Genomic DNA, 72,089 nt, shown 5'->3' with positions numbered 1-72,089 from the left:
ACAAAGTAGAACAAATGCTATAAAATATCTTCCCAGATAGGCTGCTTTTCCTCAAATATCAAATTGTTCCCGGCATTCCATATACTCCAAACAACGCTAAACATAAACCCCCCCTAAACAGATCTTTCAAACTTACAATGATTTTCCTGCAGAAGACATAGCCATTGACATTGAAGGTCGTCAAGGGCATATGGCATTACCTAGCTCAGACGTCTCCAAGTTACAATTTTATTCCATAGTTTCTAGACCACTAGGCAATGCATGAGGATGTGGGAGACAATTTCATAATGGTGCTTGTCGCATGTCCCCCGCGTGGCGTATGCTTGGCAATTTTTCGCTCGTTTTGCTTGATTGGTTCTTTGGGAGTCGCCACCTAGTATTTGATTAAAGGTTACTAGGAAACCTGAATATACTAGTCTTGTTAGAGATTCGAGGGTAGGGGACGGGTTATGGCTAGGGAAGGTATTAGCACCCCTAGCGCACCCTACCTAAGGTAAGCTACTTGATGATTTGATGTGATTTGAAAAATTAACATATTAACCAAATTCTTAAGGCTTTAATAAATCAATTATTAAATCCCAAAATAGATGTAGAAACATGTTCTTATATTTTCACATGAAATATAACATGATTTTATTTATCCTTAAAATACTTGACTATATGCAAATTAAAACATTAAAATCTATTTTTGCCTTTCTTTTATTTTATAATTCAGTAAGATACATATATAAATAATAAAAAAAAAACACACACACACATACACGTCACGTTTTACTATGTTTTCTGTTACAATGTTTACAACATAACATAAACTAAAAAAAAATTAATAGAAATTTAAATACATATTCAAACATGTAAAAATTATAAAAATAGGTCCTTAAAAAGTCCAGGAACTATAAAGGAGGCCCTAGGAACTGTGGAGCAGTGGCGGCGCGTCTCCCCATGAGCGACCATTACTGGTGGCGCGTGGGTTCACGCACCACTATATGAAAAACACCGAAAGAGGTGGACCTGACCCAACTTCTTCTCCTCTTTCCTTTCCTGCTGGCGGTGACACCCACCATCACCTGCAGAAAGAAAAACACAAGCAGTCATTTTTAATTTTCTTTACTTCTTCATGGATCTATTTTTTTCTTCTCCTTTAGATTTGCTTCTTTCGGGTCTGTTCTTTTCCTTTTCTTTCACCTTCTCTATTTCAGGTGGCTGATGGTGTGTCCAAGGGGCGGCTAGCTGCTGAGCTTCTATCGTGTCTGTGTAGGTGCCAGTGGTCGGTTCGAGTCTTGGTGAGGACGAGGGCTTGCGGGCTGCTAGGCGGCATTCTCGATGGCTGAGAGAGAGGTCGGCTTCAAACAGGGAACAAGAGACCCCTGTGACTTTTGGTTTTGGGAGCCAAAAACCCCAATGGCAGGGTGGCGGCCAGAAATGAAGGAGATGCTGTGAGCAGGGTTTGCTAGCCAGGGCTGAGGGGAGAAGGGTGATGGCTTATGTCTTGGTTGGGACGATGTGGCCAGAGGAGCTGGCGGTTGGAGGAGGGGAGAGGGAGGCTTGTCTTGGCTGGTTGATACAGGGGAAAGAAGAGTGGCTGAGAGAGAGGGTCTCTAGTTTCTTTGCCAAGGGAAAGGAGGCAGCTACAGGTTGGAGCAGAAAAATTCAAGAGCCAACGGGGCTCTCTGATTTTATCTCTCGGCCAAAAGTAAGGGGCGGCCCTTTTTTGGTTTCCAAGGGTGGCGGCTATTTGAGAGATCATTTTTTAGGTTTAGGTTTTTTCTTTCTTTTTGGTGGTTCCTCCAATTTTTCTGAAATCTTTCTACTCTCTCTCGGTAAAAATTCTCTCCTTTTCAGTAAAATTTTCTCCCTTTTTTTCACTGTAGCATGGTATTTATAGGAGAAGTGTGGCTTGGCCAAAATCACATTAGTCCCTCAACTCTTTATTTTTTTTTGTTAATTTGATTTTTCTCTGTTTTTTTTTTTGTATTTTTTAAAGCGGGCAATATTAACATCGACTCAATAAGGAAAATCAATGATCATAAAATTTATGCGTTAAAAGTTGAACACCTTCAAAATACCTTTGAAAATTTAAATTCTTTTGAGATGGCGTTGAAAATGCCAAAAACAATGCAAATATATCAAAAATACATTTTTTTTGGGTTTTTCATTGTTTTTTTGCTATTTTTTATTTTTTCTAAAAATGTATCAAAAATATGGGTAAAAAATTGGATAGCAACAGATGCCTCCTCTTTACAATGCTTACGAAGGAAATATTCCTCAATGTTTTGCATAGTAAGCTTGTAAAGAAAACAAAAGGTCTTCCTGGCTTACTAAGTGATCCACTCAGCCAAAGACTTCAATTTTTTTTTTAAAAATGGTCTCATTATCTTGGGTGACCTACCCTTTTTGAAAAAAAAGTGGTATATTTTCAAAGGCGACCTGCCCACACACTCACACTGGTCTATTTTCACGGGTGACATGCCCATACATACTCAATATGATCTATTTTCAGGGGCAACTTGCTCACATATACTTACACTGGTCTATTTTCACAGGCGACCTGCCCACACATACTCATTGTAGTCTATTTTCAGGGGCGACCTACCCACACATACTCATGTTAGTTGATTTTCACGGGCGACTTGCCCACATATACTCATTGTGGTCTATTTTTAAGGGCAACCTCCCACACATACTTACCCTGATCGATTTTCAGGGGTGACCTGCCCACATAAACTCTTTATGGTCTATTTTCAAGGGTAACCTCCCACACATACTCACACTAGTTTATTTTCACAGGCGATCTGCCCTTTTGATTAGGTTAACCTGAGATTCCATCTGGCAATCTCCTTTAACCAGAACCAAAATCAATGTGTAGCTCGGTCAACTTGAAATCCCATCTGGCAATTCCCTTTAACCAAACCTAAGCTTTGTGTGTGGTTGGGTTAACTTGATATCTCATCTGGCGATCTCCTTTAACAGTGTAAGTATATAATCCAATATTGAGCAAAATTGGTAGAAAAATATTTGAGAAAATTAAAAAAATATATATGAAAGGATTTTTGAAATTTTTTTGGAAAATTTTTGTTTATTTTATTTTATTTTTATTTTTAATTATTTATTAAGTAATTAAATATATCAAAGCATGTGGGTTGGGCCTAGTACAGGCCCAGAAACAAGTGTGTTGATTATAGGCCCAAAATGATTGGGCCGGACTCGACCCAACATATTTTTCTTCCTGCATTTTAGGGACGGGCTGGACCCGGCCCAGCCAACTGGTCCAACCCGTAGCAGCTTAGTCACTAGGCAGCCTAGTGACTAAGCTGCAGGAACAGTGCAACGTGTATTATAATTCACGTTGCATTGTTCACGTGCAACGATGGCGATGAAGAGAAGAAGAAGAAGAAGAGAGGAGGAAGACTCACCTGGCGCTGAAGGAGCTGACGGCCTGACTGGTGGCGCATAGTGCGACTGGAGGTGGTGAGGCTGATTGTCGGCTGTGGCCATAGCTGGAATAAGGAGAAGAAGACGCCTGTAAAGGAGAAGGGAAGCTCACGATTGGAACTGTTGGAGCGGCTGAGGAGAGAGCTGTTGTCCTAGCAGTCTCTGGGAAGGTCAAAAGCTTCTGGGCGAGGTGGTTGTTGCTGCTCCTGCTCCTGGGGTCGCGGTGGTAGAGGAGAAAAATTTCACAGAGGAGAGAGAGATAGAAGCAGTGCAACAACCGCGTGTGATGTTTTGATGGCTGCTTGAGGTAGAGATGACAGTGAGAAGACAGGAGATGATGGTGGTGGTGGCTGAAGGCCACGACGAAGAGAGAAAGAAGAGAAGGGGCTGGTTCAGGAAAACTAGGTAGGGAAGGCTTGTTTTTGGCCAACTTTGCGTTCAATTTTCTTCCACCTCAGGTCATCCACGGAGCTTCTATTTGTAGGTGGTGGAAGAGGGTAATCTCGTCTGCACCAAGGTAAAATTTTAGTCTTTGATTTGGTTGGGAAGGATCCCAACCGTTGGTTCAAAGTAGCCTCCCTAAGTTGTCAAATCTGCAGGTAAAGGCTGCCTGAGTTGACCTCTTCACGCCGTCACCAGCGTTGTCATGCTGTCATTCATCCTGAAACGTTCACATGGGGTTGTAGAGGAATTGCAAGGGATTCGTTTCGTGCAAGTTTTGTTCGATTTGATGGAAAAATCAAGAATTAAATGCACCTGCAAAGTAGGCTCTCACGTTGTTTCTTTCAGGTAAAACGGGGAAGACAATGAATAGTGACCAGACGACGCGTCATCTGGTCCTTTTTTTTTTTTTTTTTTTACGTAAAACGGCGCCGTTTTGGATTGAATTAGGGATTTTAACTGATTTTCAATTTAGTCCTCCATCTTGCAATTGATTTCAATTGAACCCCTAATTGACCCTAAGCTTTTGATTTAATGCAATTAAGCCCCTTATGAACTTCAATTAGAACCCCGAAGTTACGTGCCTTTTACGACATGGTCCTTGGTCTCGGATTTTGTCAATTTAATCCCTAATTGACCATTAAACTTTTAATTTCTTCAATTGAACCCCTAGTTTTTGTCAATTGAACCCCTATAGTTTGCCACCTGTTGCAGATTGGTCCTTGGTCTCGGATTTCTTCAATTTAACCCCTAATTGACCCCAAAACTTCAATTTTCTTGCAATTTGACCCCAATTTCAATCAATTAACTTGGTAAAAATGAAATTTGGTCTTTTAAAATTCCAATCTTCTCAATTAAGCTCAAATTAAGCTCTTAAACTTAATTTTTCACCAATTAAGCCCCAAATAAACAAGTCATCTGGACATGGATCTCATACTTTGCAGTAAAAAGCTCATTGCTGTAAGCTCAATGTTATTTCTCATGGATTCCTCCCAGCTTGTCAAATCAGATCATGAAAAGAAACATTGGCATCATCAATTATATTCATTTTATCACCCATATTCATGCAGTGAAGTACACATTTGGGTTTCAAAACAAATAGTCCCACAATCAGTATTGGTGGGTGTATCCTTCCAACATTCATTCAAATGCAACTATACGATGACATCGTTCAAAAGTCATAGCCATGTTAGAGACGATAAACCACAATGAAGATATCTTTTAAGTGCAGCGTTGCTCATCAATTGCTACTGAAGTTCACTAAATCATGGACTGTCTTTGAACAACATTGCCCCCTAAGATGATTTGAACGTGCTCGTTCATTGTATATCTTTCTTTGAACACCATTGTGCTCAGCTCACTGATTCATCCTTTAATCATCTTTCATTGCCCTCTAGCTGATCTGAATACTGCTTGTTTTCCTTCTCAAGGTCCACTGTATTGCCCTTAGGTGGTCAACTTTTCAAGGAGTGTCGAGAAATGTTGATGTCATCTTCGTCAAGGATTTTGCCAATTTGATCGATATTCTTCTTGTTTGGCAATCGTTCTTGTTCTGGAATCAAATCTCATATTTCAAAGATCATGTCTATTCAAAGTCTAGTTGTTGAAATGAAATCAGAGATGTTGGTTTTTTAAGGTATTTTCATAAATCAAGCTTCTTTGGTCAAAGACTCAACACACGTCACTCAATACATGCAGTCCTTTGATTGTCTTGTATTTTAAAAACAGAAATGACCCATTGTAAGATTAAAATGACTTTTTCATGGTTCTTTGTGTCAATTTTAATCTTTGATCTTGGTATATCTTTGATGGTCTGCAATGAGTTGACCTTCTGTGAATTTCAAGGAAAGCAACATGCTCAGGTCAAAATTTGAGCATTCATCAAGAAAGATTGTTTTCTTTTTTAGCATCATTTTTATCAGTATACATAATAACAAGTAGCTTCATCCATGAAGCCACGACTTTTATGGAAAAGCTCTTCAAGTTTTGAGATCGCTATTTATCGGTTATGATTGCTTACTTGATTAAAAAAGGCTTTTTAAAGCACATAATGCAGGTTATAGTTCATGGCTATGAAAGAAAGGAATTTCACAAGCTCAAAAGGTGTTTGAGGGTTTCAACAACCTAGGATCAACATTAACTATTCATCAATTCTTTTTCTCTTGTTGTCATTGTAGAGAAAGTGACATATAACCTTGTTAATATCAAAGATCAAAATTCTCTTAACATTGATCATAATACAAATCCAACTTTTTCTTTGATGAATAACCAATCTATTTTTTTTTAAGACATTAGAGGCTTTATCCTAGACACACCAAAAGATATGAAGCTCGATTTTTTTTTTTTTACTTTTGGCATTTGTTGTGTCTTTCTTCAATTGAAACCTCTTTTGCCCCTTTTAGAATTGATAGGCATTCTCCTTCCATTCCACTCTTTTCTTCTTCTTCTTCTTCTTCTTCTTCTTTTTTGCTCTTACATAGCCTTCCTCAAAGTTGTCTTGGATGCTCTTCAGTCTTTGGTTTCTTTCTTTTAGCCTTCTCTCACACATTAGACTTTCATTCTTAACATTCCCTTTTGTCATTGATTCTATCAGTGTCTTCAAAATATCTCTCATTTTCCCCAAGTGGGGGGTGTGATCCTGGTCAGCATGGTTGTTAAAAATGCGTTTTAACTCGTAAAATTGGATGATTTTATGAGTTAACACACAAAAAACGTGTAGAATCGGGGTTAAAACTCGAAAACCAGCAAAATCGGGTTGACTCGGTCAAACTCGCAGAAAAATCGGTTGACTCGTAAAAAACATAACGTTTTCACGAGTTAACCAAAAATTTCACTTTCATTCAGTCTTTCACCATTTCACTTTCACGGTTTCACCAAATGGCAAATGCAGAGTTGCAGCAGACAATTAGAAATGCAAAATTGAAAATGCTCCTTTAACTCAGCACCACTGCACCACATCACCAATCTCTTTCCAAATTCCAAGTCCCCATCTCCCACTCTCCCAATCTCCCTAGACCCTGACTCCTTTCCCCTTTCCCCTTTCCCCAGCAATTTAAAAAATCACTTTCCCTCGATCCGAAGCGTTCTTGGTGAGATGAAGGTAAGAATTGATTCCCAATCCCAAGCTTTGTTTTTTCTGTCTAATGGTGGTGATTAGAGATAAAAATTATCTAGGTATTCTGTGAATTTGTGTTTATCTTCTGGGTATTCTACTATTACTTGGTTTGCTGCTGGGTATTTTTTCGGACGGGGAGTTGTGCTGCACTGCTCTGAATCTGTGTTTGATCTTGCTTGCTTTGGTGATGCTGTTGCAGATTCTGCAATTTTGCATAGACAACGAAGCATTCCAGGATTGCACTCTTGGACTGCCTTACTTTATTTTCAGTACTAGGACACAAGAAAAGCCTGTTGCATTCTTGTATGAATGTGGAAACTCCTCGTAAGTTCACTGCTAAGGCACTTCCACTAGCTTTTTTCCTGTTTGTGTTTTTATGCAGTCAAGTTTAATTTTTTTATTCTTTTTAAAATTGATTTATTTTTAGTGTCAACCTATGAATGAATTCCATTCAGGTGAGTAAATTGTGAATAGCTTCTCAATATAATGGCACAACAAAATTACAAGAAAAAAAAGTTTAAGTTTTGTTAATGAAGTCATATACCTTCTAAGGACAAGCAATTAATGCCTGTATTGGATAAGCCATTCTTCTGAAAAGCTCTACACATGTATCATTCCATTTTTATGGTGGGGATCATTGGGAAAGTTTGAAACCTGATGCTTGTTGATTATTTTTTGCAAGCATATAATTAAAATGGATATTTATCTTCAAATTTAATAGCTTAGCATGATAGTTTCTAATTCCTCTTGTCTAATTAAATTCTTGTTTTTTGAACATACCAAGTAAATTTAGTTTTCGTTTTCCCTATCTTTGGTGATCATCTTGCTTCTTCCTTCATCTTATCAATTCTTTTCACTTCTTTTCTTGATTGTGATTGTAATTTGCAAATGTGAATGAAAGAAAAGTGTGTGTGTGTGTGTTGCAGTTCATGTCAAATTTCTTATACGAGAGGGCTCTGTTTAATTTCTTACTTGCTGTTTTTGTGTGTTGTAATTTCTTGTAACTAAGATTGTTGGTTCTCAATGTGTATTACTGGATAGGTTAGTATTTGCCTGGCTTCTTTGTCTCTGTCAAGTGATTTTGTTTTCCCCATCCACCTGAACTTCTTAGGGCTTTGTTTGTTTCTGCGTTTCAAAAAGCGTTTTTTGAAAAAATTTAAATTTTTATTTTATTTTTTTATTAACTTCAAATTAATATGTTTTTAGTGTTTTTAAATCATTTTGATGTGCTGATATCAAAAATGATTTTTAAAAAATCAAAAAACATCATTGACATGCATTTTAACACAAAAAGCTATTTGAAAAGCAACCGTAATCACATTGTCAAACAAGCTCTTAGAGGTGCAATTACTACTGCAATATTCTCCTTTCTGTGTATGCATTTATGCTATAGCCTGAAATCCTGAATATTTAACCATTTCCAGTGGAATCTTTCTTTTAAGATTGTGAAAATCTTTTATCTTTTATGGGGAAGACAAGGGCTGCAATTTTTTCTCCCACGTTATTATAACTTCAATCACTTTTCTTGATAAAGGATAGCTGGCAACTTCTCTGTGGGTTGTCATAGGCTTCCATAACTTTAGCTTTTGTTGGGTTCCTTTTGAAGAGGTTTAGTATAAGTTTATGCCATTGCATGCACTTGATATATACTGGTTGCACTCATTATTCATTTGGCTGGGATCTATGATAACTTTATGGCTTTTGTTCTAATTGCTTCTGATTTTGCGCCCTTTAAAAAAAAATTTGCAATAGAGTTTCAAATCAATTTGCAAGTTGAAATTCTCTTATTTGAGTTGTCATGAACATTTGATGTGAGCTATTGTAAACACCATATCAGAGATTTCTGAAGTAAAGTGATTGGCTGCTTTAGCTAATTATATAGTTGACTGAGGTTTGAAAATATCAGTACAGGGTTTTTACAGGTTGATTTGCAATCACTTTATGTTTCTATGTCCCTTGTTGATTTGCAATCTGTGCTGAATAGTTGCCTTTTTTTATTCTTGAACTGCAGGTTACATGGCATCTAAAAAAACTACTAGTGGCAATAGACTTGACGTGGGATGGCAATATGGTATAGATGTTGATAAGAATTCAAGAAGAGTGCAGTGCAAGTATTGTCAGAAAATTATTAGTGGAGGTATTTACCATTTCAAGCATCATTTAGCTTCCACTCAAAAGGATGTTGAGCCATGCCAACAAGTACCAAAAGATGTAAAGAAGATGATGTTAAATGTTTTGGTGAAAAATCAAAAAGCAACTGAGAAAAAAAGAAAGGCTTTCCAATATATTGGAAAAGATGAAGATAATGATTAAGGGAATGAAAATACCTCAGTGGACAAAGGAAAGAGAGTAGCAAGTGGGAGTGGAAGTACACAAACCACCATCAATCAGTTGCTAAAAAAGGATTTTAGAGAAGAAGCATGTCGACAAATTGTAAGATTTTTCTATACCAGTGTAATTCTATTTAACTGTGTGAAAAACCCTGAATTTGTTAAGACATTTGAATTGGTTGCAAAGCATGGGCCAAGTTTTAAGCCTCTGTCTTACCATGATATTAGAGAGAAGTATTTGAAGTAAGAAGTAGAACACATGATCAACTTGCTTGAGGAGTACAAGGTAGAATGAAAAAAAACAGGTTGCTCAATAATGTTTGATGGATGGACTGATAAGAAAAGGCGTTCTATTTGTAACTTTTTAGTTAATAGTCCTAAAGGGATAATTTTTTTATCATCGGTAGATACCTCTAATATATCCAAGACTATTGATAAGGTATTTGAGATGTTGGATGCTATTGTGGAGAGGATTGGAGAGGAAAATATGGTGCAAGTAATCACTGACAATGCTACAAATTATAAGGCAGCAAGGCAATTGTTGATGGGAAAAAGAAAAAGATTGTTTTGGACACCATGTGCTGCCCATTGTATTGACTTCATATTGGAAGATTTTGAGAAGAAACTAGAGGTCCATCAAGTAACTATTGCTAATGGGAGGAGAATCACCTCATACATATATTCAAGAACTATTCTCATTTCCATGCTCAGACACTTTACAAAAGGAAAGGATTTGATTAGGCCTACTGCCACTAGATTTGCTACTGTATACTTAACTCTTGGATGTTTGAGTGATTGTAAGATACAATTGATGAAATGTTTACTTCCATCCAATGGAGGTCATGTGGGTCTTCAAAAACAAAAGAAGGGAAGCGAATTCAAAGTTGTGTTTTGAACAACAAGTTTTGGCATGATGTTACTACATGTATTAAGGCAGCATATCCTTTGATAAAATTTCTTCGATTAGTTGATTCAGATGAAAAACCAGCTATGGGTTTTATATATGAAGTAATGGATCAAGCAAAAGAGAAAGATACAAGTGAATTTTTGGTTCTGTGAAAAAAAAAGGTATTGATTATATATCTTGCTAATTATTTATTTACTACAATCAGTTGATTGTAATGTTTACCAGCTAGGTCATATAATATTGATGATAATATTCTTATTTTTATTTTGTTGTTATATGCCTATATGGAATATCATTGATGCAAGATGGGAACTTCAACTTCATAGACCTTTACATGCAGCAGCATATTATTTGAATCATCATTATCATTATAATTCTAATTTTAAAGTTAATGCCAACATTAAAATTGGATTATATCAATGCTTAGAAAGGATGGTGCCCGATGCAAGTGAAAGGTGTAAAATTGACTTGCAACTTGATTCATTCAAGGATGCAAATGGGTTGTTCGGTATTGAGGCTGCCAAGATAACAAGGGATAAAAAAGACTCCAGCTAAATAGTGGGATTCTTATAGGGATGAATGTCCAGAGCTACAAAAATTTGCAATTCAAGTTCTAAGCTTGACTTATAGTTCATCTGGATGCGAGCGAAACTGGAATGCATTTGAGATGGTAAGTTTTTTCCTTTTTAATTTTAATGTTTTTATATTTTATAAGAATCTTATATGGTATTAATTTGAATTGCTTACATAGGTTCATACAAAACGAAGAAATCGTTTGCACCAGCACAAAATGAATGACTTGGCATTTGTAATGTGCAATCTGAAATTAAATGATAACCAAGTCAAAAAGCAAGCTAATGATTTTGGTGAAGTTTTTGATCATCTCTCATCTAATGATGATTGGATAACCGAGGGAGAGAAACATGATGGTTCATCCAACTTTGACATGCTTGGTGTCATTGATAGTGCAACACGAAGGAAAAACGGCAAAGAAGATGAAAGTGATGATGAAGAAAATCTTAATGATGTTGGGATGGAGTGTCATGGAACTGAAGATGATTTAGAGATTCAGAATGATGTCAATCCAAATAATTCAAGGAGCTTGGAGTTAAATATTGTTGACAATATTGGTGTTGGTCCTGATACTAGTAGTAGCACTAATGTTCCTAATATCGGTGCTGGTACTAGTAGTAGCAGTAATAATCCTTTAGATGGTAATGATTTTGATGATTGTCTTAGGAATAATGAGGGAGACAAAAGCAATGAGGGTGTGTTTAGTTTACATGACACACCTACAGACTGTTTGTTTTAGATGTGTTAACTTTTAGTTATTGAAAAACTATGGACATGTATGAATTATGTATTTTAAGATGTTTGGATATTTGTATTGTTTATTTTACTTTTTTTTGAATTATGTATTTTAAGATGTTCGAATATTTGTATTGTTTATTTTACTTGTATTTGAATTATGTATTTTAAGATGTTTGGATGTTTATTTTATGATTTTACGATTTTAGTTAAAATATTTTACTTGCGATTTTACAATTTTTAGTTAAAAAATTTTACTTTCGATTTTATGATTTTACGATTCGAGTTTACGAGTCGAGTTTATATTGTATGTTCTGTGTCGTGTCAAAAAAGCTTTTTTAACAACCTTGCTGGTCAGGGTTTCTTTTGAAAGAAAATCATTTTGGCTCAAATGGGGACCAGAATGGATATAACCTTTAGAAAGTGAACGGATAACAAAAATAGCCTTTTCTCATTTCAAGCAAGGTCGGTTAGGACCGATAAATTTTGACCTCATCCAGTGTAATGATTGGGACTTAAAAGAGTCAATGATTCACGAGTCTATAGCTACTGAATCCACTACATGTCATTATGTATACTGTTAAAACATAACTACATGGTGGGTGGTTCAGTTTCATGTATGAGTTCAAAATTGTTTGGTTACCTCATGTCATGATCAAGCATCGAGTCATTTCTACAATCAAAGCACTTTTGATCTTTAAGGATTGACTAGCCTTAATTTTGCATGTTGGAGTTTGATCAATTTTTTTTTTCAAAATACACATTGAAATAAACATCTCATGCTTTCAAAACAACAAAGAAACAAAGAAAATACATGTTTCTTTAAAGGATGAGATGTGATCCCAAAAACAAATGCAAAAATGGCAAAAATCCCTAACAAAGATGATTGACAGTTTAACCCCCTTCTTGGATCAACCTTTCTGGCAATATCTATGTTTGCCAAGCATTTTCGATCATTTGTTCTTCTGAGGATGTTGTGACAATATGATCAGTGACATCATCTTTCACAAACTCAACTCGATTCTTGAAATTTATGCAACTGTTCAACTGAATGGCGCAAAATCCCCCAATGATATTCAAATCTCTTTTTTGGATTATACCACCTAGGAAACGGTGGTTGTATGGGATTTGATGGAGTCGGAGCAATAAGTCCAGAGTCTAAGAGATGCTGGTAGACATACTCGAGTGGCCGAGGTATGTCAATCTTGGCAAAGACATGTGAGACATGGCTAAACCACATAAATAAGGTTTTCCACCTTTAGAGTTATCTTCTGATTCATTTCTCATTATTGTTTTGAAATCCATGACAGAACCTTCAATCTTTCCCCTCTTCATAGCTTGTTCATTTCTTTCGACAATCCTCACAACATTATGTCAATCTTCCAATGTTGTTATAGTTGTTTATAGATTGTTAGAAACCTTCCACTAGCTATGTAATCTTGGCAGGGCATATAAACATGCAATACCACCACTGCCGACATGTGGAATCACGCGTTGTCTCAACTGGAAGAGAACATTGATGAATCTAAAACTTTTTTGTCTCATCTTTGATTGCTCATAAACAATGCAACAAAACAGACACTTATAGAAGGAGTTCTGCTTTATTGAAGTTTAAGTCTTCTTCCTGTTTTTCAGCCCAGGTTTGTCTCTTCTCCCTACTTTTAGGTTTTCAAGCTAACACTGAAGAGAGAAAATTGTAGATGATCTGAAACTACTACATCCCTTCTTGGATTCCCCCCTTGCAGAGCCACAAACAAATTTCTGTAGAGAGAGCTTTGCCATGTAAAAGTTCAATGTCTAATCATGGTATTTTTTTTCAGACCAACATCTTGTGCTGCTGAACTAGAATTAAGCTCACAGTTGGGGGAACTTCAAAGAAGACTAATGCACTATGCATAAAAGGCTAGCAGTTATTTGGTGCCCTTAAAAGATGTGGAGGCGATGAACAATTAACAGTGCAATTGAACAAGAACAAAGGTTGTCATTAGTTGATGACTGAAGGCATTGCTGTTATTGTTTAGGACTGAAAAAGAGAGGCGTAGCTTCAATTGAACATGGACACGCAGTGTTCCCACAATAGACTACAAACATTCCCTTTCCATTCGATGATCAACACTTGTTTAAGTGGATTTGAGTCTTGCTACTTCATCTTTGATGCTCTCAGCTTCCTTTTAACAATGAGCTTCTCTCTGACCCCTTTCTTCATTTCCCATCTTTTTCAGTCCAGTGTAGTAGACCTCGGGTAGGGGAATCTACTTTTCATCCCGATACATGAATGATAAAATATGAACATGTGATTTGTATGATAAACTCGCCCTTCGAGGGGTGACATACGGTCACAACTCTTGCATGACGAGACAAGAATTTTTATTCTTGCTCAAACTCTGTCGCACCCTAACGGTGGAGCGCGGCGTCGCGGCGACCAATCGATTGATTTCAGGGTCTTTTGTTTTTTTGTAAAGGGAGTCGCCACCTAGTATTATGGTCACTAGGAACCCTAACTGGTCTTTCAGAGATTCTAAGGCAAGGGACTGGTTGCGTAAAGGGAAGGTATTAGCACCCCTAGTACGCCCTACCTAAGGTAAGCTGCTTGATGTTTGGTTTGCTCTATAATTGCTATGGTGTTGGTGTTTTCTAATCCCATCAGTTTTTCTAGGTTTGATTCAAATAAAATTTCATAAGATAGAAATCCAAGGAGATTCTATGTGCTTCGAAAGCTCATTTTTCCCTTAGTATGTAACAGTCTCAAATCATGATGTCATGAAATCTCCAAACATTTATTTACCAATGTCAAGTATTGGGGTAAACATGTCTAAATTTATGGGATTTTTTTTTTTTTTTGAAAATTTCGGCAGAGTTTCCTCTGTTTTTGTTGGTACCAAGTTATCGACAACACTTCTAATATATATCATTATGACTTCCATCTTGATCCAATCATCCTGGATCACATTCCAATCATCAAACAATATCGCAATACTTATACTTATCAATTAATAATCAACATAAATGTACTCCAAAGCAACCCAAAGGATAAACAAATTCATCACAAACATAATAAATGTTAACTAACTACTTAAATACAACATTAAGATTAAGAGTCATATTATGTTTATAATAAATCTTATCTTATATCATTTTGAAAATGATTTGATCATACTAATAACTATACATATATATAATACATCCACTACCTATTACACCTTCTACTTGATTTTTACATCACAAAAGGATTTACATTGAAAGTAACGACATGAATATTACATTCCAAAATGGTAATTCATAAACAGGAGAATTCCTACATCTAACGATCTGCATCACCTCGTGGCATACCTGTTTCAACAACAACCATATTAATTAACTTTCTCATTATATTAATCTAACATTAAATAATTACTCTTAACCTTGGAAATTTAGTACTTTCTACTTCAATCTAACTTACTCCTATAATTTACATAATCTTTTAGGACTTAAAAATCCAACTAATTCCTCTTATTTACCAAATACATCTAACACTTCCATATAGATACCCAAAATTCATTTTTTCCTTCCTCGGTTACCAATAGACCCAGTAATTCCATTCGAATTACCTATCATCCAGCTAACCTTTTTTGTTAGCCAATCAATCTGGTAATTACATATAAATTACTCCTTATCCAGTTAACCTCTTTGTTAACCAATAAACCCGGTAATTCTCTTTATTACCCAAAATCCGACTAACCATTTCGGTTAGCAAAATCAATCCGGTAATTCCATATGAATCACCCAGTATCTGGCTAATCTCTTTTGTTAGCCAATCAATCCAGTAATTCCATTCGAATTACCTAGCATCCGGCTAATCTCTTGTATTAGTCAAAAAATCCGGTAATTCCATACGAATTACCCCATATCCGGTTAACCTCTTTGTTAACCAATAAAACCAGTAATTTCACATAATCAAAACTCAAATTATTCATTTGCTCCATTCATTTAATATCAATTAAATAAGCAACATAGATAATTAGGAAAACTACAAATTACAAAAAGAGGTGACTAATTCACCTACCTTCTGTTCGGGATGACCCAGCTCCTCCTGTCTGATGACCAGCTCCAGACACAGCTCCTGAATCAATCAAGTGTCATTATATCATTAGTCCATCAATATTTTTTTCTTATGTGCTGAAACATAAAGCACATAATATTTTTATTTGTAATTTGTTCTAATAAAAATTCATTCTCAAATATAACATCATTATTTTACATACAACCTCATATTTAACTCAAGTTACTTCTTTGTTTTCTCTATGTTCATAATTCCTCCATCAAATTATTCTTCTATTCTTTATACCCTCACATCATATTATTTATTTTATTTAAATACTATATTCAAACACAATCTAGGCATCTTGTCTTCATATTTTCTTTTAACTAGTTTATTTCTCTTTTAATTTGAATTTACATATTATTATTATTATTATTATTATTATTATTTTCTCAACTTAAATGCTATCTCTTCATTTAGTCTTTCTTACATTTTCATTTATCATGATTAAACATGGTTTTTTTCTAAACATTAACATCAAAACTCATTCTCCCATTTTTATTTTTATTTTCTTCATTGGCCGAATGTGATGTTTCTTTTTGCTCCCCCAAATCTCTCTTCATTTACTTGTTATTTCAACTTGTTTTCATTCTATTCCTCTTCAATTTCATCATTTTCCCTTCCCCTCCTAATTCCCCCAAATTCACATAAGAACCCTAAGTTCAATAATCTAGGATTTAAGGGAAACTAAGGTAAAGTTCCATGAAATTACTTCCTAATTTAATCAAATAAGCTTAGGAAAAACATCTAAATCAACATTAAATCCAAACTTCTCATGCTTACCTATTGTTTTTCTTCCAATTTCTCTTCTCTTCCAAGGTTAGCTGAATTCCCCTTCTCAAATCCTCCTTCCTTCACTTGATTTAGTGTTTTTATAAGTTTTAACTTGCAAGTTTATAAAGTTACTCTCTCAATTTCCTTATTGTTTTTCCTTACTTTTCTCTCTATCTCTCACGTTATGCTCTGTTTTTCTTTTCATCTTTTGTTTCTGCCCATTCGGCAGTTAATAGCAGAGAAGGAGGGCTTATATATTTTCTTTTCAATGGCAAATAACTATTCTACCCCTAATGAGCATTTTTGCCTCTATTTGACGGTCCTTATTTTTTTTTCTAGCACTACCGAGCTCCATTCATCTTAAAATTTTAACCAGGTTTTATTCAGTATATTTTAAGGTTCCTCAAAAATTTTCGGCTCAATCCGATGGTCGGATTAAAAATTACGTCCAATAACGTAAAACTAGTCGAATTGTGATTTTTCGTCAAATTTCCGAATTTCTCTAAAAATTCTGAAATTTTAACCCAAGCTAAGGCATGATATTAGAACACTCCACGAAAATTTTCAGAATTTTCTGATCACCCAATCAAGAGTTACGAATTATTTTGTTTTACCTAAAACTAGTCAATTTATGAATTTTCGTCAAATTTCAGAATTTCTCTAAAAATTCTGAAATTTTAACCCAATATAAGGCATGATATTAGAACGCTCCACGCAAATTTTCAGAATTTTCTGATCTCCCAATCAAGAGTTACGAATTATTTTGTTTTACCTAAAACTAGTCAATTTATGAATTTTCGTCAAATTTCAGAATTTCTCTAAAAATTCTGAAATTTTAACCCAATATAAGGCATGATATTAGAACGCTCCACGCAAATTTTCAGAATTTTCTGATCTCCCAATCAAGAGTTACGAATTATTTTGTCTTACCTAAAACTAGTCAATTTATGATTTTTCACCTGGAGGTTTTACATTCTCCCCTTCTAAAAAAAAAATTTCGTCCTCGAAATTTAAATTCATACCTCTATAAGAAAATAATCCAGGATATTTCTTCATCATTTCTGACTCTCTCTCCCAGGTTTCTTCTTCTATTTGAGAGTTTCTCCACAATACTTTTACTAACGGCACCCTTTTATTTCGTAATTCCTTTATACTTCGGTCCATAATTTGCACAGGCTGTACCTCCATAGTTAAATCTTCCCGCACTTCCATCGGAATTTGTGGCAAAATTCGTGTAGGATCCAAATTTGCTTTTCGCAGCATCGAGACATGGAACACATTATGTATCCTATCTAAATGTGGTGGCAGTAGTACACGATAGGCAACCGTCCCAATTCTTTCTATAATTTTATAAGGCCCGATATACCTGGGTGCTAATTTTCCTTTCATTCCAAACCGAATCACATGCTTCCATGGAGCAACCTTTAAAAATATTGCATCTCCAATTTGGAACTCTAGAGGTCTCCGTCGATTATCTGCATAGCTCTTTTGCCGGTCTTGAGCTTCTTTCATCCTTTCCTTTATCACCTTCACCTTATCAACCGTGATCTGCACCAGTTCAGGTCCTAATAATTTTCTTTCCCCAACTTCATCCCAACATACTGCAGTTCGACATCTCCTTCCATACAATGCTTCATATGGTGCCATTCCAATAGTAGATTGATAACTATTGTTATAAGTAAATTCTACTAATGGCAAGTGATCCTCCCATTGACCTCCAAACTCTAGAATACAAGACCGCAACAAATCTTCTAAAATTTGTATTGTCCTTTCAGATTGCCCATCAGTCTGTGGATGAAAAGCTGTGCTTAGATTCAATCTGGTACCCAAAGCTCGTTGTATACACGGCCATAACCTTGATGTAAACCGAGGATCCCTATCAGAAACTATAGAAACTGGTACACCATGTAATCTCACCACCTCCTTAATATATAATTGAGCTAGTTTTTCAACCGAATCCCCCATCTTCATAGGCAAAAACAAAGAAGACTTTGTCAGTCTATCCACAATCACCCATATGGCATCGTGTCCTTTCCTACTTCTGGGTAGCCCAGACACAAAATCCATAGTGATATTCTCCCATTTCCATTCTGGAATCGGAAGAGGCTGTAATTCTCCAGCCGGTCGTTGATGCTCTACTTTCACCTGTTGACATATGGCACACTTGGCCACATATTCTGCTATCTCCTTCTTCATGTTTGGCCACCAGTAACTCTCCTTCAAATTTCTATACATTTTCGTGCTCCCTGGATGGATCGCCAATTTAGACTCATGAGCTTCTTTTAAAACTTCACCTTTTAAAACCTTATCATCAGGTAAATATATTCTTTTTCCCATCACTACGAGCCCATCATTCGACATTCGAAATGAAGAGTCTTGGCCGACTTTTACATTGCTCATTTCTTTCTTTACTTCGGGATCTTCACCTTGAACTTTTCGAATCTTTTCTCTCATATCAGATTGTAGCATTAACGTTGCCAGTAACATTCCTTTTGAAGTCACATTCAAGTGCACATTTAGCCCACCAAGTTCCAAGAGTTCTCTATCACCTCGCACTAGTAAGCCACCAATAAAAGCTTTGTTCTTCCGACTTAGAGCATCTGCCACCACATTTGCTTTTCCCGGGTGATAGTCAATAATACAATCATAATCTTTGATTAGCTCCATCCATCTCCTCTGACGCATATTCAATTCTTTTTGTGACATTAAGTATTTTAAACTTTTGTGATCTGTAAAAATCTTTACCTGTACTCCGTACAGATAATGCCTCCATATCCTCAAAGCAAACACCACAGCTGCCAGCTCCAAATCATGTACTGGATAGTTCACTTCATGTGGTTTTAACTGTCTGGATGCATAGGCGATTACCCTTCCATGCTGCATAAGTACACAACCCAAACCCTTACTGGAAGCATCGCTATACACGACAAATCCCTCTTGTTCTTTTGGTAAAGCCAATACTGGGGCTGAAGTTAGCCTAGATTTTAACTCTTGAAAACTTGTTTCACACTCCTTTGACCATTCAAACTTAACTTCCTTCCGAGTTAGCCGAGTCATTGGAGAGGCTATCGTGGAAAATCCTTCTATAAATCTTCTATAATATCCAGCTAAGCCCAAGAAACTACGAATTTCAGTCACATTTGTAGGTCTTTCCCATCTCAATACTGCTTCTATCTTCTTCGGATCCACACTAATACCCTTCTCCGATATCACATGACCCAAAAATACTACTTCGTTCAGCCAAAATTCACACTTACTCAGCTTCGCATACAACTTATTTCTCCTTAAGGTCTCTAACACTTCTCTCAAGTGATTTGCATGTTCCATTTGTGATGAAGAATATATTAGTATATCATCAATAAACACTACTACAAACTTATCCAGACAGGATCGAAAAACCCGATTCATCAAATCCATAAATATCGCTGGAGCATTAGTTAATCCAAAAGGCATCACCACAAACTCATAATGCTCGTAGCGAGTTCTAAAAGTTGTTTTCTTCATATCTTTCTCCTTTATCGTCACCTGATGATACCCTGACCTCAAGTCTATTTTTGAAAATACACACGCCCCTTTTAACTGATCAAACAAATCATCAATTCGTGGAAGGGGTACTTATTTTTTATAGTCACTTTATTGAGCTGTCTATAATCTATACAGAGCCGTAAAGTTCCATCTTTCTTTTTAACAAACAGCACAGGAGCCCCCCAAGGTGAAACACTAGGGCGGATAAACCCTTTATCCAGCAATTCTTGCAATTGTATTTTCAATTCCACCAATTCCGCAGGAGCCATTCGATATGGTGCCTAAGCTACTGGTGTAGTTCCAGGCAGTGTTTCTATCGAAACTTCTACTTCTCTCTCAGGTGGTAACCCGGGTAATTCCTTTGGAAATACATCTGGAAACTCTCTTACTATAGGTATTTTATCTAACTCCATTTCTTTCTTTTCCAAATCTACTACATAGGCAAGATAAGCTGTACATCCCTTTCTTAATAGTTTCCTAGCTGTCATGACCGAAATTATACTATTTGGTATGATGTTCCTCTCTCCTCTAAACTCTACCCTCCTACCACCCTCATCTTGGAGAGTTACCGTTTTAGTAAAACAATCAATTTGGGCTCTGTATGTTACTAGCCAATCCATTCCTAAAATCATCTCAAAATCGTATAGGTCTAGTGGTAATAAATCTACCCTCATTTCTACATCTTCTATTTTTACCCGACAACCCCTGTAAACATACTCTATAAGTACGGTTTCCCCTAAAGGTGTACCAATTACTACCCCTTTTTCCACTCTTATAGGTTGCACTTTCAATTTATCTTCCCATTTTCTAGCTACAAAGGAGTGGGTAGCACCAGGATCAATCAATGTATATACATGTTGAGATTCTAATAGTAAAGTACCTGCAACAACATCAGTGGCAGCTCGCACATCTTCCTGAGTCATACGAAAAACTCTCCCTTGAGCTCCCCCTCCTGGTACTCGAGGTCGACCTCGAACAACACTAGTCCCAGACTGGGCAGGTCTACCCGGCCTGTCCACGGTCACAGACTGCTGCTGGCTCTGTACTGAAAAACCTTGTCTCTGTGTCTGCCCTATAGTCCTCTGGGGACACTCCCTCCTACGATGACCTGGCTCTCCACAATGATAACATGCAGCATCTAGATAGGGGCAATCCCTCCATCTATGTTCCTGTCTGCATATATAACATCTGCCAGATGTGACCAAACAATCTCCAGGATGTTTACGCTCGCATCTCACACACAGGGGATAAGTAGTCATCCTGGAGCCCTCTGCAACTCCTCCTGGTAAACTAGTCTGTGGGCGTGACCACCCTTCCTGTGAGCTTTGCATAGGTCTACTCGATGTACCCCCTGATCCCAGATTTCCTCCCTTCTTTCTGAACTGACCAAAATGTCCTCCTTTTCCCTTTTTTGAAAAAGGAGGTCTCCCTGTAAATGATGCAGGCTCCTTACGCTTTTCTGCTCCCATAGTACCCTGTCCATCACCTTCTCGCTGCCCTGCGGCTGCCACGGCCTCTAGAGACTGAGCGGCCACTATAAAATCTCTCACTGTCAGAAACTGCAAGGCAGCCAATCCCATCCTCAGCTCCTGTCAGAGTCCATCTCGGAGTCTCTCTATCCGATGTTGCTCAGTCGGTAAATAAACAGAAGCAAACATAGAGAGGTCCTGAAACCGCCTCTCATATTCCAATACTGTCATGTCTCCTTGAGTAAGAGCCAAGAACTCCTGTTCTTTGATCTTCCGATGCTGTCGGGAATAATACTGGTTCTCAAACTCTGTCCTGAAATCCCTCCATCTAAGAGTCTCAGTAGCCCGTCTCTCTTTAACAATATCCCACCATGTCTGGGCTCTGTCCGATAATAACTGAGTAGCACAATCCACTCGGAGCTCTGCTGGTACTGCTATTTGATCCATAGACCTCTCTATCTTTCGTAACCATCGCCAGGCTATCTCAGCATCCTCCTCTCCCATAAATGCCTCACAACCTAATTCTCTTAGACTCTTTACCCATCGAACTAAGGTGACCACATTATCCCTAGGGGTAGTACTCAATGGTCCCGCCATCTCTGTCATCACTGCACGAACCAACTGTGCAATATAAGCTGGATCTAGATATGGTGGAGGTGCTACACCAGGGGGTGCCGCTAGTGCTACTGTTGGTGGGGGCTGAGTCCCCTGCCCATCCCCCTCAAATATCCCCTGCTCATCTCGGAGTCCAGATGACTCTCCTTGTCCGGATTGCACCGACCCGGCTGGCACAAAAGATGCTGTATCTACCAGAGGATCTCTCTCTAGTCCTCTATCTCCTGTCTCAACTAGACGCTCGTCCCTCACGGGTGACGAGTCAGCTCTGGCTTCTTGCCGTGTACGCACCATCCTGAAACAATATTCTTTTGCATTAATAATGGTCTCCTGAACTTTAACCATGCTCTGATACCAAAATGTAACAGTCTCAAATCATGATGTCATGAAATCTCCAAACATTTATTTACCAATGTCAAGTATTGGGTAACATGTCTAAATTTATGGGATTTTTTTTTTTTTGAAAATTTCGGCAGAGTTTCCTCTGTTTTTGTTGGTACCAAGTTATCGACAACACTTCTAATATATATCATTATGACTTCCATCTTGATCCAATCATCCTGGATCACATTCCAATCATCAAACAATATCGCAATACTTATACTTATCAATTAATAATCAACATAAATGTACTCCCAAAGCAACCCAAAGGATAAACAAATTCATCACAAACATAATAAATGTTAACTAACTACTTAAATACAACATTAAGATTAAGAGTCATATTATGTTTATAATAAATCTTATCTTATCATTTTGAAAATGATTTGATCATACTAATAACTATACATATATATAATACATCCACTACCTATTACACCTTCTACTTGATTTTTACATCACAAAAGGATTTACATTGAAAGTAACGACATGAATATTACATTCCAAAATGGTAATTCATAAACAGGAGAATTCCTACATCTAACGATCTGCATCACCTCGTGGCATACCTGTTTCAACAACAACCATATTAATTAACTTTCTCATTATATTAATCTAACATTAAATAATTACTCTTAACCTTGGAAATTTAGTACTTCTACTTCAATCTAACTTACTCCTATAATTTACATAATCTTTTTAGGACTTAAAAATCCAACTAATTCCTCTTATTTACCAAATACATCTAACACTTCCATATAGATACCCAAAATTCATTTTTTCCTTCCTCGGTTACCAATAGACCCAGTAATTCCATTCGAATTACCTATCATCCAGCTAACCTTTTTTGTTAGCCAATCAATCTGGTAATTACATATAAATTACTCCTTATCCAGTTAACCTCTTTGTTAACCAATAAACCCGGTAATTCTCTTTATTACCCAAAATCCGACTAACCCATTTCGGTTAGCAAAATCAATCCGGTAATTCCATATGAATCACCCAGTATCTGGCTAATCTCTTTTGTTAGCCAATCAATCCAGTAATTCCATTCGAATTACCTAGCATCCGGCTAATCTCTTGTATTAGTCAAAAAATCCGGTAATTCCATACGAATTACCCCATATCCGGTTAACCTCTTTGTTAACCAATAAAACCAGTAATTTCACATAATCAAAACTCAAATTATTCATTTGCTCCATTCATTTAATATCAATTAAATAAGCAACATAGATAATTAGGAAAACTACAAATTACAAAAAGAGGTGACTAATTCACCTACCTTCTGTTCGGGATGACCCAGCTCCTCCTGTCTGATGACCAGCTCCAGACACAGCTCCTGAATCAATCAAGTGTCATTATATCATTAGTCCATCAATATTTTTTTCTTATATGCCGAAACATAAAGCACATAATATTTTTATTTGTAATTTGTTCTAATAAAAATTCATTCTCAAATATAACATCATTATTTTACATACAACCTCATATTTAACTCAAGTTACTTCTTTGTTTTCTCTATGTTCATAATTCCTCCATCAAATTATTCTTCTATTCTTTATACCCTCACATCATATTATTTATTTTATTTAAATACTATATTCAAACACAATCTAGGCATCTTGTCTTCATATTTTCTTTTAACTAGTTTATTTCTCTTTTAATTTGAATTTACATATTATTATTATTATTATTATTATTATTATTATTTTCTCAACTTAAATGCTATCTCTTCATTTAGTCTTTCTTACATTTTCATTTATCATGATTAAACATGGTTTTTTTCTAAACATTAACATCAAAACTCATTCTCCCATTTTTATTTTTATTTTCTTCATTGGCCGAATGTGATGTTTCTTTTGCTCCCCCAAATCTCTCTTCATTTACTTGTTATTTCAACTTGTTTTCATTCTATTCCTCTTCAATTTCATCATTTTCCCTTTCCCCTCCTAATTCCCCCAAATTCACATAAGAACCCTAAGTTCAATAATCTAGGATTTAAGGGAAACTAAGGTAAAGTTCCATGAAAATTACTTCCTAATTTAATCAAATAAGCTTAGGAAAAAACATCTAAATCAACATTAAATCCAAACTTCTCATGCTTACCTATTGTTTTTCTTCCAATTTCTCTTCTCTTCCAAGGTTAGCTGAATTCCCCTTCTCAAATCCTCCTTCCTTCACTTGATTTAGTGTTTTATAAGTTTAACTTGCAAGTTTATAAAGTTACTCTCTCAATTTCCTTATTGTTTTTCCTTACTTTTCTCTCTATCTCTCACGCTATGCTCTGTTTTTCTTTTCATCTTTTTGTTTCTGCCCATTCGGCAGTTAATAGCAGAGAAGGAGGGCTTATATATTTTCTTTTCAATGGCAAATAACTATTCTACCCCTAATGAGCATTTTTGCCTCTATTTGACGGTCCTTATTTTTTTTTCTAGCACTACCGAGCTCCATTCATCTTAAAATTTTAACCAGGTTTTATTCAGTATATTTTAAGGTTCCTCAAAAATTTTCGGCTCAATCCGATGGTCGGATTAAAAATTACGTCCAATAACGTAAAACTAGTCGAATTGTGATTTTTCGTCAAATTTCCGAATTTCTCTAAAAATTCTGAAATTTTAACCCAAGCTAAGGCATGATATTAGAACACTCCACGAAAATTTTCAGAATTTTTCTGATCACCCAATCAAGAGTTACGAATTATTTTGTTTTACCTAAAACTAGTCAATTTATGAATTTTCGTCAAATTTCAGAATTTCTCTAAAAAATTCTGAAATTTTAACCCAATATAAGGCATGATATTTAGAACGCTCCACGCAAATTTTCAGAATTTTCTGATCTCCCAATCAAGAGTTACGAATTATTTTGTCTTACCTAAAACTAGTCAATTTATGATTTTTCACCTGGAGGTTTTACATAGTATTTCAAGAGCTTGGGACTCGTAAATCGCAAGGAGGAGGAAAAAAAAATAGAAATCTAGGGCGCTAAAAAAACCTATATTTTTTAGTATTTTTATACTTTCACGGCTCGTAAACCGTGGAGTAAAAAAAAAAAAAAATGTCTTCGATTAGAATCAAGGTTTCTCTCACGGAGCTGTTGATGAAGAAAACAAACAACCCCCTTCCCCGGTTCCTTAATTTTGTCATGCTAGTTTCATACAGAAAAAGAAAAGCTTGGGACAACATGCTCTTATAACACATATATATCATAGACTATGAAACCAAAGCAAGACCTGGCCGGCTATTTCACTAAAAAAATGGAAGGACACAAACAAAAAACGAGCTGCTGATGAAGAAAACAACAGCCCCCTTTCCCGGTTCCTTAACTTTGAAAAGAGTGAAAGACAGGAGATAAAAAAGAAACACCAAAGGCTAACCAAAGCTTAACATCGTCAACTATCCAAGACTCAAAATCACGGCAGGAACAACACAAAGCAAACGGGTATTATACAGTCTAAAATGGAAAACGAATGTGCAAAACAAAAAACGAAACAGATACAAACGATTTAAAGGCAGCAAAGGAGGAGAAAACTAGGACTTACCTGCAGGTCTCGCTGAAATGGTTTTACTGCAACAGCTGCGGGTCTCCTGCAATGGTTACTGCAACAAATCTATTCTGCGTTTTTTTTTTACTCTGCACTCTCTTGCGTTTTTCCTTTATTTTTCTGCTCTCTTTCTGCTATTTTTTTTTCGGCCCCCCTTAGGTCATTAGAGGGGCTTATATATACTCTAAATATGTCTCCATTTAGGAAGGATTCAAGGCATTAATCCTAAGACATAAATCCCTACTGATTTGCAGTAAAAAAAACGCAAAAGGAAGCTGCAATATTCTGATTTTATGCTGGTGCTTTACGTCTGATTTCTTTCCAGTTTTAGAGGAGGGTGTGGCTATTTTCTTTCCTTCCATAGGACCAGCTGCTCCATTTGAAATGAGGCAAGAAAAAAACGTGGTTGCAGCTCCGAAATTCAGGCATGATGACAGCGAAAAAAGGAAAGAAATCAGATGGAGGGTGCAGCTGCAAAGTCTCATTTTCCTTATTTCGGTGTGGAAAAAATCATGTCATTTATGATGATCCAGCCCCCACTCCAGCTTTCAATATCCTTCTTCAATTAAATCCCTCATTTTAACAATTTTCGATTCAGTCCTTGGTCCAAAAAAAATCCTTCGAATCAGCCCCGCGAACAATTTTCTGCCTTCACGTTAGATATTCAAATGGGAATATCTTGAGCTTCTGATATCGGAATCAAGTGATTCAAAACCCAAAATTATTCTATGCATCTAGGACTACAACTTTGATGAAGGAGTCGAAGTCAGATAAAATCTTTTTACATAACAGAATCTAGCAGTAATGTGGTTGGTCAAAAGGGATCTCCAGGTCTAACTCAAAAACTGACGAATGCCGAGAATCCTGATATGACTGAGTTTGAACTAAGAACAAAAATCACAAAAAGTAGGCCAAAAATAGAGTTTTGTTAGTGCAGACTCGGGTCAATATCCTTCTCGCGGCAGAATTCTTTGCCTTCACGTTAGATATTCAAACGGGAACATCTTGAGCCTCTGATATCGGAATCAAGTGATTCAAAACCCAAAATTATTCTATGCATCTAGGACTACAACTTTGATGAAGGAGTCGAAGTCAGATAAAATCTTTTTACAGAACAGGAACTGACAGTAATGTGGTTGGTCAAAAGGGATCTCCAGGTCTAACTCAAAAACTAACGAATGCCGAGAATCCTGATATGACTGAGAGTTTGAACTAAGAACAAAAATCACAAAAACTAGGCCAAAAATAGAGTTTTGTTAGTGCAGACTCGGGTCAATATCCTTCTCGCGGCAGAATTCTTTGCCTTCACGTTAGATATTCAAACGGGAACATCTTGAGCCTCTGATATCGGAATCAAGTGATTCAAAACCCAAAATTATTCTATGCATCTAGGACTACAACTTTGATGAAGGAGTCGAAGTCAGATAAAATCTTTTTACAGAACAAGAACTGACAGTAATGTGGTTGGTCAAAAGGGATCTCCAGGTCTAACTCAAAAATTGACGAATGCCGAGAATCCTGATATGACTGAGAGTTTGAACTAAGAACAAAAATCACAAAAACTAGGCGAAAAATAGAGTTTTGTTAGTGCAGAATCGGGTCAATATCCTTCTCGCGGCAGAATTCTCTGCCTTCACGTTAGATATTCAAACGGGAACATCTTGAGCCTCTGATATCGGAATCAAGTGATTCAAAACCCAAAATTATTCTATGCATCTAGGACTACAACTTTGATGAAGGAGTCGAAGTCAGATAAAATCTTTTTACAGAACAGGAACTGACAGTAATGTGGTTGGTCAAAAGGGATCTCTAGGTCTAACTCAAAAACTAACGAATGCCGAGAATCCTGATATGACTGAGAGTTTGAACTAAGAACAAAAATCACAAAAACTAGGCCAAAAATAGAGTTTTGTTAGTGCAGACTCGGGTCAATATCCTTCTCGCGGCAGAATTCTCTGCCTTCACGTTAGATATTCAAACGGGAACATCTTGAGCCTCTGATATCGGAATCAAATGATTCAAAACCCAAAATTATTCTACGCATCTAGGACTACATCTTTGATGAAGGAGTCGAAGTGAGATAAAATCGTTTTAGAGAACAGAATCTGGCAGTAATCTAGTTGGTCAAAAAGGTTCTTGATCCGACAATGTTGAGCATCCAAATCTGACTGAGAATCTGCTCTAAGAACAATGATCCCTAGGACCTATTAAAGGTGTACGTCAAATTTTTTTTAGCGAACATGAGCTAAAATCCTATACTCTGTTCAAAAGAGGTATATACCCTCTCCAGCATGTGGGGGTCCGAAATTGGGTAACAACAAACTCTATAATAGAAATTTCTTAAGTGATAACCGTTATATCCCCCGTAAGTCCTGAATTCAAGATACTTCAAGAAAAGCTTGCTCGGATGCAAAACAATGTATACGAAGCATACATCCTAAATGCAGGTTCTAATCTTTTTATGTGGGACAAAGGGTAGCTTTACTACTTGGTCTCTAAAAAGGGTCTCTTGTTGTCCCAGTGACCACCCTCGTAAAGGCAATATGAGGGCTGACACAACCAAAATATTGATGTCTTCTACCAAGTGCAGGAGTGTCGAAGTAATAAATAACCCGACAAGACTAGGGTCGAACCACAGGGAGGTTAGTTGTATAAATTATAGACAACAATACAACAACAACAATAATAAAAATAACAATAACTATAACAATAATAATAATAATAATAAAGAAGAAGAAGAAGAAGTTGATGAGAACTTTGAGATGGAAGATTAATGTAAGGATTAAACAATGATAAAAATAAATGTCAAGGTTAGAGGATCCACTAATGGTATTTCAAACAAGTATAGTATAAAATTTTATTATTCAACTGGAAACCACACATAAAGGAGGTTCCAATTGGATGATTTGTCATTAACAATTCATTATAAATTGTTAACATGATCATATTAATTATCTTATTTAAGTAACACCAAACTTTTAAATATTATCAGGAATTCATGATGCTAACTTATGTTAACAACAAAATCAAGTTCCTTTTATAGCACAAGTGTAGGTAATAGCATACGGTTGGGCTATGAGAGTGCCAAACATTTGTTGTACCAAATGTTATACAACAAAAATCTTGATTAACCATTTAACAAGCAAGGTATTAAGAATTAGTAAGATAAAAAGATAAGACATGTTAATATTAAACATTAAGGTTCATGTTGAGTTTACACTATACTTATTCTTACACCATTAGTGTAACCTTTGCACCTTGACATAATAAAATTAGCTAGACATAATAAAATTAGCTAAACATAATGAAGAAGAGAATCATAAATAAACAAAATAAGAACATAAATAAGATACAAGTTAACTAAGTAAAGGAAAGGAAATGAAAAGCATAAACAAGATATTACTGAAAGCAAAACTTAAGAATTACAAAAAAAATATAAAGAGAGAGAGCAAGAGCAAGTTCTTGATCTGAATAACCCAGCCCCTAAATGCATGACAAATGCCTCCTTTTATAAGCCAAAATTTGGAACTATTGATTTGATGACTAATTGTTGAGTGGGTGGCCAACTCTTGACTTCGTGAAAATCCTTATCTTCTTGTCTGAATAAAACACCATTGCTAGCATCAGAAATATAACCACCTATACTCATGAAAGTTATAGGAAATTATCTTATCTTTCCAGGAAAAAAAATTGAGGTCATTTGGACTTCTAGAACTCGAGATATGGGCTGAACAATGAACAGTATCTAGGCTGCAAGACAGATTCAGACTTCTCCATTGTTGCTATAATTTGAACTTGAAAATGCCTTTTTAAATCTTGGACTCCACATGAAAGTTGTAGGCCTATGTCTTACCGAATCTATCCAAAAAATTGAGGTCATTTGGACATCTAGAACTCGAGATATGACCCAATTACCGAACAATGTTCTAGTTTGGACTACACTAACATCTCTTTTCTAAGTTTGGCCCTCTCTTTGTCCTTTCAATTTCAATACTTAAATTCATCAATCAATCCTTTCATTTATGTGATAGGCCTGCATTTAAGATGAACATTTACCATAAATTAATGGTATCTTATATTATTAGATATGTTATTATAAAACATGCTTTAGTTATGGAGTTATTGATACTTCAAGTGCAAAATGATGATATAAAACCTTGATAAAAATACACTTTTAAATACTAATCACACACCCCCAACCAGTTTATTACTAGTCCCTAGTAATCAAAGCATTAAAATAGAAAAATAATTTGCAAATTCCACAAAGCAAGGCATTCATCATTCAACTTCCATTAATCTATCCAGATAAACAAACTCTCATTAAATTCATATATCTGCTCAATACCTCTTAAACAAGATATTAATAAACCTTTCTTTTGTGCTCAAAATATCAATATATAGTTATGAGGCTTTACTTGAAGAAAATAAATTTTTTGTTCTAATGTTTAAGGTTAACTTCCTTGGGTTATGATTATTATTTTTTTAAATATATATATAATATATATATAACTTAAAACACAATGCATCTTTAACTCATGTAACGAGCTTTCGTCTAATGACTCCCATACCAGTTGGTCTTAGGGCATTAGGTGTTGTGACACCCCTACGAGCTTAGTAACTCGGGTTGCAGATAATGATATGTAGATAGTGCAATGTTTGATTTCCTTAAACTTTTCTCCTCAACCCATGTAATAAGCGTTGGGTCAATAGCTCCCAAGTCAGTTGACTTTAGGGTATTAAGTGTTAAAACACTCATTCGGACTTAATTGCTTAGGTTAGGGAGACTACGAAACCAAACTTATCTACGTTTTTATTATTATTATTATTATTTCTTTTTGTTTTTTTGTTTTTTTTGCAAATTATATATTATCCCTTTTTCCTTAGTTATTACCTTTAACAAAAAAACATAAATAATGTAATAATCCAATATGCAACCCACAATCATATGTTAAAGTATGTGTATGAAAATGAAGATTTAAGAATACTTGTTAAATGAGCATATGAGCAGAATCAAGTGATAACAATATGAGAGTTTGTAAACCTGAATATTTTAAGAAGTATTCTGATAGACCTTGTTAAGAATGTTTACTAAGATGCATCTCAAGAGTCATTTTAACAAAAGAACTCCTTTTACTCTGCCATCCTAGTAACAACAGTTTTGCAAATAGTTTATGAAATAGAAAACACAGTTATCTTTTTTTTAAAAAAAATATCAACTACTACCCTTTCCCCCCAACCAAAATGAGACATTGTCCTCAATGTTTTAAGGTAGAAAGATAGAGTATAGAAGACATCACCTGAAATAGTGAACACTGACAAACTTGAAACACACTTAAACAAATATAAGAAATAACAAAACACAATAATAAAACCAAATGACACAAAGTTTTAACAAACGAAGGCTCAAATCCAATCTAAGCTTTTTACGGCTTTTCTTAGTTGAACAATTTATGCGACTCATGGAGGGATCAATTACAAGAATGAAAGATTGTAGTTGGTCAATCAATTGTTCAGCAGTAGCAGCAAAGATTATGATTTGTCATGCTGAAGATGTTAAAAATTCATGTTCCACAACATGATCAAGAAAAGACAACAACTTATCATAAAAACCATTAACATTTAATAGAGCTATGGGTTTATAGTGAATGTGCAATTGAGTCCAAGAGGAAATATGAAAGATCTCTTCCAATGTGCTCAAACCACCTGGTAAGGCAATGAAGGCATCAACATGTTTAAACATTGTATTCATTCGACCAGACATTGTGGAGACCTGTAATTCCTCTCCAATTATTTTTCCAATGACGTCCCCTTGTGCTAAAGCTTTGGGGACAACCCCTAAAACTTGACTACTTTCTAAAAATGCAGCTAATGACACTTGCCCCATTAACCCAAGGTTGCCTCCCCTATACACTAAATGAATCTTTCTTTTAGCTAGTACCTGACCAAGATGATTTGCTGATTCTAAAAACTCTATTTCTTTCCCAGGACTGGATCCACCGAAAACACAAATATTTTTTATGTGATGACTTGAGGAACTTGTCATTTTTACACACTTCTATATCTATTGAATGTATGGGTTGAGTAGAAATGAAATGAAGGAAGAGAAGATTTTATAGATGAGAAATTGAAAAGGCAATCATACCACCTACATGTAGGCCAGCTGAACTCTCTCTCTCTCTCTCTCTCTCTATTTATTTATTTATTTACTTATTTTGAAAAAGCATATATATACAGGTAGTTGTGATTATAGCTCACATGTTCCCTTGGTTTTACGTCCAAGAACGACTTAAATGCCCTCTATGGGTCGGGGATAGGCTTCCCATCCAGTTTTCTTAAAAACTGGCAAACAGGGTCTTTTTTAGTCAAATTTCAAAGACTGTCTAGCATGTTCTTTATGGAATTGTGGCCATGAATCATGAATTGCACGATGCACATCTCCATTAGGGTGCGTCTCAAGAGTCAATAGAAGATTATCTAAAGACCCCTTACTCAGGCCATCCTTAATGAATTGTATTTTATCTTCACGGTTTACAGATACCATTCCTAAAGAACAACATGTTGCATTACAAGTCCATCTAGCACACACTTGTGATAAACTTTCAGTCGTTTTGCACGACGTTTCTTTGCAAAAGTGCTTTTACACGTTCCAGGCATATATGAAATGAAAGAATTGAAGGACTCACCTGATAATCAGACATTTGCTTCAATCAGCTAGTGAATATCTTCAGGAATTCCATGATTCATTAACAACCTCAATCTTGCACATCTAGCACGGTAAATTTTTGTAATCGCATTCTGAGGCAAAAGAGGAAAATACTTTTTCAATTTTTCAAGAGTGGTGTCCATTTTCAAATGAGAATTAGAGGAGAGATTTAAAGAAAGGAGAGAGAGCAAAGAATTGCACAAATATATACACAAATATCAGTTATCATGGGAAATTGAAAGAATCGACTTAACAGTCATGAAGTACAGTTATCTGCCATTTAACCAGGGTGAGAGAGACCAGTAAAACAAGAGTCACACCAAAAAGAAACATAAAAACAATGTGAGAAAAAGAATCAATATGTATATACAAGATCACCCAATTCAATAGATCCATGTTCAACTGAAAAATTGTCAAAGTAAACTTTCAAATGATGTCCATTTACCTTGAAAACATTGCCATTATGAATCCTTAGTTTCACAATAAAAAGATCGCTCCATCTTGATCTTAGTTTTCCAGGAAATAAATGAAGTCGAGAATTATAAAGCAAGACTTTTTTACCAACATTAAATGTTTTTCTTAGTATTTTCTTGTCATGAAACTCTTTGATTCTTGCTTTATGAATGCTTGAATTTTCATATGCATCATTTCTTATTTCCTCAAGCTCATTTATTTGTAATTTTCACATCTGACTAGCATCATCAAGGTTTGAATTGAAAGCTTTAATAGCCTAATAAACTTTATGTTCAAGTTCTACAGGCAAGTGACAAGGTTTCCCATAGACTAGTTTATAAGGTGAAATACATAATGATGTTTTATAAGCAGTTTGATAAGCCCAAAGTGCATCATTAAGTTTTAAAGCCCAATCTTTCTGATTAGGGTTCACTGTTTTCTCCAAAATCTATTTGATCTCCCTATTAGCAAGTTCTACCTGTCCACTCGTCTAAGGGTGATAAGGGGTGGCAACTTTGTGTGTGATTCCATATTTTTTCATTAAAGACTCAAATGGCTTGTTGTAGAAATGTGTTCCACCATCACTTATCATGGCTCGAGGGATTCTAAATCAACTTAAAATATTTTCTTTTAAAAACTGTATCACTGTTTTGTTATCATTGTTTCGACTTGGAATTGCCTTTATCCATTTTGAAACATAATCTACTGTGATTAATATGTATAAGAAACCAAATGATGGAGGAAATGGACCCATGATATCTATACCCCAACAGTCAAAGATTTCAATGACAAGAATAGGATTTAAAGGCATCATGTGACGTTTTGAAATAGATTCCAACTTTTGATAATTTTCACAAGTCTTGTAGAATGCATGTGAGTCCTTGAACATAGTGGGCCAGTAAAATCCACTTTGTAAGATTTTTGCAGTTGTCTTTCTTGATGAGAAATGACCCCCATATGCTTCAGAATGATAAAATTTAATGACACTACTTACCTCATTGTCAGGAATGCATCTTCAATATATTTGATCAGGACAATATTTGAATAAATAAGGGTCATCCCAATAAAAGTTCTTCACTTTGTTTAAGAACTTTCTTTTATCTTGGGTACTCTAATGAGCTAGCAATTATCTTGAAACAAGAGAATTAACAATATTAGCAAACCAAGGCATTATAGACACAGAAAATAAAGATTCATCAGGAAAGTAGTCATCGATTGGTGTGATGTCAAATCTTGAATCGGTTGTCAATCTTGACAATTGATCTGCGACAACATTTTTAGTGCCTTTCTTGTCTTTGATTGTGATATCAAACTCTTGAAGTAACAAAATCCACCGCACCAATCTAGCCTTAGAATCTTTCTTAGAGAGAAGATATTTCAATACTGTATGATCACTAAAAACAACAACAGGTGAGCCAATAAGATAAGAACTGAACTTGTCACGTGCAAATACTACAACAAGTAATTCTTTTCCAGTGGTAGTGTAATTCATTTGAGCATTATTTAAAGTTTTACTTGCATAGTAAATCACATAAGGTTTCTTATCTTTTCTTTGTCCTAAGATAGCACCCATGGCATAATCACTAGCGTCACATATTATTTCGAAATGTAATGACCAATCAGGAGGTTGAATGACAGGAGCAGAAGTAAGCAAGCTTTTAAGTTTAACAAAGGCTTTTTCACATTGTTTAGTCCATTCATAAACATTTTTCTCTGTTAAAAGGTTATATAATGGTTTAGATATTACACTAATATCTTTGATGAACCTTCTGTAAAAACCAGCATGTCCTAAGAATGATCTAACATCTTTAACAGATTTTGGTGTTGACAAGTTAGCAATTAACTCGATTTTAGATTTGGCAACCTCAATTCATTTCGATGAAACAATGTGACCAAGTACAATATCGTTTGTTATCATAAAGTGACATTTTTCCCAATTCAGTACAAGATTATTCTCTTCACACCTGTTCAAAACCTTTTCCAATTTAGTTAAACAATCATCAAATGAATCACCAAAAACAGAAAAATCATCCATAAAAATCTCAAGGAAGCATTCAACCATATCACTGAATATGCTAAGCATGCATCTTTGAAATGTGGCTGGTACATTACATAATCCAAAAGGCATTCTTTGATATGCAAAAGTACCAAATGGACATGTGAAAGTAGTCTTCTCTTGATCTTCCAATGTAATTTCAATTTGGTTGTAACCTGAATAGCCATCTAGGAAACAATAAAATTCATGACCAGCAACTCTTTCTAGGATTTGATCCATGAAAGGTAAAGGAAAATGATCTTTTCTAGTCATTGAATTAAGTTTCCTATAGTCAATGCACATGCGCCAACCAGTAATAGTCCGAGTTGGAATTAACTCATTTTTCTCATTTGTTATCACAATGACTCCAGACTTTTTAGGTACAACATAGGTAGGACTTACCCATTTGCTGTCAGAAATAGGATAAATGATTTCATTATCTAGAAGCTTAATGACTTCATTTTTCACTACTTCTTTCATATTAAGATTAAGCCTTCGTTGCATTTCTATAGAGGGTTTAGCATTTTCCTTCAAATAAATAATGTGTGTGCACATCAAATGGCTAATTCCTTTTATGTCAGCTATGGTCCATCCTAATGCATTTTTGTGCATTTTCAGAGTCTGTAATAGCTTACCTTCTTGATGTGCATTAAGTTTGGAAGAGATTATTTTTGGAAATGTTTCATTTTCTCCCAAAAATAAGAATTTAAAATTGAATGGTAACAGTTTGAAATCAGGTTTTGGTGGTTGAACACTTGAAGGTATGGACTCAATTGATCGTGGTGATAATTATTCACTTTATAGTCTCCAATTCTTTAACTTTGATTCTTCTTGAAAATAGATCATTTGCAAATCGTCAGGTTCATCAATCTCAGTTTTACTGAAAGTGGTTTGAAATTGATCATGAACTAATTTTTCAATAAAGTCCACTTCCTGTAAATCATTATCATCTTCAGGTTGCTTGCAAATGTTGAAAATATTCATCTCCAATGTCATGTTTCCAAATGATAGCTTCATTAGTCCATTCCTACAATTAATCAATGCATTAAAAGTTGCAAGAAATGGACGTCCTAAAATAACAGGAATTGAATTACATGCTTCAACAGGTTGTATATCCAAAACAACAAAATCTATAGGGTAAATGAATTTATCAACTTGTACTAACACATCCTTACTATTCCTCTAGGTACTTTTATAGATCTATCAATAAGTAAAAGAGTTACAGAAGTTGGTTTTAACTCATCTAGATTGAGACTTTCAAACACCGAATATAGAAGTAAATTCACACTAGTTTCAAGATCAAGTAAAGCTCTTTCAATTTTATGTTCTCCAATAAAGCAAGAAATTGTAGGACAACCAGGGTCTTTATATTTCAAAGCATTATTGTTCTGAAAGATAACACTTACTTGCATTTGTATTGTATTGCTCCTTTGGATTTTGTTGTGTTTGAGATGGAAACTTACCTTTCTCTTAAAAACTAAGAGCAGATGTTAACTTTGCAATAGTATCTTTAAAATCTATCATGCCTTAAGCAAGTTGAGTGTTGATCGCCTTTTGCTTTTCAATGAATGAATGCGATGTTTCCTCAAGTTTCTTCTAAGAGGTGGAGCATAAGGAGGTGCATATCCATGAGAATTTTGAAAATTATGGTGTGCTTGAAACGGTGGCTGTGAAGTTTATGCATTATTATTATCACTCTTCCAACTTAAATTTGGGTGGTTTCTCCAACCAGGGTTGTATGTTTGCAAGTATGGATTATGATTGGGCCTTTGAAAACTATTTAAAGCATGGGCTTGTTCATAGAGACATTCCTTGAAAAAAGGCAAAGTTGGGCAATCATTGGTTGCATGTTCATATGTTTCACAGATTTAACACATAATATCTTGAACAGATTATAATTGACTACTCTTTTTCAATTCTAGTACATTGACTTTCTAGCTAAAGATACAAACTTTGCTTGGAGGTCATGATCTTCCCTAAGGTTATATGACACGACCAAAAGCTTGATGTCTTCTCCCAAGTGCAGGAGTGTCGAAGTAATAAATAACCCAGCAAGATCGGGGTCGAACCACAGAGAGATTAATTGTATAAATTATAAATAACAACACAACAATAACAACAATAATAACAATAGTAGTACTAGTAATAGTAATAATAATAATAATACTCAGTACGTGGCGTTGTTATACCTGAGAATGATCTAAAAGATCGGGTCACAGGTTTTCAGCCTATATACTGAGTTTATGAACAGATAATAATAATAATAATAATAATAATAACAACAATAACAACAACAATAATAAAGAAGAGAAGGAAGAAATTAATCAGAACTTTGAGTTGAAAGATTAATGTAAGGATTAAACAACGATAAAAATAAATGTCAAGGTTAGAGGATCCACTAATGGTACTTCAAACAAGTATAGTATAAACTCTTATTACTCAATTGGAAACCACACATAAAGGAGGTTCCAATCATATTATAAATTGTTAACATGATTACATTAGTTATCTTATTCGAATAAAGCTAATACTTGTAAATGTTGGCAGGCATTCATGATTATAACTTATGTTAACAACAAATCAAGTTCCTTTCATAGCTCAGGTGTCGGTTATACCATACAGTATGGGCTATGAAAGTACCAAGTATTTGTTGTACCAAGTGTTATACAACATAAATCTAGATTAACCATTTAACAAGCAAAGTAATAAAAGTGAACAAGATAACAAATATAAAACATGTTAGTATCCAACATTAAGGTCCATGTTAAGTTTATATTATACTTATTCTTACACCATTAGTGTACCCTTTTCACCTTGACATAATTAACTTAGCTAAGCATAATGAAAGAAAGAAACATAAATGAACAAGATAAGAACATAAATGAGAAAGAAGTTAACTAAGTAAAGGAAAGGAAATTAAGTGCATAAACTTGATATTAATGAAAGCAAAACATAAGCAATACAAAGAGAGAAAGCAAGAGCATGATCTTGATCTGCAAACCAAGATGCCTCAATACATGGTAAGTGCCTCCTTTTATAGGCCAAAATTTGGAACTATTGATTTGTTAATTAATTGATGAGTGGGTGGCCACATCTTGACTTGGTGACAATCCTTATCTTCTTGTCTGAACAAGACGTCATTGCTAACATCATAATTTGCCCAGAATCCTTAGGAATGTTCTAGGAAATTGTCTCAGCTTTCCAACAAAAAAAAGATGAGGTCATTTGAACTTCTAGAACTCAAGATATGGGTTGAACACTAAATAGTGTCTGGGCTGCAGGACAGCTTCGGACTTCTTCGTTGTTCCTTCAGTTTGGACTTCAAAACGGCCTTTTTAAATCTTGGGCTCCCATGAAAGTTGTAGGCCTTTGTCTTACCTTTCCATCCATATAAAATGGACCTAAATCCGAGATCTAGAGCTCCAGATATGATCCAATTACCGAGCAATGTTCCGGTTTGGACTGCATCGGCATCTCTTTTCTAAGTTTGGCCATCTCTTTGTCCTTTCACTTTCAATACTTAAACTCATCAATCAATCCTTTTATTTATGTGATAGGCCTGCATTTAAAATGAGCATTTACCATAAATTAAGGTATCTTATAGTATCAAACTTGTTATTATAAAACATGCTTTAGTTAAGGAGTTATTGATACTTCAAGTGCAAAATGATGATATAAAACCTTGATAAACATGCACTTTTAAGTACTAATCACACCCCCCCAACCAGCTTATTACTAGTCCCTAGTAATCTAAAGCGTTAAAATAGAAAAACAATTTGCAAGTTTCACAAAGCAAGGCATTCAGCATTCAACTTCCATTAATCTATCCAGATAAACAAACTCTCATTAAATTTATATTACTGCTTCATACTTCTTAAACAAGATATTAATAAACCTTCTTTTTATGTGCTCAATATATGAAAACATAGATGATGGGGCTTTTGTTGGAAGAAAACAATATTATGTTCAAATGTTTAAGGTGAACTTCCTTGGGTTGGGATTATTATTATTATTACTTTTTTTTTTCTTCTTCTTCTTTTATTTTTTTATTTTTATTTATATACACATACAACATAATGTATCTTTAACCCATATAACGAGTTTTAAGCTAATGACTCCCAGACCAGTTGGTCTTAGGGCATTAGGTGTTGAGACACCCCTACGAGCTTAACAACTTGGGTTGTAGATACTGATACGTAGATAGTGCAATTTTTTATTCCCTTAAGCTTTTCTCCTTAACCCATGTAACAAGCTTTGGGCCAATAGCTCCCAAGTCAGTTGACTTTAGGGTATTAGGTGTTAAAACACCTCTTCGGGCTTAATTGTTTAGGTTAGGGAGGCTACGAAACCAAACTTATCTACGTTTTTATTATCATCAATATTATCTTTTTTTTTTTTTTTTTTTGCAAATTTTATTCTATCCCTTTCCCTTAGTTGTTACCTTTAACAAAAGAACATAAATAATGTAATAATCCAATATGCAACCCACAATCATATGTTAAAGTGTGTGTGTGAAAATGAAGGTTTAATAATACTTGTTAAATGAGTATATGAGCAGAATCAAGTGATAACAATGCGAGAGTTTGTAAACCTGAATATTTCAAGAAGTATTCTAATAGGCCTTGTTATGAATATTGCAAATAACCATTAGAAAATTTTTACTACGATGCGTCTCAAGAATAACTCCTCTTTACTCTGCCATCCTAGTAATAACAGTTTTGCCAAATGGTTTTTTAAAAACAACAACAGTTAGTTGGTTAGTTTTTTTTTTTTTTTTTAACTACTACCCTCTCCCCCCAACCAAAACGAGACATTGTCCTCAATGTCCTAAGGTAGAAAGATAGAGTATAGAAGACATCACCTGAAACAGCGAACAATGACAAACCTGAAACACACTTAAACAAATATAAGAAGTAACAAAACAAAATAATATGCTATTAATAACACAAAAGACACAAGGTTTCACAGATGAAGGCTCACATCTAATCTAAGCTTTTTACGGCTTTCCTTAGTTGACCAATCTAGGCGACTCATGCAGGGATCAATGACAGGGATGAAAGATTGTAGTTGGTCAATCAATTGTTCAGCAGTAGCAGCAGAGATTATGATTTGTCGTGCCGAAGATGTTAGAAATTCCTGTTCCACAGCTTGATCAAGGAAAGACAGCAGCTTATTATAAAAACCATTAACATTTAACAAACCTATAGGTTTATGGTGAATGTGCAGTTGGGCCCAAGATGAAATATGAAAGATCTCTTCCAATGTGCCCAGACCACCTGGTAAGGCAATGAAGGCATCAGCATGGTTAAACATGGTATTCAGTCGGTCAGACATTGTTGGGACCTGTAGTTCTTCTCCAATTGTTTTTCCAATGATGTCCCCATTTGCTAAAGCTTTGGGGACAACCCCCAAAACTTGACTGCCTCCCAAAAATGCAGCCATTGACACACCTCATATTAACCCAAGGCTACCTCCCCCATACACTAAATGAATCTTTCTCTCAGCTAGTACCCGACCAAGATGATTTGCTGATTCTAAAAACTCTTTTTCTTTCCCAGGACTGGATCCACCGAAAACACAAATATTTTTTATGTGATGACTTGAGAAACCTGCCATTTCTACACACTTCTATATTTGATGAATGTATGGGATGAGTAAAAATGAAGGGAAGGAAGAGAAGAATTTATAGATGAAAAATGGAAAATGCAATCATACCACTTATATGTAGGCCAACTATAGTCTCATTCTCTCTCTCTCTCTCTCTCTCTCTCTCTCTCTCTCTCTCTCTCTCTCTCTCTCTTTATTAATTATTTATTTTGAAAAAGCATGTGTATGTACAGGTAGTTGTGATTGTGGCTCACATCTTCCCTTGGTTTTACGTCCAAAAACGGCTTAAACGCCCTCTATGGGTCGGGGATAGGCTTCCCATCCAGTTTTCTTAAAAACTGGCAAACAGGGTCTTTTTTAGTCAGATTCCCAAGACTAAGTCGATCATGTTCTTTGTGGAATTGTGGCCATAAATCATGAATTACACGATGCACATCTCCACTAGGATGCGTCTCAAGGGTCAATAAAGATTATCTAAAGACCCCTTACTCAGGCCATCCTTAATGAATTGTATTTTATCTTCACGGTTTACAGATACCATTTCTAAAGAACGACATGTCACATTACAAGTCCATCTGGCACATCTGTGACAGACTTTCAGTCGTTTTGCACGACGTTTCTTTGCAAAAGTGCTTTTACCTGTTCCAGGCATGTGTGAAATGAAAGAATTGGAGGACTCACCTGATAATCGGACCTTTGCTTCAATCAGCCAACGAATATCTTTAGGAATTCCATGATTCATTAACAACCTCAATCTTGCACACCTAGCATGGTAAATTTTTGTAATCGCATTCTGAGGCAGAGCGAGAAAATACTTTTTTAATTTTTCAAGAGTGGTGTTCATTTCTCAAATGAGAATTGGAGAAGAGATTCAAAGAAGGGAGAAAGAGCTAAGAATTGTACAAATATATACAGATATTAGTTATTTGGGAAACTGAAAGAACCGACTTATGTCACGGAGTACCGTTATCCGCCATTTGACCGGGGTGAGAGACTAGCAAAACAAAAGTCACACTAAAAAGCAACAAAAAAAATGTGAGAAAAACAAAATAATCAACCTTTATCAATAAGGTTATTCAAACCAATGGATTCATTTTCACTAGGAAACTCATCAAAGTAAGCTTTTAAACGATGTTCATTTACCTTCAAAACATTGTCATTCTTTGGATTCTCAATATCAAGGGCCCCATAAGGATACACATGTTTCAAAATAAATGGACCGCTCCATCTTGATCTTAGTTTTTCAGGAAATAAATGGAGTTGAGAATTATAAAGCAAAACTTTTTGACCAGTATCAACTTTTTGACCATTTTCACAAGTTTTGCAGAATGCATGTGTGTCCTTGAACATGGTGGGCCAATAAAATTCATTTTGTAAGACTTTTGCAGTCGTCTCTCTTGATGAGAATTGACTCCCACATGCTTCAGAATGACAAAGTTTAATGACATTACTTACCTCATTGTCGGGAATGCATCTTTGAAATATTTGATCAGGATAATTTTTGAATAAGTAAGGGTCATCTAAGTAAAAGTTCTTCACTTCGTTCAAAAACTTTCCTCTGTCTTCAGTACTCCAGTGAGCTGGCAAATCTCCTGAAGCAAGAAAATTGATATTTTTAGCAAACCAAGGCATTGAACTATGAGAAAGTAAGGATTCGTCAGGAGAGTAATCATCGATTGGTGGGATGTCAAATGTCAAATCTGTTGTCACTCTTGACAAAAGATCGGCATTAATATTTTTGGTGCCTTTTTCATCCATGATTTCTTCCTGAGAATAAATCATTTGCAAATCTTCATATTCATCCAACTCAATTTTACTCAAAGTAGATTCAAGTTGATCATGAACTAATTCTTCAATAAGATCTACTTCTTGTAAATCATTATCATCTCCAGGTTGCTTGCAAATGTTAAAAATATTCATCTCCAATGTCATGTTTCCAAAAGATAACTTCATGAGTCCATTCCTACAATTAATCAATGCATTAGAAGTTGCAAGAAACGGACGTCCTAAAATAATAGGAAATGAATTACATGCTTCAACTGGTTGCGTGTCCAAGACAATAAAATCCACAGGGTAAATGAATTTATCAACTTGTACTAACACATCCTCAACTATTCCTCTAGGCACTTTTACAGATCTATCAGCAAGTAAAAGAGTTACAGAGGTTGGTTTTAACTCACCTAGATTGAGACTTTGAAAAACTGAATATGGAAGTAAATTCACACTAGCTCCAAGATCAAGTAAGGCTCTTTCAATTTTATGTTCTCCAATAAAGCAAGAAATTGTAGGACAACCAGGGTCTTTATATTTCAAAGCATTATTGTTTTGAAGAATGGCACTTACTTGTTCGGCTAAAAAGGCTTTCTTTTTCACATTCAGTTTTCTCTTTACAGTGCACAGATCTTTCAAAAATTTAGCATAGGAGGGAACCTGTTTAATAGCATCCAACAAAGGTATATTGATCCTTACCTGTTTGAAAATTTCAAAGATTTCAAAGTTGTGATTGACTTTCCTTTGTTTGGTCATGGCATGAGAAAATGGAAGTGCTGGCGGGGAATCAGCCTTTTATTTGCAATGTTCAGGTTTAACCCCTTCCTTCCCCTCAGAGATAGACTCATCATCTTTCTCACAAGGTTCAAGAATGGGTTTTTCAATAACCTTACCATTACGAAGAGTGATGACTGATTTGACTTGATCCATGTGTTGGCTTCCAGAACTACTCGCGTTTGCATTGTATTGCCCCTTTGGATTTTGCTGTGGTTGAGATGGAAACTTACCTTTATCTTGGAAACTGAGAGCAGATGTTAATTTTACAAGAGCATCTTTAAAATCTATCATGCTTTGAGCAAGTTGAGTGTTGATTGTCTCCTGCTTTTCAATGAATGCATGCAATGTTTCATCAAAATTTCTTCTAGGAGGTGGAGCATAAGGAGGTGCATATCCATGAGAATTTTGAAAATTATGGTGGGCTTGAAACGGTGGTTGTGAAGTTTGTGCATTGTTGCTATCACTCTTCCAACTGAAATTTGGGTGATTTCTCCAACTAGGGTTATACGTTTGGGAGTATGGGTTATGGTTGGGTCTTTGGAAACTGTTTAAAGCATGGGCTTGTTCATGGAGGCATTCCTTAAAAGAAGGCAAAGTTGGACAATCATTTGTTGAGTGTTCCTTGGTTTCACAGATTTGACACACAATGTCTTGAACAGATTTTAATTGACCACTCTTTTTCAATTCAAGTGCTTCGACTTTTCTAGCTAAAGATGCAAACTTGGCTTGGAGGTCATGATCTTCCCTAAGGTTGTGCATACCTCCACTAGATGTATGAGGTTGAGTTTTACTTGGTGCCTCATAAGTACCTGTGGTGTCCCAATTTTGAGCATTTTCGGCTAGCAAGTCTAGGTACTCCATTGCTTCATTAGGGTCTTTATCTTCAAAGGTTCCATTGCACATCAATTCAACCATTTGCCTATCTCTAGGTGTTAAACCTTCATAAAAATGTGAAACCAATCTCCATGTTTCAAAACCATGATGAGGGCAAGTATTAAGCAAATCTCGATACCTATCCCAACATTGGTAAAATGTTTCTCCTAGTTTTTGAGTGAAAGTGATGATTTGTCTTTTGAAAGAGTTTGTTCTGTGAGACGGAAAAAAACTTCTTTAAAAATTGTTGTTGCATTTCATCCCAAGCACGAATAGATCCTGGTCTCAAATTTTGTAGCCATGTTTTAGCTTTATCTTTTAATGAAAAAGGAAAAAAGCTTTAATCGAATGGTGTTCATGCTACAATTTGAGTCATTATAGGTATTACAGACCTCCTCAAATTCCCTTAAATGCAAGTATGGATTTTCTAGGTCTAAACCATGAAAAGAAGGTAAAAGTTGAATAATGCCTGGCTTAAAATTAAAATGAGATGCATCAGGAGGGAAAACTATGCATGAGGGTGCACTTGTTCTTGTGGGATTCATATGGTCTCTAAGTGTTCTCATATGGTTATTCTCATTATTCTCATTATGAAGCGATTGATTATCTTCTTCGACCATATTTTCTGAAAATGATGAGAATTTTGAAAATTATGGTGTGCTTGAAACGGTGGCTGTGAAGTTTATGCATTATTATTATCACTCTTCCAACTTAAATTTGGGTGGTTTCTCCAACGAGGGTTGTATGTTTGCAAGTATGGATTATGATTGGGCCTTTGAAAACTATTTAAAGCATGGGCTTGTTCATAGAGACATTCCTTGAAAAAAGGCAAAGTTGGGCAATCATTGGTTGCATGTTCATATGTTTCACAGATTTAACACATAATATCTTGAACAGATTATAATTGACTACTCTTTTTCAATTCTAGTGCATTGACTTTTCTAGCTAAAGATACAAACTTTGCTTGGAGGTCATGATCTTCCCTAAGGTTATATGACACGACCAAAAGCTTGATGTCTTCTCCCAAATGCAGGAGTGTCGAAGTAATAAATAACCCGGCAAGATCGGGGTCGAACCACAGAGAGATTAATTGTATAAATTATAAATAACAACACAACAATAACAACAATAACAACAATAATAACAATAGTAGTACTAGTAATAGTAATAATAATAATAATACTCAGTACGTGGCGTTGTTATACCTGAGAATGATTTATGTGATAGGCCTGCATTTAAAATGAGCATTTACCATAAATTAAGGTATCTTATAGTATCAAACTTGTTATTATAAAACATGCTTTAGTTAAGGAGTTATTGATACTTCAAGTGCAAAATGATGATATAAAACCTTGATAAACATGCACTTTTAAGTACTAATCATTATACATATCTCAACTAGATGTATGAGGTTGGGTTTTACTTAATGCCTCATAAGTGCCTGTAGTGTCCTAATTTTGCACATTTTTAGCTAGCAAGTCTAGGTACTCCATTGCTTCATTAGGGTCTTTATCTTCAAAGGTTCCATTACACATCAATTCAACCATTTGCCTATCTTTAGGTGTTAACCCTTCATAAAATTGTGAAACCAATCTCCATGTTTCAAAACCATGATGAGGGCAAGTATTAAGCAAGTATCGATACCTATCCCAACATCGATAAAATGTTTCACCTGATTTTTGAGTGAAAGTGGTGATTTGTCTTTTGAAAGAGTTGGTTATGTGAGATGGAAAAAACTTCTTTAAAAATTATTGTTGCATTTCATCCCAAGCACGAATGGATCCTGACCTAAGATTTTGTAGCCATGTTTTAGCTTTATCTTTTAATGAAAAAGGAAAAAGTTTTAATCTAATGGTATTCATGCTACAATTTAAGTCATTATAGGTGTTACAAACTTCTTCAAATTCTCTCAAATGCAAGTATGGATTTTCTGGATCTAAGTCATGAAAAGAAGGTAAAAGTTGAATAATGTCTGGCTTAAAATTAAAATGAGATGCATCAAGAGGGAAAACTATGCATGAGGGTGCACTTGTTCTTGTGGGATTCATATGGTCTCTAAGTGTTCTAACATGGTTATTTTCATTATAAAGTGACTAGTTATGTTCTTCAGCCATATTTTTTGAAAATGATTAGGATACCCTCTAAAGTCTACCACTTAATGTACGTGACCAAACACTCATGCACGTGTAGAAAGAGAATAAAAGTAAGAAGAAAACAAAACAAAAGAAACAAAGTTAGATACAAGAAAAGTGAAAAGAGAAAATAAAATAAATATTATAATTTGTATAAGAATTTACCTCCCCGGCAACGACGCCAAAAACTTGACACGACCAAAAGATTGATGTCTTCTCCTAAGTGCAGGAGTGTTGAAGTAATAAATAACCCAGCAAGACCGGAGTCAAATCACAGGGAGGTTAATTGTATAAATTATAGACAACAATAATACAACAACAACAATAACAATAATAATAATAAAGAAGTTGATGAGAACTTTGAGATGGAAGATTAATGTAATGATTAAACAATGATAAAAACAAATGTCAAGGCTAGAGGATCCACTAATGGTATTTCAAACAAGTATAGTATAAACTCTTATTATTCAACTGGAAACCACACACAAAGGAGGTTCCAATCTGATGATTTGTCATTAATAGCTCATTATAAATTGTTAACATGATCATATTAATTATCTTTTTCAAGTAACACCAAACTTTTAAATATTGTTAGGAATTCATGATGTTAACTTATGTTAACAACAAAATCAAGTTCCTTTCATAGCACAGGTGTAGGTAATACCATATGGTTGGGCTATGAGAATGCCAAGCATTTGTTGTACCAAGTGTTATACAACACAAATCTAGATTAGCCATTTAACAAGCAAGGTATTAAGAATTAGTAAGATAAAAAGATAAGACATGTTAATATTAAACATTAAGGTCCATGTTGAGTTTACACTATACTTATTCTTACACCATTAGTGTAACCTTTTCACCTTGACATAATAAACTTAGCTAAATATAATGAAGAAGAGAAACATAAATAAATAAAATAAGAACATAAATAAGATACAAATTAACTAAGTAAAGGAAAGGAAATGAAAAGCATAAACAAGATATTAATGAAAGCAATACTTAAGAATTACAAAAAAAATATAAAAAGAGAGAGCAAGAGCAAGTTCTTGATCTAAACAACCCAGCCCCTAAATGCATGGCAAATGCCTCCTTTTATAGGCCAAAATTTGAAACTATTGATTTGATGACTAATTGTTTAGTGGGTGGCCAACTATTGACTTAGTAAAAATCTTTATCTTCTTGTATGAATAACACATTATTGCTAGCATTAAAGCTAGAACCACCTATACTCATGAAAGTTATAGGAAATTATCTTATCTTTTCAGGAAAAAAAATTGAGGTCATTTGGACTTCTAGAACTCAAGATATGGGCTGAACACTGAATAGTATCTGGGCTGCAATACAGATTCGGACTTCTCCGTTGTTGCTATAATTTGGACTTGAAAACGGCCTTTTTAAATCATGGACTCCATATGAAAGTTGTAGGCCTATGTCTTACTAAATCTATCCAAAAAATTAAGGTCATTTGGACATCTAGAACTCGAGATATGACCCAATTACCAAATAGTATTCTAGTTTGGACTACACTAACATCTCTTTTCTAAGTTTGGCTCTCTCTTTGTCCTTTCAATTTTAATACTTAAACTTATCAATCAATCCTTTTATTTAAGTGATAGACCTACATTTAAGATGAACATTTACCATAAATTAAAGGTATCTTATATTATTAGGTATGTTATTATAAAACATACTTTAGTTAAGGAGTTATTGATACTTCAAGTGCAAAATGATGATATAAAACCCTGATAAAAATGCACTTTTAACTACTAATCAGGGGCCCAGTAGGTAATGGTCAGCATGTGTACCAATCATTATCAGTCTAAGCACTCAAGGAAGAGTTGGGGTTTACACAAACTTAAACCTTGACTAAAAGTCGTAAGGTAAGCTGATAGTCTCCCACTTAACCTGAAGCTTATGTGTGCTTTCAAAAATTAAAACATGTGATGCATGAGAGAACTTTATACAATGCATGAATAAAATAAAATAAATCAGACAAAACATGAAAAACTTTAACACATCAAAATACAAAGCTTAGTCCGATAATGTTGAAAACAATACATGTCCCCAGTGGAGTCGTCATTTTGTCACATGTCCCCCGCACGGCGTCTACTTGGCAATTTTTCACTCGTTTTGCTTGATTGGTTCTTTCGGAGTCGCCACCTAGTATTTGGTTGAAGGCTACTAGGAAACCTGGATATACTGGTCTTGTTAGAGATTCGAGGGCAGGGAACTGGTTGTGGCTAGGAAAGTTATTAGCACCCCTAGCGCACCCTACCTGAAGTAAGTTGCTTCATGATTTGATGTGATTTGAAAAATTAACATATTAACCAAATTCTTAAGGCTTTAATAAATCAGTTATTAAATCCTAAAATAGATGTAGAAACATGTTCTTACATTTTCACGGGAAATATAACATGATTTTATTTATCCTTAAAATACTTGACTATATGCAAATTAAAACATTAAATTCTATTTTTGCCTTTTTTTATTTTATAATTCAATAAGATACATATATGAATAAATAAATAAAAACAAACACACATATACACGTCACTTTTTACTATGTTTTTCTGTTACAATGTTTACAACATAACATAAACTAAAAAACATTTAACAAAAATTTAAATACATATTCAAACATGTAAAAATTACATAAACAGGTCCCTAAAAAGTCCAGGAACTACAGAGGAGACCCCCAGGAACTGTGGAGCAGTGGCGGCGCGTCTCCCCACGCATGGCCGTTACTGGTGGTGCTTGGGTTCACGCACCACCACATGGAAAACACCGAAGGTGGCGGCTGCTTGAGAGATCATTTTTTAGGTTTAGGTTTTTTCTTTTTTCTTTTTTTGTGGTTCCCTCAATTTTTTGAAATCTTTCTACTCTCTCCCTATAAAAATTATCCCCCCGTCAATAAAATTTTCTCCCCTTTTTTTCATTGTAGCATGGTATTTATAGGAGAAGTGTGGCTTGGCCAAAATCACATTTGTCCCTCAACTCTTTATTTGTTTGTTAATTTTGATTTTCTCTTATTTTTTGTACTTTTAAAAGCAGGCAATATCAATGTCGACTCAACAAGAAAAATCAGTGATCATAAAATTTACGAGTTAAAAATACCTTTGAAAATTTAAATTTTTTGAGATGGCGTTGAAAATGCTAAAAACAATGCAAATATATCAAAAATATATTTTTTAGGGGTTTTTCATTGTTTTTTTGCTATTTTTTATTTTTTCTAAAAATTTATCAAAAATATGGGTCAAAAATTAGGTAACAACAATGCTCATAGAAAGGGCAACAATCATCTTAAGGGCTTGGGATATGTCTCTTAACTAGGAAGGCTCTTGTTCAAAGTCCTTCATTTAGGGCCAACCACAAAGTCATTTCCATTTTTGGAGGGCAAATAGATTTCCAAGCATTTATAATATAAGTTTTAGTTCCAGCAAACCCGATCCTTTCAAGGGCAAGCATACAAGAGTTTATAGTATAGCCACTTTCCTTCTCCCATTCCCAAACAAACCTGTCAATTCTTTTGATCGATGAATAACTACAAGATTAAGATCAGACATTAACCTTTAAAACATCATATTCTCTCTAGTTCTGAGGGATCTTATCCATTTCAGATTCCAATACTAAGTATCCTCTATCCAGTATCCCATCTGACTAACAATTCCTACTTTGGAGGAGGACAGGCGGAACAGAGTAAGATAAGAGTTAGCTAAGCAAAAGCCAGTCAACCAAGTATCTAACCAAAAGTTTACATGGTTACCATTATCCATTTTAAGTTTACAGCTAGCACGAATAAGAGTGCTATCATGATCCTTACTAGCAATGGTAGAGCACATACCTTGCCAAATCCCTTAGAGTTGTTTTTTGAATTAAGGCACCTCATTGATGAACTTTGGTCTATTTTTTTTCTTAATGAAGTTTGCCCAACTAGCTTTGTCATTGCCTCTCAATTTTCAAATCCATTTGAAGAGAACTTTATTTTTTGCCAATATAGTCCCAACACTAATACCTCCCCTATCTTTTTTCTTTCACCATTGTTCCCAAGCTAATCTATGAATTTTCTTATTATCAATACTCCCACCCCTCAAAAATCGAGACTACATAGTTGTGATCTTTCGGGCCACTATCTTTGGGATGCAAAAGATGAACATGTAACATAGAGGTACGATAGAGATTACATTTTCGATCAGAATTGCTCTCCCCACCATTAATAATAGCCTCCCCTTCCATTGAGGTACGAGAATCACCAAGTCTTCACTGTGTCACGAATCTTGCATTAGGTTTACACATTAATTTGGAGCCGCTTCGTAGCACCCAAAGATCTCGAGAACTTTGCTTGGTTGTGGACTCGCATAATTTGTTTTCAAGGTACCATCCTTGTTACTGAGGTTTTGGAACACCTTCTCCTTGCTGCTAATTAAGGTGTAAAACTCATGAACCTCGTCTTGACATAGCCCATAATGGCATGTCCTTATTTTGTCTTGAATATCCATAATATTCAGTTGTTTATGCGTGAACACTTCCATTGTTTATCTTCATTAATGATTGTTTTGTGAATCTATCCTTTTAAAGATGAAGAAAGGATATTGGCAGTAATATGCAACTTTTTTTTTTTTTTTTTCCATGACACGTCTTCGATATGTTATATGGTTATGGATCTGTTTGTAATATTGCTTGGTTTTCTCATGTGCACTATGTATGAATTTATACTTGTATATCCTCTGTTGAAAATGGATTAATGATAGATCTTTTAAATCTCATGAAGGGGTTAGATTCTGTTTCAAAACTTGGTTGCAAATCTTGGGATCTTTTTGATTTATGTTCTTACTTACCCTTTTCATTGGTTTTTCTTCTTCTTCTAACATCTGTTAGTTATGAAACTGATAAAAAAAAAAAACATGAATATGTCTTAATCTTTGTTTTGCTTGAAACTGCATGCTTCTGGGTTTGAAAAGTTGAAGGGGCTATAAGTTCTGGTTGAGATCTGTGTGCAAATCTCCTCGTCATTGTTGTGGTTTACGTTTTCAATGTTTGTAGACACGAACTCAGTTTTGCTTGATGGGCTGATAACTCATGTTCGAGTATGAGTTGGATTAATTATCTTGGCAAGAGGCTAGGCTACAATATATAGATGAATTACTTGGGTTTGGACTTATGTATATGAACGTCTTGCGTAAAAGATTACATTTTTTTTTTTTTTTTGTAGCCAATTACCATATTTGCAAATAATACATGAAGCCTGGTTCACGTTGCTGGGATAAAAACGTTTTTAAAGGCTTAAAATTATATTTGACAAGACTCAAATTTATCAAAAAAATATATGTGTGTGTGTTTTGAATTTTTAATGTGTATTTGACAAATATACTTTAAAATAAATTTGAAGTCTATGGTTTTTTTAGGTAAGAGTATGTTTGAAAAACACTTCCTAACCTATTTTTCAAAGCCTTTATTTTTCTTTATCTTTTTGTGTTTTAACAAACACAGCTTAGTTTAATTCTAATTATTTTTAAAAATTTTGAGAATTATTTTGCAATTAATTTTGGAGTTTCCATATCATTTTATTTAATATTTAAGATTATAAATTTATATATATAATATTTTTTTTAATATTAAAAAATTATTTTTATAATTTTATTTGGTATAACATGGAGTCTTCCATCTCTTAGTGTAGACGGTCAAAAAAATTGAAAATATAATCCCTCCAAGTTGAACCTTAGGATTTTATTTTCCAGTGAAAAGAGCCCTCATTTTCAAGCATGCCTAATCACTAATTTATTTGTGGGGTAATACTAAACCTTAATTTAGGAGCATATATGGTAAAGCTACACTTTCCACGTGTACCACGTTAAACACAGATACGCGGGATCAAGTACACTTGGATTTTAGATTTTTTTTTCTATATTTTAAAGATGCGATAGATTCATAAAAATAAAAAATAAAAAAGTAGAGTGATTTTGAGCTGGATTGTTCGGTACGCATTCGAGTCCTTTAACGTACAGTGATAGTATCTTTGCCGTCGAATTTTTCTTCTCACTTTGTTATTTCTTTGCTCGTTCATCGTGATGCAGCATCATATGGAACCAAGATGTTGGGATATTTGAGGTCTGTATAATAGTTGAAGTGTGGATATATATTTCTTCCTTGACTACTAAGATTTCCGAATTTCACATCAATTCTTGAAAAATAAAGATTAACCCTCACGCTAGTTTGATATATTTAGAATAATTCAATTAATCCCGAATTGATTTGAACTTGAAAAGTTAAGTGAAGGGACAGATCCTTTTTAGAGGGTGTTTGTCTATACGATAATAGTTGTGTTTTGAAAAAACCACCAAAAAATTATGTTTGATTAAAGTATTAATTAATGTTTTTAAAACATGAAATCCATAAAAAAAAAAAAGCATAAAAAAAATAATTTCTCATGAAGCATTTTACACTAATTTTGCCAGCATTGTTTACTTTTGTTAAGTAAACAATGCAGAGTGAATTAACTTTTGTTAGTGAATTAATTTAACAAAAGTTAATTCACTCTACATTATTTACTTTAATACAATAAATTAATTCACTTTGCATATAAAAAGGGAACATGTAAACAATACGGTGAATTTATTCACTTGCACAAATCATGTAAACAATAAAAAAATTATTTTTTTTAATTGTGTTTTATTCAAAAAACTAGTGTTTAATATTATTCAATGACACTATATAAATTAGAAGAATATTGTATGATGACGTAACATTTGCAGAATTTGATTGTAATCCCAATTTTGTTCCTGATAATATATTAATTGATTTTGTTGTACACTAAAAAAACCATAGAAATTGTAGTCCTTGTCGGATGAATTTCGTACGTTATGGAATTGTAGATAGTTTAATGGAACAATAATTTTTAAAAAAAATATTATTTATTTCATGATACAATAGTAATAGTTAAATCTACAATATTTACATTAAAAACCATCAATATTCATATATATCACCAAATACATTAAATTATTTTTTGTTTAACCTCAATTTCAATTACAATTTTAACCAAAAATATATAAATATTAAACCTTAATCACCTTGAATAACAGTGTTTAATTGCATAAATTTGTATATGTATTGGATAACTTGCAAAGATAAATCAATCTCAAGCGCCTACATCTTTTTCTTTTCTTTTTTTTGGATTCGAGAAAACTTCACTTTTTGGAAAGCGCATTTTATGAGCCCAAGTTAATGAGTAAAACCCTGGTTGTCCTAGGATCTTATAAAAGATGCACACCCTGACTCGAACTCGAGACTTGTTATACAAATCTTAAGCCCTTTGTCATCAGTCGACTACATCATTGTTTCCCATTAGCAAAACATTCTTAAATGGAGATAAATCAATGTCTAAAGATATCCCTCCTCTCCACATGGATAGGAACAGGCTTGCTCTAATCCACAAATCCTATCTGGCATTGGGACACCTTCCTCGTCCCTAGCTATTTGAAACCTAACCACTGTTTATTTTAAAGCATGCACTAATCTAATTATTTTGCTACTTGTTATAAAATGGAGCCCCTTTCTTAACTTGTTTATAGAGTGGTGGAGCATGCATTAGTCTTTTGTGCATAAGAAAGATACACTGTATGGTAATGCAGTTGTGTTATACGATACTTTTCGAGATGAGAAGCAAGAGAAACAGAAAGGAGAAAACAAAAGAGCAGAAAGCAGAAAATTAAAGGACATTTTTTTAGCAAGACACCTGCAGCAAAAGAAAGAAATAAAGAAATGATATGGATCGTGGAGAAATTAATATATCAATAAAGCATTCCATGTGGCTCAAAATACACGAACTTTTTTCTTTAACATGCAACAAATTATGTGTAGTGGTATGATTATTGCAAGGCGGCAAAAGGAAGAAGTCGTGTCAAAAAAAAAAAAAAAAAAAGTCTCCTCCGAATAGTGGATGAAATATTGGATGTGGGTGCTCACAAATGAATCCAAATCACTAGTGACACATTTAAGGTTCGAGTTAGTAGTGAGATGGATCAAATAAACACATAGTTCGTGTTAAATTTTAATGTATTCTGTATTATGATGATGTTATAAAATTCTAGTTCCAGAGGAATATAGTCTTATATATATATATATATATAGTTGGATAATAAGTTTAATCAAATATTCATACTATTAAATCTATTCTTAGTAGCAAAAGAATATTGTAGCTTAATGTAAGAATCCTAACACATGCAAAACAATCCCTTCTAAGTGGACTTAAAGATTCTCATATGTTTTGTAAAGGAAAAGTATAATAAATATCCTAAAGAACATTAAATTTTAAGAATAATATTGTTTTTTTTTTTTGTTTTGATATGAAATTAAGTATTTTGTGAGAAAATAAAGTGTGTATTTGAAAAAAAAAAGTTGTAAATTCTCTAGTTAAATAATTTAGAAGATATTTATACCTCCTAAATCTTATCATCATTCTTAAATTAAAGGGTTGAAAAGTCATTCGATCTTAATAATATTAACAGAGAATAAACATATAACATTGGGCACAGGGAGCCAGGCAATGCTCGAGACTAGGCCTAAGCCGCGACGCCTAAGCCCAAGAGGTGCGAGCATCGTGCAATTCCTGAGAATGGATCTAGGCCATGACTTTTACCCTATTGGTCTAGCGTTGTGGTCAGGCACAAGGCAGTCTAACGCCTTTATATATATAAGGGGTCAGGCTAGTGGCCTGACGCAAAGGGATGGACCTAAGCTTTGCAGCCGAACCTAGTATTCAGGGCTAAACTTGTTTTTGGATCCTTCTAAAAATTGATTATTATATATTAAAAAAAAAAAGTAAGCTTTTTATTCTCGATATAACAATGCATTATAATTTTTTTTTTCAAAAATAATAATAAATCCTAGTTGATCACTATACTATACATATATATATATATATTCTTTCATTAGACCTACTTGTATATACTGAAATTCTTGTATTGATTACCCTATAACATAATTATGAGAAGGAAACGTTTGGTTAATTTTCTTTGCAAGGATGTGATAGATTTTTTTTAATATATTTTATTTGATGATAGGAGTATCCTTGGATCCATTTATGTGTTAAGCAATAATACAATATTTTTTACTCCATTTTAAAAGCATTCCCTTACTTCGGTCTTGTATATTTGATAATAATAAAACTTTATGAATTTACTAGTGTGCATAAGAAAATTCAAAAAATATTAAAAAATAGTCAAAAGCTTGCATTCGTTTTTCTAATCTTGATTTTATACTAGTTTGGTTCTTTTGATACTAATCTCAACCTTTTACTTTGACCAAAAGAACTTTCTTTATGTAAATAAATAAGATTTGTAAGACTTTTAATTAAAAAAAATTTCTTTGTTTTTTCAATTTTTCTTCTTCTTGTTTTTTTTTTTTTAAAAAAAAAATTGAAATCAATAGAAGTCCCCCACTTCATTAAAATTAATGAAAAACTGACTTGATCATCGAGAAAGGGATTAAAGCTGCCTACAGAACAAATGATAGGTTCCCCAATATTGCCCTAATCACAAAAATTAATTTCTAATAATATCATTAAACCATTTATTGGATAGGATATTTTTCTAGTCCAAATGACTTTATTTCGTGTAGGGTTTGAGGGAGAATTACCACCGCTCAACATTGTTGCTTTGTGCCCAAAAGAAAGCTTCTTCCAATGTACAATAATGCTTTGCACGAGCACGAGATTTTAGACTTCCATGTGTTAATCACGGCTTTATGCAAGTATACAACTGCTAATTCTAATCTAGTCCGTCCACAATGACCCAAAAAAGCAACTTTAATTCAAAAGCAATCCCCACCCTTCTTTTAAATATCTTCTAAGATATTTTTTAAAATATTTTTTATTTAAAAATATATATAAAAATTATATATTTTTTATTTTTTAAAAATAAGTTTTTAACATCACTACATTAAAATAATCTGAAAACATTAAAAAATTATTAATTTAAAGTAAAATAAAAATTTATAATTTTTTAAAAGTATTTTTAAAATAAAAAAATAAACATAATATATAGTTGAAACCTGTAAAGAGCAAAGAGGTAAAACTTTTTTTCCAATTATATATCCCAATAATTCATCACACAAAGAATGCGTTTCCTTAGCAACCAAACATAACATGCTTCTTTGGATTTAATAAGAGGCCTGGTAGAACATTGATCACATGGGCGTGTGGTGAGGTGACTCTTGACGTCGCTTGTATTTGTTAAGCGTTAGAAAACAACACAGAATTATTCTTGAAATCTTATATAATAATTTAAATTTTAAAATTAAAATAGTTTTTTTATGTGATATTGGACTTTTGATAACTAAATAATTATAAGTTTGAATTTTATTATTTTTATTTTTATTAATAAAATTATAATGTGCTAAAAAATAATATAAAACAATTTTTAAAAACTTATTTAATAATTTAAATTTTTTTATTAAAATAAAAAATTATTTTCCAACACATGGAATGCGACTAAAAATAAGAATATACCCTCTTGGAATGCATGGCTTAGTTCCATTTCGACAACTAAAATTAGATTTAGTATATTCAAAAGATTCCAAAAACCAAAAGATCGTAAGAAGCATATTCTTGCCATCTTTTTTTTATTATTATTATTATTATTACTGTAGATATCCAAACTAATTTATATATTTTTTAATTAATCTTATAAATTTTAAAATTAATAACTATATATATAAAATTAATATACTCTGGACAACTCAAATAAGAGAGAGAGAGAGACAAGGGCACGGGTAAAGAGTTCCATTATGGAGCACTAGCATGGCAGCCTTTCACCCCTACTTTACTGGTGGTCGTTTTCAAGACTTGCTTCTTATAGATGCAAAATCCAACAAGAGGAGGATCATTTTAATACAAGTCTAATTGCAAGACAAAAGTCTCTTCTTTTTTTTTTCCTTAGTGCAATTACAAGACAAGTTATTCGTAACATTTCATCTATTATAGTTAGTATAATTATAGTTATTTTTTAAAATATTTTTTATTTAGAAATATTTTAAAATGATTTTTTTTATTTTTTAAAAAATTATTTTTAATATCAGCATATTAAAATGATATGAAAACACCAAAAAAATATTAATTTGAAATAATAAAAAAAAATTTTAAAAAAATATTTTTGAAATATAAAAATAGACCGTACAAAACAACTATTATAAATTAACTAGTTACATGACCCGCGCGATGCTGCGAGTTTTTTTTTACATAAAAAAAAACTAAGATTTTAAAAGTCTTGGATTTTTCTGCAAAGCTATACCCAAAGGTTTTGAATTTAGACTGCAACGCTTGATCTAAGAGTAATATTTATAATATTAATAATAAGATTAAACTTGCATGACCCAAGTTTAAGTGAGTCTGGCTGCAACACTAGACCCAAGAATATTGGATATTGAGTCTAGCTATAAGGTTGTGTCATAAAAGTGTGATAATTAAATATATTAATTAAAAAGAAAAAAAACAACAAGAAGAAAAAAAACTAATGAAAAAAAAAGAAAAAAAATTTGAATTAATTGGGTTAACCTTTTAAACTAGGTTATTCGTAAAACCTGAAATTACGTTATGAAAGTTTGATAACTAAATAGAAAAAAAAAAATTGACAATGGTTTACCCAAAATTAATTGGGTTAACCCATCAAACTAAGTTAACTGTCAAGCCCAGGATACGTGTCATGAAAATCTAATAATTAAATAAAACAAATTTAATATTAACAAACTAAACTAAATAAAAAAAATTAATTAAAAAAAATCCGGGTTAACTCGTCAAATCAGGTTAACCATCAAACCCGAAATCTGTATCATGAAAATCTAATAATTAAATAAAAAAATTTAACATTAACAAACTAAATTAAACAAAAAAAAACAATTCATTAAAAAAAAAAAAAAAAAATAATAATAATAAATAATTCTATAATATAATATAATAATTATAATTATAATATAATAATTATAATAATATAATATATTAATAAGTTGAAAGGTGTGGAGAAGCTATAGTGAATTTTTTTCCCACGTTTCCAAACCTCTTAAAGGAATACTTGGAATATTGGCATTTATGATTGTATCTTTGAAAAAAAACACTACACTTTCCAGCCAAAATCTTTATCTTTGCCGTGTAATTGCTTCCATAATGTACAAGTACATAGATAAGATGCATGCATATGTATGTACTGAATTATTGACACGTGCATCCTTAATAAAAGTTTAATTGTGTTGATCTCATTGTCTTCTTATAAAAGTTTAATTGATAAATTTAGGATTTCTTTTAATTATATAAAGTTACTTTTTATTTTATTTAACCCTCAAATCAAGAAAATATGGTAGATCCTAATTTTTTTATCAATTTTCTCATGTAATTTGTTTAAGATTAGACTTTATGGTTTTTTTTATTTATGGTGATTTTTTTATATTAAATATCCTATTTTTTTGTTTTAATTTCATCTGCATTATTTTTTATTATATAATTATGCCAATTTTTTTATCAGTTTAATCTTTCAACGATATATATATTATCTAAGTATGGTCCCAACTTCCCAAATGACAATTATGCGCCAATCTTATTTTAAAGTCCTCCTTTTCTTAACGGGGGACATCGAAGAAAGCTTAGCATGAAAGAAATTGACCTTTTCACAGAGCCTCCTTCATTTGGCCACCTTTCCATCCCCACATGCTTTAATCAAGTTTCTTAGCTCATGGTATAATTGACACCCCTTTTCTTTTTCTTTTTCTTTTTCTTTTTTATGTGAGATAAATTAATATTAAAATCAAGACCGTTTTAATTGTAAGAACGTGTTGAAGGCCCTCCCGTAATGTCATGGCAACCCCCGTAATGTAAGAGATTCCAGAGAATCTGAGCTAGATACGGGTTTATTGTAATTATATTATATAAAATGTCAAGCATATATGTTTATAATCAAATAGATAAATTACCAATGATAGTTACTTCAAGTGGTACGATACTTCTTTTCTTTAAATAAGATTTTAAGTTCAAGTTTTATGAATCAAATATACTATCATTAGAAGAACTTTACCACTTAATGAAGTTGTTCCAACTCGATTGGATTAGTTGAGATTCAATGAACTTCTAGATACTATGGTTTAGATAAAAAAAAAATACATAAATTAAAATTTTTTTTTTGAAAAAATCTAAACATGTCAAATGATTTTTTTTCTTACGTAAACATGCCTATTTCACTATCAGAAAATCAATAAATACAAACGGAAAAGCCGAGGGAAATATTTTTGTCGGTAAATTACCGATGGATTTTACCGACAGAAAATATTCTCTCGGTATTTACCGAGAGAATTACAGTGGAAAAAAAATAAATCAAGCAAAAAAAAAAAACTATGACGTGCTATTTTTACCAACAGAATTACCAACAGAATAATTTTCGTCGGTAAATTTGTTGGTAAACTATGAACACTATTCATCATGTCAATTACAAAGGGAATCACCCAATGAAAAATTTCATTGGTATTTTTCCAAAGAGCTTTGAAACTGTTCACTTTTCATTTGCACTATTAATTATTGTTCTTTACAAGACAATCACCGACGGATTGAAAAGTCGTTGGTGTTATTTGGCGATTTTCTGGAAAATTTTGATTAATTTAAAATTTAAAATGAAATATTATAGATGGAATCACCGATGGATTGAAAAGTCATTGGTGATATTTAACGGTTTTCTGAAATTTTTTTATTAAATTAAAATTTTAAATTAAATATTATAGACATAATCATTAACAGAATGATTAAAAATATTAATATTTAATTATTCATTGGTAAAACACTTCAATAAAAAGCCTAGGACCCCTAATTTCACAACAGACGGGGCTCCTTAATTTCTTCTTCTTCTTCTTCTTCTTCTTCTTCTTCTTCTTCCCCATAGGTAAAAAAACAATATCATTATCCATTTCTTTCTTTTCTTTTCTCTTCTCTTCTCTCATCAACTCCTCTTTTCCTCCATGATTAAGTATGTATTCTTCTCCTTTTTTTTTTTTTCTTTTCAATTTTTTTTTTAATTAATATACTTAACAAATTTGTTTTTTTTTTTATTTTTTTTTCTCTTCTTAGCTTTACTTGCAACCACATTAAGGTAGGATTTTTTTCTTCTTTTTTCGTATTTTTTTCACTATATTTGTTTTTTTTATTTTAAATTGTTTTTATTCTTAATAATTGTATGAATATTGTTGTAGGATTTTTTTTCATATTATTTTTTCTCTTTTTTTTCAAGTGTTTTGAGTATTATAGAGTGTTAATTTATATTAATTTAATTATTTTATAGTTTTTAAAATGGATTATTTAAAAAAATATTTTTAAATAATTATCGATGGAATTACATACAGTATTTTTTCAAGGGAAATACCGACGGAATGAAGCGGATTTTTTTTTAACGTGTCTTTTCTGTTCAATAAATCCATCGATAATAATATTTTTTATTATCGATGACTTACCGACAAATAAAAAATTACCAAGAAAGGATTTACTAACCGAGCATTTCCGTTGGTGATTTAATTGGTAAATTTATTACCAAAGGAATGATAATATAAATACCGACAAAAAAATTTCTGTTCGGTAAATTTAAAAATTGTGATAGTGTTTTTTATTTAATTATTGGATTGCTCAAATTTTCATTAGGATGTTCTACAAATCTTTTTTTTAAAGAGGTCAACTAACTAACTAGTATTAGGAAGCATCAAATTAGACCCATAATATGTTGTTTTAATTATTATTTTTTATACTAAAATAACAAGAAAAATAAAGACAATATAAATTTCAGAAATAGCTAGGATAATAATAAAAAGAAAATAGCAGTTGTAGATTATTTTTAGCTTTGATAAATTATCAAGAATTATTCTCACCCCTTCTATATGCCTAAGAATATAAGAAAAGTTTAGAAGATTTTATGAAATAAATAAATACATGTACTCTTCATTTAATGAGTAAGTGGTCCTACTATTTTTTTTTTCTTATGATATAAAAGTTATAATTATTAAACCCAGTCATATTTGACTAATTGATTTGAGAAATCTTGACTTGAAGTTTAATCAAGTTAAGTTTCAAGTTAAATAAATAAAAAAATATTGATACGAAAAATATTATTAGAGTTATAAAATTTTATCCACAGAACAAAAATCTTGTAATATTTCACTTTTGACTCCCACATGAGGATATACGAGCGAAATCGTTTGATTTCCCAAGATTATATAAATGACCAGCAGCCATGCCCTGCCCTGCATGTGTACCAAAAACATATTGATTTCCTCATTTTATTTACTGAATTGAAAAATTGATTTCATTGAAGTTATATATAAATAGTACCTTAAGAACAGCACAAGGAAGAAACAAAGAATTAGTGATTTTGCGTTTGTGTATGGGCGAATGTTTGCTAGATAGATGGCTAGATCCGTTTTGCGAAAAATCTATACAAGTTACTGTTTCATCAGCAGTGAGAAAAGCCTCCATTTTAAATTACTCCCTAATATACGTGATGAAAGTTGAGTGTTACCCTTATGCAGAAACAAAACAAAACCCTAAATAAGTATATCAGATAAAAGAAAAGAAAAAACATTATCAGAAGAACAGAACCAAAGAAAAGAAAAGAAACGAAACAATTGTCAGAGTCTCGGTTGACAATATTGTTGAACATATATTTAATGGAGCCTCCACATTGGTACTTGGATCTAAACGAAGTTCGTTTGTAATATATATATATATATAGACACACACACACTGAAACCACCACATCAGAAAGGAAAAAAGTGGTGGAGCTGGTGAGTTCTAAATCAATAAAAGTTGTAGCCATTGTAAATTAATCAGTAACTTTTTAGAAAGTGCTCTTTGCTTCTTTGGAGCTGTGTTAGGACAATCTTGACCAGTCAACAACTTCAAGAAATAACATGGCAAGAAATTCCCAATGAATGTTTCAGATCATCATGTAAAATAACGAAGATCCTGATTGCAATAATTGAATTGCAGTCATTTCTCACTAATTTGTCTTCCTTTTTCTTAACCAGCGCGATGCGCAGCTTGCAAACATAAGATAATAATGACTTTGACAAGCAAAAAAACATATGATTTGATTGGTTTTAGGTTAACCTAATCATCTCTTACATCCCTGAACATTCCTTTGGTCAGTCTATGGAATAGATTTACACCTAAATATTCCTAATTAATTATATCCAAGCCGCCTCTTAATTAACCCTCTCTAGTTTAGCTGCTATGGCCTCTGTAGCATGTCCTTTGAGCCAAGAAGAAGAAGAAGAAGAAGAACATCTTCTACTTCCTCTTCTTCTTCTATGAAAAATCAAGAGCAGCAAGAAAGAAGGTCAATGTATACATGCATGTACAAGTCTTCCGTTTGCTAGCTAAGAACCACTTTTACAGTAATTGACATATTGTAATTGCTGCAACCATACTGTTGCCGACCTCGATAATTAATAATGCAATAGAAAGGTAGCTTTCATGGCAAAAACAACACTCATAAATTTATCAAAACGTGAAGCATGTCAGAAAGAAGGTAACGGTACGAAGTTGAAAAGGGGACAAGTGTCCAGCATCTCACCCTTAATTCCACGCTTGGATCACCTAACATTTCACCTAAACACTTGGCTTTATGGGGGTGAAGTCTTTTTAGTGTGCTACCCGCAATATTTCAATACCATGCATGACAGAAAGATAAAGAGACAAAGATCATTGGATCTTGCCCGTCTTGGCTGGAAAACACAAAGATCTTTGCCCACAAGCAATTAAACACAGCTCATTTTCACTACCTTATTATTGTTATTATTTATTGGAAACTGTTACTGTCCACGTTGTTTGTGTTTGTTAATTTCCTCAGTTTTCTTGCATAACTGAGTAATAATAACGGCCTTATTTTTCTGACTTTGTAAGATTTTCTTTGTTAGATCAGTTTTCTATTCTCTAGCTAGTCTCCGGAGGCAGTTTCTTTATAACTTCTAATTAATTAGGTCTGGTGCATTTGCAATGGAATGATTACCCTGTAATTACGTGCATATGTTCTAATTTATTTATATTTAGCTTGAGGACATGATAATCTCCCAGAATCCCATATATATTCTAATATTCATGAGAATTATCTTCTATATTTTCTATTTCGACAAAGAAATAATGAAGCTATAAAAAAAATTATATATTATTTCGTACATAATATCTAATATTCATGAGAATAACCCCATCATAATATTAATATCAATTGAAATATAGCATTTTTTCTAAGATAAAGTGTCTTGTCAAGCTCACATATACTTGGATTTCGAATAAATAAAATAAATTTGAATATGATATCTTGCTAGATTCACCTATTTGAACTCGGTGTGTAGCCGAGCCTAAAAAAATTAAGTCTAACATCTTGTCAAACTAATAAATATTTAGACTTGATATATATAGCTGAGTTTAAGAATATTAGATCTGAAAATAAAACGAGACTCATGACATATATACTTGTTATTCTATCATAATTATATATATATTATCTCATCACCCTAATTTTAATTATTCTATTCAAGGTTATCTTAAAATAATAATTAAGTTGTGTATAAAATATTTCAGTACATGACAACCACATCAATTTTTGTTGATTTAAGCAATCTCTACAATAATGGCTAATTTGTCCTACATTTTATTATTTCAAATTAAATATCTATGCTTGATATTGAGGTCCATAAAATGCCAATTACAGTGGTGCAAATAATTTTAAGTTAATCAGACCCTAGGGAAAAAGGTACATACATGTCAATTTCTTCACCTTTTAAAGTTTTGTGAAGCATGAGACGTGGTCTATCCTGGTTGGGTCTTTTAAAGTTTGATAAGCCCATCACAAATAGTCAAATAATTTATGTCAACCTATAGAGAGAGCATATTATTGCGCAATTATAAGGTTAAATTGATAGGTTCAAAACACAGCTATTTCAAAACACAAATAGCTGGTCCATAATTCAAAAATATCCATGTTAATTTTGATGCAAGGTCCTCCATCAAATTAATGTAAAAAGTAATTAATCAACAACTAGTAACATTTACAAGTCATAGCAGTGTTTTCAAAAAAACTCAATTCTGTATAATAATCATTGAAGATTTACATAATCATTAACTTTAAGACTCATGAAATTAATCAAGTCACACGCAAACTAACCCAAACACTCACATTAATAATAAAAAAATACTCAATTTTTTCTATATACAAGATCCTTTATAAAAAAAAAAAATCAATTAATCAACCGAACCCTTAACAATTCACAGTGCATGCTTGCTCAATAATATTGTTACATATATAATTCTTAGATCTGACTCTGAATTCAATCCCCAAAGTAACCAATTGAAAAACTGACACAAGGGGAAGTTTCATATAGAACTTCAAAGTGGAACTAAAGAGAAAAAGGAAAAGTTGAAAATAAATAAATAAAGGTTGACACTTTGGAGGGGCCAGCTAATACGGTTGCTTTTGAACTTAGTGGAATCATATCAGGACAAGTGGTTAGTGCAGGCAGTGAAAGCTGCTTAGACCCTGTAAGAATATTGATGGAGCTAAGCATTAATCATTAACACATGCATGGCGAGAAAATTGGATCAGAAATCAAACCCAGAAATAAGAAACATAGATTTCATTATATATGAAGAAAGAGAGAAGAAATCCGGAAATTCAGATTTATTTCTTGCTACATCCATAAAAGTAAAACTTAATTACTATATATTGAATTATGAAAATTGTGATTCATGAAGAAAAACACTTTCTCCTTGTTTTTGTATCTCTTTTTAACATCAAAACTAGGTTTATTTCCAACCTTTTGAAACAATATCACAATTACAAAGTAGATGCTTATAACAAGGTAGCATTTAATTCCCTGAAATATTCACGCCTGTGTCTCATTCCTTGTACAAACCTTCTTCATCAATATCATTAACAAGAAACAAAACAACCTTAAATGAACAGTTATGAGGCAAACATTTTATTGTTCTATCAACTATCACCAACTGCAATATTAGTAATACCCAACATGACATAGCTCCTGTATCCTAATTAGCCACTCATACTTTTTTGCTTCCTCAATTCCTTGTAGAACTTCTCGATAAACTCGTCAGCTTTCTTGTTCACAAGACCATTATCATCGTCAACATCTCTCAATGGAAACGGTGAGTCTGTTATCCTCAATTGCCTCACCATTGGGCTCCTTCCAAACCCCGGCAACATTGGGGATGCCTCCACAGGTACAGGCAACTCATTGTTGTTCAGTAACTCCAAAGCCAGCTTCACAGCATTCATGGTCACCATATCATGATCATCATGAGTTGGTGGTGCGTTGAATGCACATGAAAAGAAGTTATTGTGGTGGTGGTGGCGGCGCTTGTTGATATGGAAGGGGAGCGAGTATGTGGGAGTGTTGCTACAGCTGAACTCATACTCGCATGGTGGGGATTTGAATGAGACGTTGCGTTGGTCATTGTGGTGGTGGTGGTGGTGGAACATGAGGTTACCTATGGCTTTGCTTGCAATCTTGTTGCCACGTTTAAGCATCATGTTGAGATCAACCAAGAGTTTTCTCTTTGATAAGCCCTTTCTTAGCATGAAGAAGATAACACGTACCATGCTCCATGCTCTTTTGGCTATCACTGGCAGATTTTGATCCATGGTATTTTGTAACTTTTGTGCCTTTTATTTTCTTTTTTGAGAGAGTTGTTCCTTCTCTTTCTTAGGGGTTTGAGAGAGACGGAGAGTTTGAGAGAGAGATAGAGAGAGGAGATTTGTTTTTGGGACGAGAGGGAGAGAGGCAAGGTGAGTGGCTATATAAAGGGGTGGGGGGGGCTGGAAATGGACGCAAGCAAAAGTTTTTAGTTTTGATGAGCACTAGAACAACCAATGGGTGAATGGACACTTGGAATTATCTAGGGTTTACTAGATAATTGGTTTGATCTAATCCTGTGTGCCACATGTCTTGTAAGCCCGAAAAGAGTGGCCCCATTCTACTTTTACGAGTGATTTGTTTGTTTCTGTTAATTTAGAAAGGCGGTGCATGGAAAGAGGCTTGGCTTAGCTTCAACTAGTAAGGGTGGGTGAGAGAAGAGAGCAGTGCCTCGAACAATTAACCATGGAAATCTTATTATTGTGGATTTTTAAGTATTATCACATGCATGCCCTTTTTACGAGCTAAATCTTTTGTAGGAGAGTTCGGAGTCTTAATTAAAATGAATAAGTGAGGCACTCACAGCTTTACTAGCTTGTATAATAAACTTATATATATATTGATCTGTTTACTTTAATTTTAACATTTTTTATTTAATTGCTTTACCATACAATTTTATATACGGCTAATGGATAAGTATATCGGTTGTTGATAAGTATATGGAACGTGGAATAATGTCATCATGAATCTTGAATTTTAAAAAAATTGAATTTTATGCTAGGTAAGAAATAGCGATCTGTCTCATGATTTTCAGTCGAAGTTCAAATTTATAAAACATCTAACTATAAGCTAAACGTTTATAATTCGATAATGTCAGTCACACTATGACGTAACCATTCTTTGTAAACCATTATATTACCTTCACGAAAGGTAGTCGCTGGGCAAATCATAAATCTTTTTTTGCACCAAATAGAAAACTTACCCCTTATATAGCAACCTAGAACTTGCCTATAGGATATGAACTTCTTAATTATCCATTTTTTCATTAAGGTAAACTTGATTAAAATCCTATACTCTACAGGATTTATGAGCTACGTGACACAACTAAAAGATTGATATCTTCTCCCAAGTGTAGGAGTATCAAAGTAATAAATAATCCGGCAAGACTGGGGTCAAATCACAAGGAAGTTAACTATATAATAATAATAATAATAATAATAACAATAATAATAATAATAAGTTAAAGATGACTTTGAAATGTTTGATTAATGTGAGGATTAAACAATGATAAAAAAAAAAAAAAAAAACCCAAATGTAAAGGTTAGAGGATCCACTAATGGTATTTCAAACAAGTATGGTATAAACTCTTTTAATTACTCAACTGAAAACCATACACAAAGGAGGTTCCAATCGGATGATTTTTCATTAATAGCTTATTATAAATTGTTAATATGATCATATTAATTATCTTATTTAAGTAACACCAAACTTTTAAATATTGTCAGAAATTCATGATGCTAACTTATTGTTATAACCCAATTTTTGACCATTTTATTCTAATTATTATTATTATTTTATTTACTGAAAATGATAAAAAAAAATGATGATGAAAAAATAATAATGATGAAAAAATAAGTAAAATGAAATAAATGAAAGATGAATTAAAATTTGGGTTAATGGCAAAATGATTGAAAGTTTTGGGGTTTAATTAAACTTTGAAATTAATTTAATTAAGCTTGGAATTAATTTAATTAATCCAATTAAGGGTTTAATTGAAGAATTGATAAGTTTTGAGATTTAATTAAGCTTGAAATTAATTTAATTCATCCAATCAAGGATTTAATTGGAGAATTGATAAGTTTTGAGACTTAATTAAGCTTGGAATTAATTTAATTAATCCAATTAGGGGCTTAATTGGAGAATTGGTAAGTTTTAGACTTAATTGGACCTTGGATTTAATTAAATTAATGAAATCAGGGACTTAATTGAAGAAATATTAAACGTTTGGGGTCCAAATTGTGAAATTAAATTCCAATGATTATATTGAAAAAGGCGCGCAAATGCAGGGGGCTAATCACATTTTCACCAGGGATTTAATTACAAAATTTTAAAAGTTACACGGACCAAACTCATAGCCTTTGGAACCAGGAAACGGCGTCGTGTGGAAATGACTGTTCACCGTCTCCATTAATCTGCAACGGCTCTGCCATTAAAGGCAGAGACGTTTCGACCGTTGGCAGCCGACACAGACGTTTTCTTCATTGAAGGCGTCGGTTACGGAGCATTTAGGGGAGGGGCCGGGCGTTACCACCACCGAGGCTGCCGCTGGCTCTATAAAGCTGAGCAAAGGCGACCTCACGGGGGGTTGGTGGCAGAGCACAAAAACACACAGAGAACAAAAAAACCCAGAAGCAGAGTGAACAAAAAGGAATTAAACAGAAAGCTAAACCCATCCTTTGTTTAGTCCCAGAATCCAATCACACACAACCGAAAAATCAGAAAAAAAACAAAACAGAGGAAAAAGCAGAGCAACACGCAGAGAGCAAGGAAGGAAAAGGGCAGTATACACATAAACAAGGATTGTCCCTGCCATTGTTTTATCCCTGCAACAGAAAAAAAAACTCAACAGTTGACATCCACAATAAACCAGCGTCTTCATTGCAAGGTTTTTTTTCATCCTTTCAAATCTACTGGAACCCGAAAGCAATCGGTGAACACAGAAGCAAAGGAAAGAAGAAGACGGAGCAGACGAGAAAAGGTGGTGTCGGTCAGCCAGAGCTTCACCATCGTCTTCATCGCCTCGCAGAGCAGGTACGCCGTTCCTCTTCATTTCTTTTGTTTCGCATTTCAAATTAAGTTGCATTTCACTGTGCGAAGGTAATTACCTTCGCACAGCTCAAGCCACGCGTGAATTCACTTCACGCGTGCGCTTCGATACAGCCCAATCGGGCCGGCTGGGCCTAGCCCAGCCCATATGGGCTGAGCTGGGCCCATCCCAAAAAAATAAATGCTGGGCTGGGCCAGTCCCAGCCCGGCCCAAAAAAAAAACATAGATAATAAAAAATAAAAAAAAGTGTAGACAAAAATTTTGCATGTCTTAAATTTTTTAGGGCCACGAATATTTACCAACGCCAGAGTTGGATTTATTCGTGGTCGAATTTAAAATTGGAGTTATTTGTGGGGGAATATTTACCAACGCCAGAGTTGGATTTATTCGTGGTCGAATTTTTTTGTAATTAGAATTATTTATGGTGGAATATTTACCGACGCCAGAGTTGGAAATATACATGCATTGATTTAAATTTATTTCTTAGGTTTATTCATTGAAGTTAGAATCAATAATATCATACGTTCTTACACACAAATCAAAATAAATTTTAGCAAGTTAAGATTAAAACAGCAATGCAGCTTACCTCAGGTAGGGTGCGCTAGGGGTGCTAATACCTTCTCTAGCCTCAACCAGTCCCGTACCATAGGATCTCTATTGACCAGTTAGGGTTCCTAGTGACCATAATACTAGGTGGCGACTCCTCAAACAAGACTTTTTTTCCTAAAAGAACCGGATGCCAGAAATCTGTTCTTTTTCCATAATAATTCAAGAGAATTATTATTTTTTAGGGTCGTCGTGATGTCGGGTGCGACACTTATGTTAACAACAAATTAAGTTCCTTTCATAGCACATGTGTAGGTTATACCATACAGTTGGACTATGAAAATGCCAAGCATTTGTTGTACCAAGTGTTATACAACACAAATCTAGATTAATCATTTAACAAGCAAGATATTAAGAATTAGTAAGATAAAAAGATAAGACATGTTAATAACAAACTTTCTTGGATATAAATATTGAAGTCTATGTTAAGTTTATATTATACATATTCTAACACCATTAGTGTAACCTTTTTATCTTGACATAATAAACTTAGCTAAACATAATGAAGAAGAGAAACATAAATAAACAAGATAAGAATATAAATAAGATACAAGTTAACTAAGTAAAGAAAATGAAATGAAAAGCATAAACAAGATATTAATGAAAGCAAAACTTAAGCATTACAAAAATATAAAGAGAGAGAGCAAGAGCAAGATCTTGATCTAAACAGTCAAGATGCCTAAATACATGGCAAATATCTACTTTTATAAGCTAAAATTTGAAAATATTGATTTGATGACTAATTGTTGAGTGGGTGGCCACATCTTGACTTGATGACAATTCTTATCTTCTTGTCTAAACAAACATCATTGATAACATCAGAATTTGAACAGACTTAACTGATGAAAGTTTTAGGAAATTGTCTCAGCTTTCCAGGAAAAAAAATTAAGGTCATTTGGACTTCTAGAACTAGAGATAAGGGTTAACACTGAACAGTGTCTGGACTGCAAGACAGATTCGGACTTCTTCATTGTTGCTGTAATTTGAACTTGAAAACGGCATTTTTGAATCTTGCACTCCCATTATACTTTTAGGCCTACTCTTAGCTTTCCATCCATAAAAAGCAGACCTAAATCCAAGATCTACAGCTCCAGATATGACCCAATAACCGAACAGTGTTCCAGTTTTGACTGAACCAGCATCTCTTTTCGAAGTTTTGCCCTCTCTTTGTCTTTTTAATTTCAGCTGTTAAACTCATCAATTAATCCTTTCATTTATGTAATAGACCTGTATTTAAGATGAACATTTACCATAAATTAAAGGTATCTTATAGTATTAGACTAGTTATTATAAAACATGCTTTCGTTAAGGAGTTATTGATACTTCAAGTGCAAAATGATGATATAAAATCTTGATAAAAATATACTTTTATGTATTAATCACTAAGATCATGACTTCCATGACTTTTCTAAGTATAGGGAAAGATCTGAGATGATGCAATTAGTTAAAGGGGATTGTCTAGAGACCAAGGTTGGGGAATTGACGCACATGAACAAAGTACATTACTTCATAGACAACATAAAGAAGCTTGTGTCAATCTTGAGGTATGTAGATGAAAATTTATTTAAGAGAAAGTATTAGAGAATTGCTCATTAGATAAAGATCCCAGTTTAGATTTCAGCAGTCAAGGTTTTAATACATTTCTGGGTTATAGATATTTCACCTTTGGAGACATAGACATGACCCCCACCATTAAAAAGTATGCCCGGATTTTAAATTTTCTAAATGACTCTCACAAAGTATATTTAAGACAAATAATCGAGAACATAGTTGCCTAGGTTGTAAAACTATTGCATCTAGAACAAGTTGATTAGTACAGGACGTTAAATAAAGGATTTAAGTGAAAGTTGATTAAGAATAAGCTAAAGACATATAAAGAAAAGGGAAAGTTAAGAGAAGAGAAATACCAAGCATTTGCTTTCGTTGTCTTCAAGTTAGTTTTGTTTCCTTCATAAGTTGCTAGGATTATCAGTATTGAAGCTACCAACGCCTTCTTTGAATATGAATGGAAAAAAAAAAATAACACCACCTCACCTATATATCTTGGATGAAACCTTTTTATCTCTAAACCATTATAAATTGCATGGAAAAGGAGCAATGTGAGGACGTGTTCCTCTATTATTTATATGGATAGTAAGTCACTTAGAGACATCGAGAGAAGTTTTTAATAATTTCTGGTAGGTTCAATATGAGACCTTTTGGATTGATTTTAAACGAAGAATGGAATGAGAAGGGATGGGTGAAAAAAAATACCAAGCACTCCTTCAGAGTAATTTTAAGTGGAAAGCTCCTTGAGTGAGTAATATGTCTTCTCTTATGAGTTGTGGTGACAAAGCATAGATCATGTTGATTGGTTTGATTGGTTATATCAGCTACTCACCTTTGTTGGTAATTAGGCAATTTGGAGGCACATAATACTTTCCGAGAACATGGGGGTTAGCCAAGTATATTAGTGTGTTCAAAGAGGTTAATTTTGTGGTTCAACTAGATGCTATCATATGTGATTAGGGGAAACTTATTTTAGTCTACAGGGAGAAATAACAAAAGAAATCATCAACTAGCCATAATTACTTAATATAGAGGAGTGGTGAATTATGTAGAGTACTTGAAAGTACAGGAATGCAAAGCTGAAATTCAATCAACAAGGAAAGATCATCCACCACTATGGCACCCAAGAGGACAATGGAAAATAACAAACAAGATTTGCAAGATGAGTTGGATAGGCTGA

General features: G+C 33.8%; 3 protein-coding genes and 1 pseudogene across 5 annotated transcripts; all 4 read right to left on the bottom strand.

Annotated features, from left to right (window-relative positions):
• Nucleotides 1-14,672: 14,672 nt before the first annotated feature.
• Nucleotides 14,673-21,490, bottom strand: LOC118054885 (uncharacterized). Of its 2 annotated transcripts, none has more exons than XR_004688571.2 (3): nucleotides 16,395-16,484; nucleotides 15,576-15,632; nucleotides 14,673-14,863 (listed from the first exon to the last, which is right to left on the bottom strand). XR_004688571.2 is itself a non-coding variant. In XM_073410759.1 (3 exons), exons 1-3 carry the CDS (start codon nucleotides 21,488-21,490, stop codon nucleotides 14,835-14,837), a joined length of 786 nt encoding a protein of 261 aa, XP_073266860.1. In that variant the 3' UTR covers nucleotides 14,673-14,834. The 2 variants fall into 2 exon arrangements, 1 of the variants encoding a protein (XP_073266860.1); XM_073410759.1 differs by lacking the exon at nucleotides 16,395-16,484 and adding an exon at nucleotides 20,791-21,490.
• A 12-nt stretch (nucleotides 21,491-21,502) lies between these two features.
• On the bottom strand, nucleotides 21,503-24,684 carry LOC118054882 (uncharacterized). 2 transcript variants are annotated; one of them, XM_035066655.2, is made up of 3 exons: nucleotides 24,482-24,684; nucleotides 23,658-23,714; nucleotides 21,503-22,289 (listed from the first exon to the last, which is right to left on the bottom strand). In XM_035066655.2, the coding sequence occupies exon 3, from the start codon at nucleotides 22,286-22,288 to the stop codon at nucleotides 21,503-21,505; it is 786 nt and encodes a 261-aa protein (XP_034922546.1). In that variant the 5' UTR covers nucleotide 22,289; nucleotides 23,658-23,714; nucleotides 24,482-24,684. The 2 variants fall into 2 exon arrangements, 1 of the variants encoding a protein (XP_034922546.1); XR_012170463.1 differs by lacking the exon at nucleotides 21,503-22,289 and adding an exon at nucleotides 22,720-22,944.
• Nucleotides 24,685-42,843: 18,159 nt separating this feature from the next.
• On the bottom strand, nucleotides 42,844-43,552 carry LOC140954506 (uncharacterized; annotated as a pseudogene).
• A 21,053-nt stretch (nucleotides 43,553-64,605) lies between these two features.
• LOC118054881 (uncharacterized) lies at nucleotides 64,606-65,936 on the bottom strand. The gene is made up of 3 exons (XM_073404330.1): nucleotides 65,342-65,936; nucleotides 64,744-64,814; nucleotides 64,606-64,674 (listed from the first exon to the last, which is right to left on the bottom strand). Exons 1-3 carry the CDS (start codon nucleotides 65,934-65,936, stop codon nucleotides 64,606-64,608), a joined length of 735 nt encoding a protein of 244 aa, XP_073260431.1.
• Between the last annotated feature and the right edge of the window lie 6,153 nt (nucleotides 65,937-72,089).

This window comes from Populus alba, chromosome 1, assembly GCF_005239225.2.
Source record: "Populus alba chromosome 1, ASM523922v2, whole genome shotgun sequence".
Lineage (NCBI taxonomy): Eukaryota > Viridiplantae > Streptophyta > Magnoliopsida > Malpighiales > Salicaceae > Populus > Populus alba.
The sequence above is the reverse complement of the archived record's forward strand: the minus strand, read 5'-3'. Positions and strand labels throughout refer to the sequence as shown.

What these genes read in the sequence shown, in the direction of transcription:
- LOC118054885 (XM_073410759.1), bottom strand. Translation starts at nt 21,490, where the DNA reads ATGGGATTGGCTGCCTTGCAGTTTCTGACAGTGAGAGATTTTATAGTG. An exon ending in TGCCACTGATGTTGTTGCAG is followed by an intron (nt 15,633 to 20,790) that starts GTACTTTACTAT and finishes TGATTGATTCAG; the next exon opens with GAGCTGTGTCTGGAGCTGGT. An exon ending in TGGGTCATCCCGAACAGAAG is followed by an intron (nt 14,864 to 15,575) that starts GTAGGTGAATTA and finishes TTGTTGAAACAG; the next exon opens with GTATGCCACGAGGTGATGCA.
- LOC118054882 (XM_035066655.2), bottom strand. Translation starts at nt 22,288, where the DNA reads ATGGTGCGTACACGGCAAGAAGCCAGAGCTGACTCGTCACCCGTGAGG.
- LOC118054881 (XM_073404330.1), bottom strand. Translation starts at nt 65,936, where the DNA reads ATGGATCAAAATCTGCCAGTGATAGCCAAAAGAGCATGGAGCATGGTA. An exon ending in GGAATTGAGGAAGCAAAAAA is followed by an intron (nt 64,815 to 65,341) that starts GTATGAGTGGCT and finishes ATATTCTTACAG; the next exon opens with GGTCTAAGCAGCTTTCACTG. An exon ending in CACTAAGTTCAAAAGCAACC is followed by an intron (nt 64,675 to 64,743) that starts GTATTAGCTGGC and finishes TTTTCTCTTTAG; the next exon opens with TTCCACTTTGAAGTTCTATA.